Source organism: Labeo rohita, chromosome 15 (assembly GCF_022985175.1).
Source record: "Labeo rohita strain BAU-BD-2019 chromosome 15, IGBB_LRoh.1.0, whole genome shotgun sequence".
Lineage (NCBI taxonomy): Eukaryota > Metazoa > Chordata > Actinopteri > Cypriniformes > Cyprinidae > Labeo > Labeo rohita.
In genome coordinates this window covers 25,065,352-25,136,082 of record NC_066883.1, presented here as the reverse complement: position 1 = coordinate 25,136,082, position 70,731 = coordinate 25,065,352, and the positions used below count along the sequence as shown (strand labels likewise).

The window sequence follows — 70,731 nt, the reverse complement described above, 5'->3', positions numbered from 1 at the left end:
TCCCTTAGGGCTGTATAAGTTTATGTGTATCTGCATACGTGTATTCTATGTATTTGTATATGCATGTCAAAATTTATGTGCACAATAAATAAGGATTAGTCCTTGCATGCATCACTACAGTGAAGCTGTTCTTGGCAGCATGACACTGAATACATGTAATGTGGTCTGATGTAGATAAATTCAATTGGCTGATATTGGCAGTAAGCTCAGTGTTTTCTTTGGAAAGAGCAAGAAACCACAATAAATGGATTAACTGTGCCAAAACACTTACTGGAAATGTAAACGGCATTGGTTGTGTTGGCAGCAAATATGACAAGAAACACCCTTTTACTGTGCTGAAAAAGCTAGAAAGATATGTCTGTCTGTTAAGAGGACTTAAAAAGGTAAAACCTAATAAAATTATGTGTACATTACAAAAAAACAATGACATTGACAATGACAAAAACATTGCAGTTTATTCAAAGATTGCAAAACAATTCCTCACTAAAAACTGTTGCAAAGCTCATAGCAACTTTTTAGGCTTTTGTAAGCAACAGAAATGTTATTCCTCTTGTGCTATTGCTTTCATTCTAGGATTATATTCAAATGTCTGTTTACTTGAGATGTTTGAGACTATCCATTGTCCAACGAGCATGATTAATCAACACAACAATAAGGAATATAGAGTAGATTAGTTTCTTGAGTACTTGTAGAACATCATGAATGTCATTCTATTCACATTAAAATCTATGGAGAGACTATAAGGGCCTACTGATGAGCCTTCTCTTTGACCATTCAAATGCAGCTTTTTTTGTATGATAAATACTATTAAATGTCTTTTACAGTTGGACTCATCTCTTTTCTGCTCCTGGCTTGTCTTTGCAGCCAAGCCAGTATTTTCCAATAGGTCTTGGATATGGAGGGTTTGCATAGTCAACCCGCTTGGTTCGGAGATTCACTCTGTAGTACATATCTGTAAAGAAAAAGGTTGAATATAATATAATCATGTTGCGTTCAGTTCCTCTTTTGAATAATATCCACCTTATTCTACAACTTGGAAAGCGCTATAGGGAAATAATGAGAAGAATAACGAAGTGCAGTAAATGGCAAAACTGTTTGCATTACAAACCAGTGTGTTCATAATAAGATAATACGTTAAACTAATATGGTAAGACACACCAATTTGCAATATCAAGGAGCAAAACGAGCTGTTTTGTACAGCTAAAAATAGCTGGACACGGATGAGACCGGAAGACAGACAAATAAAATATTCAAATGGCCACGCCCACTCTTACAGCAAAAATAAGGTGGATAATTTCTGTCATGACAACTCTCTGAGAGTTTAGCACTGTAATACACATGCAATGTTAATGTGTTTGGTCTTGGTGGAACAGATCTGCTATGCTGCTATGGCAGAGCAAGTACTGAGACGTCCAACTGCCAGTACATCCATATCGCTGCTGTGAGCATGTAAGAAATACTGCTGCTGCACATATAACAAATATGAAATTCATACGGATTACATAATGTGAGAATATTTTTTTTTCTATTCGAGTTGGTCCATTAGAAAGTAGACATTTTACTCTCTATATATATTTCATGTCTGTAAGGCAAGTATACACTGAGTTTAGAAGTTTCGCGCTCAAGTTCACAGAGACCAAGACGACAGAAAGCGCATCCTGTTTGCTGTAATTATTTTACAAAAGCGCAACGTTTTGATGTTATTGTGAGTGCTTACAAATAAATGTAGAGTCTTTACCAATTCAAAAGATGTATTACTTTTATCTGTATGACTAAAAATGACGGAATATTTTAAGAACAAGTCACCGCACTGGTGCCTCCATCTGTCACGCAGTAAGTGCGCTACTGTTCAGCTTCCACACGCCGCAGACACTTTACACATTTTACTAGGTTTCACATTAAAAAAGCCATATTTGAGGTTGATGAATGATAGGTGAGCATTTGGATGTCTGGCCCGATGTACTGTATTACCACATAGAACAGGTGTTATTGTTAATGTCTGTCACGGACTGCGTGACTTTGCCACTTTCTGTGGATTTTTTTTCCTGCGACTAATACAATTTTGATCTACCAAGCCTCTTCTCATCAACTAACGGATAGTTGACTATTAGGGGGCAGCCCTAGAAATAATTTCAATAGTGATTTCAGTTTCTCTTTTGAAAAATATAATATAATAAGTCAAATAAGTACCTCCTTTGAAGAAGTAGACACTCTGTAAAGGCTGCCTCCTGCGCAGTATGTCGTAGGCGATGTCTTCAGAAGGTCTGTACCTGTAGTCATAATCATAGTCATTTTGTCTGTTGTAATAGTCTCTGCGTCTGTCCTGGTCTCGCCACCTGTCCTGTCCAAACCTCTGAGCAAACTCCTGTCCAATGCTGATGCCCCTTTCAGCCATAGTCTCCCAATAAGGTGACCTATTCTGTCTACGCCTGGAGCCCCGCTGCTGGTCCCACTGCTGCCTATAACGCTGGTTCCACTGCTGCCCATATTGTTGCCCCCACTGCTGGTCCCAATCCTGCCGATTCCTGTCCTGACGTCTTCTGCTGGGCCATCTCGGAGTGATATAGAGTCTACCAGCTAGCACAGCATCCACAGGAGACTTGATGCCAGTCCAGTCTTTGTCGATGAAGTGATGGCCACCGTGATGACTGTGAGCTGGAAGAAAATAATTAAAAGCTGTGCTATCGAAGCTCTCTCAGATTAATAGTATTGATAGCTTCCTCTAAAAGAGGATTACCTCCATCAAAGAGCTGGTTGAAGTGCTCAAACCATCGGTCGTAGTAAATATCAGTGTATCTGCGGAAGAGTGTTGAGGGAGATCTTAATGACATCTGAATGCACTCCTCATGGGATGGCTGGTGCTTGAACTCGTACTGGTAATACTGGTCTCCTAGCAAGAAGGAATGTATGCTTTGTTTAGTAAAGTTAAATGAACATGAAAGTAAATACAATTGAAGTCAAAAGTTTACATACACCTTGCAGAATCTGCAAAATGTTAATTATTTTACCAAAATAAGAGGGATCATACAAAATTTAGTACTGACCTGAATAAGTTATTTCACATAAAAGACGCGAATAGTCAATAAGAGAAAATAATAGTTTACATACACCTGATTCCTAACACTGTGTTCTAACACCGCATGATCCAGAGCTGTGATTTTTTCCTTAGTAATAGTTATTCATGAGTCCCTTGTTTGTCCTGAACATTTAAACTGCCCTCTATTCTGCAGAAAAGTCCTTCAGGTTCCACAAATTCTTTGGTTTTTCAGCATTTTTGTGTATTTGAACCCACCCTTTTCCAACAATGACTGTATGATTTTGAGATCCATCTTTTCACACAGAGGACAACTGAGGGACTCATATGCAACTATTACAGAAGGTTCAAACGCTCACTGATGCTCCAGAAGGAAAAACAATGCATTAAGAGCCGGGGGTGAAAACTTTGGAATGGAATGTGGATGTGTACATTTTTCTTATTTGGCCTAAATATCATATTTTTTCATTTAGTACTGCCCTTCAGAAGCTACAGAAGATACTTCCATGTTCTCCAGAAGACAAATAAGTTAAACTGATTTAACTTATTTTCAATTCAAACCCTGATTTTCAAATCGGCTCTGAATGCATTGTTTTTACTTTTGGAGCATCAGTGAGTGATTGAACCTTCTGTAAGAGTTGTATATGAGTACCTCAGTTGTCCTCAGTGTGAATGAAAAGATCAACCAGGCATTGTTGGAAAGAGTTCAAATACACAAAATGCTGAAAAACCAAAGAATTTGTGGGACCTGAAGGATTTGCTGAAGAACAGCAGGCAGTTTAATTGTTCAGGACAAACAAGGAACTCACGAACAACAATCACTAAACAAAAAAAATGTGGATCATTCAGGTAACAACACAGTATTAAGAATCAATACATTTTTATAGATTCATCTGCCGGTATTATTTTCTCTTGTGGACTATATGTAAACATCTTTTATGTGAAATGTATTCAGGTCAGTACTAAATAAAAAATAACATGCATTTTGTATGATCCCTCTTATTTTGTAAAATAATTGACATTTTGCAGATTCTGAAAGGTGTATGTAAACTTTTGACTTCAACTGTAGATGTATTTTTTAGGCAAAGCACAAACCTTTAAAAAAATAAACCTTCTCTTTGCCATGATGGCTGTGAGCAGGAATGGCAAAGGCAGCATCCAGATTGTCTGGTATCTTCTCAAATCCCACAGATATTTCTCGTGGGAAATCTTCGTCTAGTACTCCATCTTCAAACCTCCAGTATTTCTTACCCTGGGAATGATATAACAAAATACTGTCATTTACAATCACTTAAATCACTTACAATCAATTAAATAAATTGTGAATATTTATTATATTTTAAATAACACAGGGAAACATTTCACACAGTATAAACTATGTACTAAAAATTGCAAATGATTTAAATCACAGATATAAATAAGAGGTCATCCATACTTTGAAGATGTACGTCTTTCCTTGGCAGTTTATGCGAGTGAAAGCAGCATCTATTGGGCCTTTTATTCCCCAGACGTCTTCGATGAGCTTTGGGTATCCTGGTAATACTGATTTCTCATCAAGCTCAAAAAAATATTGTCCTGGCAGACATATATTTCACATTTTAAATAAGAAAAAAGGAAAAAATATATATATATATATATTTATCCGTCATAACAGTATAATTTTATAATACTGCAGTACTTTTTGTTCTTCTTAGCTGTAAGCCACTTACCTCTGAATGCGTATATAGAGCCGTTTTTTAGCTGCATGAATGAGTCAAAGGGTCTGCCGCTGCAGACCTCAGCATCAGGGTCTTTGGCTTTTGTTGGTGTGGGTTTAGGAATTGAGGTTGTGTGTGGAGTTGTGGTTGGGTTCTTAATGGTGGAGGCTAATCTGAAATGTGTAGTTTGAGAGGCAGCAGTGGCAATCTCAGGTGCTGGGTTATCATTTAATAATGTTTCAGCAAAGCTTGCTGGAGATGGGGTCAACATTATGCGCTGTGATCTGGATCTGATTGGCACCTCTGTGCTGTTTGCTTGCTCATCATAATCATCCTCGGGGGAAGAAGGAAAGGTGTCTCCACGAGCTGCAACAAGAACAGTTTCTCATGCATGTGTTTTGTTGATTGCATTTCATACGGTTAGTCTTGATTTACTTACTCATAATACGACATAAGGATTCATAGTCCTTGCAACAGCTCTTGTAGTATGCGCACATAGAATCACACTGGCAGCTCTTGGTGGCGTCAAACCCATTTTCACAGCGTTCAATACATGACTCTGACAGGAAAAAACAGCACAGTTTCAAGATAACACAGAAAATGTTTCAAAATATTATAAGAAAGTAGTGTTCTTACCTTCAGCTGCATATGTGAAAGCAATTAGTCCAAGCAGCAGAAAAAACCTCATCCTTATGTCTCAGAGTAAATGTGACTGAAGAACTGAGACCATCAGGGCTACAGAAATCAATAGACTCAGAGGTCACTCACCTGCTTTTGTTTACTTGAACTTATTTGCGATATGTTTTCGTCTTTAACTGTAATCATTAATACCTGACAGGAATTATTTTTCAATTCTTTAATAAAAATATGAGCACTACTTAATGAAATCTTAATTTTATTTAAAATTATTAAAATTAATATTACTCATTCAGGTCTACGCAAAATGACTTTGTCAATGTTTATTTGTGGGTTACACTACATTTGAGTGATCAATTGAGTGAAGTTTAACAAAGTCCACCAACTTATTTGCGATATGTTTTCGTCTTTAACTGTAATCATTAATACCAGACAGGAATTATTTTTCAATTTGATAATAAAAATATGAGCACAACTTAATGAAATCTTAATTTTATTTACAATTATTAATATTACTCATTCAGGTCTACGCAAAATAACTTTTTAAATGTTTATTTGTGGGTTACACTACATTTGAGTGATCAGTTGAGTGAAGTTTAACAAAGTCCACCATGCTGTTTTTATACTGAACTGATGTGGGAGTGTATTGCTTAAACTTGGGGACAAATAACCCTACTGACCTCTGTGAAAAGTGAATGATTAATAGATCAATAAAAACCATTTTGCAACCTGTCAGCGTCCACAGACCTTACACAACTGCTGACAAACATTCGTTGTACATAAATAAGTTATGAGATTTCACAATGTGGATTTGTAAACCTTAGTTTAGCGTTATTTTTCGCATATTTCTTGCTTATTTGTTCCTTTCGAACACGTAAAATAACACTGATTTAAGGGATAGAATCAACGGAGGGCACGTTTCAGAAAACGAGATGGTACATCTCAAGGGTTAATCCCGATAAATACACATATTATGTAAATCGGCAAATGATAATAACAACACCGTTGTCTTTTCTCGTCTGACAACAATGCGTTTGCACGGCGCGTCCTGCGGCTGTACATACGTCAGGAATATTTAATAAGGTAATTAGCGATGCACTTTATGATTGGTTGTCTGTAGCTGAGCAAGACTTTAGCACAGAACACTGCTCTGGAGCAGGGTTTCATAGCCCAGGGTTACATGCTCTTTTCAAAATTTTGTGTGAAACGTTGCTAAAATTATTAAAATGGCCTTTATCTGTGGTTTTAAATAGAGGCGAAAGGCTAAGTGCGGTGCAAATCCTTTCAGTTTTCTCCTTCTAACACTGTAAGAAGAATACAGACCTTTTCTGGCAATTTAATTTAAATTTTCAAAAGTTCAAAAGTGAAAAGTTTTTAAACAGTAAGATTTTTAATGTTTTTTTTTTTTTTTTAAATAAGTCTCTTCTGCTCACCAAGCCTGCATAAATACAGCTAAAGCAGAAATATTATGAAATATTTTTACTATTTAAAATAACTGATATATATTTTTAAATGTAATTTATTCCTGTGATCAAAGCTAAATTTCCAGCATCATTATTCCAGTTTTCGGTATCACATGATCCTTCAGAAACCATTCTAATGCTTATTTGCTGTTAAAGAAATATTTATTATTATTATTATTATCAATATTTAAACCAGCTGAGTACATTTTTCATGATTCTTTGATGAATAGAAAGATCCAAAGGTCAACAATTTCTCTAAAATAAAAAGCTTTTGTAATATTATACCATCCAAAAGCTTGGAGTCAGTAAATTTTTGTTTTTATTAGAAACGAAATTATAGAAATTAATACTTTTATTTAGATTGGACGCTGATAAAGACATTTATAATGTTACAAAAGATTTATATTTGAGATAAATGCTGTTTTCCGGACTTTAAAAATATATATTGCGGCTATGGTATTTAGCACGATAAACACTGGGTGGATAAACATGATATAAAAAGCTAACATTGCAATACAGTCTTTGTCCACCAGGGGGTATTGAACTAAAGTGGCACTATGATGCTGAGACTGATTCTCCACTTCAGGTTTGTCAGAGACACTGGGCGGGTCTACTGTCGGACGCTAAGGATGCTTGAGGATCCATTATCAACAATCTTCACTTTATTTCAAATATAACAGTGTTTTATTTAACGAATCAGTATCGTTTCAGTTGGCTTTTACAGGATTCTCAATGAGGGCGGCAGAAGGACAGTGGAAATAGTCGTCTTTGTCTGATAAAACCCAATCGTTTGCCAGTGTACAGCAATACAGCGCGGCTAATGTCTAATTTTCTTAAAACATCAGGTCATTGCGACAGCTTTATCTTGCTATTTGACGGTTTTTAAACAAGCTTGACGGGCCCTTTCTAACGGTGGATTCTTAAAGCGTATCTTAAAGGCTTTGTCAGTGCTCTGACGTCATTTGTGTTTATTTTTTCTGATATTAGCTGGGTATTGTGGTTTGGGGTAAACGATCACTGCTGATGATTTAAACTGTTTCCCACGCGTTAGACATTAATGTTTTGCTTGGTAATGAGTTAACGGCAAACATTTCTTTGTCACAGCTGAAAGACAAAGAAAAATCAGAACTGTTGTTATAACAGAGAAACAGCTGGTAGATGTTTTTATCTCCCGTCGTTTATCTCAGCAAGATTTGCCGTTATTTCTCGATGTTTAGCACCGACAGACTCACAGTTCCTGAATATGTCAGTAACCGGCTACACAACCGGAGGACAAGCTCTGGGCCCAGGGCTGTATCTCCGGGTATCAGCACCGACGTTCAGGTCGTGTTGGACGGGTCTCTGCCCGCCCTGCGCTCCGCAATCAAAACGCTAAAGTCGTCAAAAGACACTGGAGATTTGGAGGAGACCCGCCGGGCCATTGCTGAGACTTTCCAGCTGGTTGAGGAGGCCTGGGTTCTGCCCACAGTGGGCCGACAGGTAGCAGAGGAGATCTGCAACAGGATCCGGCTGGATGGGGGTCTGGAGCTGCTCTTGCAACTGCTGCAGATACCTGCTGTGGAAATCACATACGAGTCTGCCAAGCTCCTTGAGCAGATTTTGGTCTCAGAAAACAGGTAAGAAACATTCTTGGCAAAGTGTTGTTTATGTAGGCCCTAAAAAGTAGTTTAACAATTAAGTCACAGTTAAATATGAATGAATGGCATTGTATCAGTCTATTAGATCGCTGTCTCCATGACTAGACAATTAAGATCCACCCCCGGATGCCAGATCCCATCAGAAAATATAAGTTTGTCCAGTATCAGAACAACTCGTCAGTAGAGTAGTCTAATACGCAAACCCTGTTAACATGAGGTCTTGCCTGTACCAAAAATACCCCAAACACTTTTAACAGTCTTCTATCAGCCAAGAAGTTGACTGAGGAAAAAGACAATTAAAGTGAAGAGCAGAAGCAGGAGACGAAGTAAGGATGGTAAAAAGGAGCAGAGTTTATTGAATAGTCTTAGTTGCGTATGTCTCAATAGTCAGACTTCGTCTAAAGAACACGAATCCAACAAGTATTGTTATACCAGACTGATTCACAACAACATCCCATAAACCTTGAGTTTCTATAAACATTCCCTTGTATCTCTTATTCGTGAAGCCAAACAGCCCTTGAAACCACACAGTCATAAGACTAAACAACAATGGAAAAAATATATAAAAAACAACTATAACATAATATAAATGACTAATCAATTAATAAATAAATTAAAATGAATATATAAATGACTATAATGACTATAATAAATGATTATATGATTAAATGGAATAATAAAATGATTAATGATTATAAATGAATGAAGAATAAATAATAAATAAAGAATAAAAATAAAGCAAAACACAAATGTATGGTTGCCCTGAGGCAAAACACACACAGTTTGCGTCTGAGGATCGTTTCGCTTGATAAGGCCATTATTCCTCAGCTGGGATCGTGTAGAGTCCTTTGAAGGTGCATTGAAACTACAGTTTGGACCTTCAATCTGTTGGGCACCATTGAAGTTGACTATATGGAGAAAAATCCTGGAATGTTTTCCTCAGAAACCTTAATTTCTTTTCGACTGAAGAAAGAAAGACATGAACATCTTGGATGACAGTCCAATCAATTTAAGCATTAAATGGCATGCTAAAAAATAATCATACTCCCTGAAAGGATATTATATCGGGATATTATATTATTTTTAACCAGTCAGAAGGCCTTTTTCTGTTGCTTGTCAATCATTTGTGCATTCACAATAGGAAGCTGGAAGTTGAGAGTGATTGATATACATGAATTCAGCATGAAGCTACGATGACTACTTCTCTGTAAATATGTTCAGTTCTAATAAACTTTAATTTTAGGAAAAGATGCAATTAATTTAAGAAAATGTCAGAATTAAACATAGCCCTGCAATTCGATGTTAACTTTTTACAGATATTATTTTTGCTAATAGCAAAAATAGTAAATATACTTCACTGCAAAATCAGTGCTTCACTGTCAGTTGGGCATTTTTATGTGCAATAGAAATATTTCTATAATCAAGGCAAAAATGTTTGTCCCAGTCCGGCCCTGCATTTGTCCTAGTCAAGTCAAGTCAAGTCACCTTTATTTATATACCGCCTTTAACAATACAGAATTGTGACAAGGCGGCTGTACAGTATTAAATAGGAAACAGTACATCAAGGCAAACCAAAGGCAACATTAAACACTCACATTATAGGTAAAGGTAGTTAATCAAAAACAATAAAATAAAATGCAATATTGTGTTAAGAGAAAGTGTCCCCAACTAAGCAAGCCAGAGGCGACAGCGGCAAGGAACCAAAACTCCATCGGTGACAAATGGAGAAAAAAACCTTGGGAGAAACCAGGCTCAGTCGGGGGGCCAGTTCTCCTCTGGCCAAAGTTCCCGTGGTCTTGTGCCGACAGCCGTCTAGGTGATGTGGTCTTTAATGTGGATCCGTCTCTGGGGCTCATCTAGTTGATGTGGACTCCGCTGACATTCAGGGCTGTAGAGGTCGTCTCTAGGTGCTGATCCACCGTCTGGGCTGGGTTCGGACTGAATCCGGGGGACTGCAGTGACCATCTGATCTGGATACGGACTGGATCTGGTGGTTAATGTGACCTCGGAATAAGAGAGAAACAGACTAATATTAGCGTAGATGCCATTCTTCTGACGATGCACCGAGTACATCGGGTGTTATGGGAAGTGTTCCCGGTTCCGGTTGACCTAATTAGTGCAGCCTAACAATCCTTTAACGGATTTGAATTATAAGAATGTGGATTTGTTATGTGTAAGCAAGGTTAAAGAGATGGGTCTTTAATCTAGATTTAAACTGACAGAGTGTGTCTGCGTCCCGAACATTGTAGGGTTCCTTTATTCCTAAAGGAATAGAAAGACAAATTATCATAATAATAATAATAATAAAAAGTAAAATAAAGAGACCAAAACCAACGGGACAAATATAATCTTTAAATCAGTTTTGAAACTGGACAGTACCGATAACCATAAAAAAGGCTGATAATCGGTCGACACCTAATTAGCGTCAGTAATTGACTGTTTTGCCATGTAATTCAGCGAATAATAATAACAACGCTGTTGTCTTCTCTCCAGTGACTACAGTGCATTTGCACGGCGCATCCTGTGACTGATATGTGTATTTCAGGGCTGATGCTGATACTGATTATTACGGATCAAGTAGACAGATAACCAACACTTTGAACTGATGTATATGTCTGGTGTAAAAATGACGATTAAGGCTCTGAAAAAAACTTTCTTTAAAAAGGTTTTGAAAATGACCAATACTGATAACCAAAAAAAGGTTCAATTTCGGCGCCGATAATCGGTCTACTCAGTATGTTCATTGGACAAAAGACGTATATGCATTTGAGGGTTTTTTTAATGGGTGTTTTTGTATTTCTCTGCAGGGATTATGTAGCACGAATGGGGCTTGGGGTCATCCTGAACCTGACCCGTGAGCAGGATGATGCCCAGTTGGCACGGAGTGTGTCGGGCATCCTTGAGCACATGTTTAAACACACAGAGGAGACATCTGCGCAGCTCATCACTAACGGAGCACTGGACACCCTCCTGTACTGGTGCCGTGGTACAGACCCAACTGTACTGCGGCACTGCGCCGTGGGCCTGGCAAACTGTGCCATGTATGGTGGGCACCGCTGCCAGCGCTTGATGATCGAAAAACAGGCGGCCGAATGGCTGTTCCCACTGGCATTCTCCAAAGAGGACGAGCTGATCCGGTTCTATGCCTGTCTGGCCGTAGCAGTGCTGGCAGCTAATAGGGAGATAGAGAAAGAAGTGGTGAAGTCTGGTACTCTGGAGCTGGTGGAGCCCTTTATTGCCTCGTTGGACCCTGAAGAGTTTGCACGCAACCTGTTGGACAGTGCAGACAGCATGCAAGGCCGTACAGCAGCAGACCTGCAGCACTTGCTACCGCTACTGGATGGTACACGTCTGGAGGGGAAATGCATTGCTGCATTCTATCTGTGTGTGGAGACTAGTATTAAGTCCCGTCAACGTAATACCAAGGTCAGGCAGACACTACATTCAGTTTTAATTTGATTTTTTTACTGATTTGTGATTATGGAATGATATAAGACACCTTCACCTCACAAATGGTTGTTGAAAGCAAAAATAGTATGAAATGCGCATCATATTTTGAGAGAAAGTGTGATGTACTAGAGCAAAACAGGTATTATTTTTTAAATCAGCACCCCAAAATTAGTAAGAAATACAGTTGAAGTCAAAAGTTTACATACACCTTGCAGAATTTGCAAAATGTTAATTATTTTACCAAAATAAGAGGGATGCGTGTGTTTTATTTAGTACTGACCTGAATAAGATATTTCTCACAAAAGACATTTACATATTGTTCACAAGAGAAAGTAATGAATTTATAAAAATCACCCTGTTCAAAAGTTCAAAAACGTTGAACCCAGTTCAAACGCTGATGCAATAAGAGTGGGGGTTTATTTAGTACTGCCCTTCAGAAGCTACAGAAGAAGCTACAGTAATAAGAATCAAGTGTATGTAAACTTTTGAATGGGGTCATTAAAAAATAACATGTATTTTGTATGATCTCTATTATTAACATTTTGCAGATTCTACAAGGTGTATGTAAACTTTTCAACTGTAAATTGGATTTCATTCAGCTGGTATGACACAGGGCATTGTAATATGTAAAATATTCCTACATTAAATTATAAATTTTTTCCTACATCTTTCTACTCAGATATTTCAGGAGATTGGAGCTGTTCAGAGTCTTAAGAGGATCGTCATGTACTCCAGTAACGCCACCGTCTGCTCTCTGGCTAAACGGGCCTTAACAATGATGAGCGAGGACGTCCCGAGGCGTATCCTTTCATCTGTACCCAACTGGAAGAGCGGAGAGGTGCAGACCTGGCTACAGCAGATTGGCTTCAGTGTATTCAGTGAACGGTTTCTGGTTTGTACACAGCTCCCATTTCATGTTTATCTGACCAAGATAAAGAAGGAGGATATGATGATATTTTGCTGTGTTTGCTGTGGTTTTGATCAGAGGTTCGTATACGATGTCTTTCAGGAACTGCAGGTGGATGGAGATCTACTGCTCAATATCACAGAACAGGATCTGATCCAGGATCTGGGCATGGCTTCTGGACTCACTCGCAAGAGGCTAGTGCTTTTTAACTAAATGAAATCCTTAATTATTCATGCTAAAAATACAATTTTTACAGCACAACTTTCTTTTATTGTAGTGGGCTTGAAATCTGGGATTTAAAGGGTTAGTTCACCCAAAAATGAAAATTGTGTCCTTAAATACTTACCCTCGTAAGACCTTCATTCTTCTTCAGAACACAAATTAAGATATTTTTGAACGTGTTAGTTACGTTGCTGTCTATGTAGGGTCAGGAAGCTCTCGGATTTCATCAGAAATATCTATATTTGCATTCCGAAAGTGAACGAAGGTCTGGAATGATATGAGGGTGAGTAATTTTTGACAAAATTTTCATTTGTTGAAGTTCTGTACTTCTGTACCTCTGTACAGGTTTCTTCGAGATCTGCGTGTACTGAAAACCTATGCCAACTACTCCACATGTGACCCCAATAACCTGGCAGACTGGCTGGCTGATATAGACCCACGATTCCGTCAGTACACCTACAGCTTGGTTCAGTCAGGAGTTGATCGGAACAATATGGTCCACATTACAGACCAACAGCTGCTGTCTGATTGCCATGTAGAGAATGGAATCCATCGTGCCAAGATCCTTTCTTCTGCCCGCCGCCCTGTTAAACCCTGCTTAACCGATTCCCAACCTGTGGGCCCTGACGTGTTCATCAGCTACCGTCGCACCACGGGTTCACAGCTTGCCAGGTCAGACCACAAATGAGATGGCTATTACCTGTCTTTACACTAATAACTAAAGACTAATGTTTTTGTCTTTCTATGCAGCCTACTGAAGGTGCATCTACAGTTGCGTGGTTTCAGCGTCTTCATCGATGTGGAGAAACTGGAAGCCGGCAGGTTCGAGGAGAAGCTGATCACGAGTGTACAGCGAGCACGCAACTTCATTTTGGTGCTGTCAGCCAACGCGCTAGACAAATGCATGGGTGACGTGGCTATGAAAGACTGGGTTCATAAGGTTAGAGACAGAAATCCTTTGATCAAACCACACTTTTATAATTAAAGCCATATTTGTTTAAGGTTCCGGTCTGAAAGCTTCAGTCATCATTACCTGTCATAACATCCCTATTAGAAAATCCTTAAATCTGTTATCCGCAGGAGATCGTCACCGCTCTGAATGGAAAAAAGAACATTGTTCCTGTCACTGATAACTTTGTGTGGCCCAATCCAGCCTCTCTGCCAGAGGACATGAGCAGCATTCTCAAATTTAATGGCATTAAGTGAGTAACTCTGCCAGACTAAACACGTTGGTGCAATTACTCTTTGATGTACAATATGTAATGCTCTAGTTTATGCCTGCTCAGTAACTTGTTAAAATTGTACACCAGATCCACAATCAATAAAAGCTTTTAATGTGAGCACTAATCTAAAATAATCAAATTGGAAAAATAATTAACGTAAATCTCTTCTCTCAATGTCATAGGTGGTCCCACGAGTATCAAGAAGCCACTATCGAAAAGATTCTGCGCTTCCTTGGGGGATGCCCAAGCCAAGAGCAACCAGACGGAGCAAAAACAGACAAAAAAGAACCACAAAAGAAACAAAAACACACATCTGACCAATAAAATAATGGCTTCCAATAATGGCTGCCATATAACCAAAACACACCTGATAACTCCTCAGAGGCCTGTGTTTCCTTCGGTCATATGCATGTAGCTGGCCTAGATAGATACATAACTGTAACCTACCTGAAGATGCAACGGAACTTAAAAGGTGTGGTCACATTAGCAAAATTTTGCCAATTATTTACAGGGGAAAAAAGTCCATCTTGTCAATTGAGGCAATATATCTACATTTGAAGTCAAAACGTTACATACACCTTGCAGAATCTGCAAAATGTTCATTATTAGGGATTACACAAAATACATGTTATTTTTCATTTATTACTGACCTGAATAAGATATTTCACATTACGTTTACATATAGTTCACAACAGAAAATATATAGTTGAATTTATAAAAATGACCCTGTTCAAAAGTATTCATACACCTGGGGGATGAACACTTTTTGAATTTGAAGAGTAAATGTAACTTATTTTGTCCTTTGGTGAACATGTAGCTTCTGAAGTTTCTGAAAGGCAGTGCTAAATGAAAAAATAAGAAATTTAGACGAAATTATCCTCATTCCGTTCAAAAGTTTTCACCCCCTGGCTCTTAATGCATCGTTTTTCCTTCTGAAGCATCAGTGATTGAGCCTTCTGTAATAGTTGCATATGAGTCCCTCAGTTGTCCTCAGTGTGAAAAGATGGATCTCAAAATCATACAGTCATTGTTGGAAAGGGTTCAAATACACGAAAATGCTGAAAAACCAAAGAATCTGTGGGAGACTTTTCTGAAGAACAACACACAAAGGACAGTTTAACTGTTTAGGACAAACAAGGGACTCATGAACAACTATCACTAAACAAAAAAACACAGCTGTGGATCATTCAGGTAACAACACAGTTTTAAGAATCAAGTGTATGTAAACTTTTGAACAGTGTCATTCCTATAAATTCAACTATTTTCTCTTGTGGACTAGGTGTAAATGTCTTTCATGTGAAATATCAGTTTCAGGTCAGTACTGAATAAAAAATAACATACATTTTGTATGATTCCTCTTATTTTGGTAAAATAACATTTTGCAGATTCTGCAAGGTGTATGTAAACTTTTGACTGAAACTGTAAAGCTTTCTGTTGGTCAGGGTGGTGATTTTGTGTGACCAACTTGAACCTGTTCTGTATGGGGAAATCTGTCTCCCTCATGAATTTTGCAATCACATGGTTTCCTATACACTGGATTTAGCTTGCAAAATTTGCAAAAGTGACTGTGACCGCATCTTAAGGATTATTCTGAGTTATTTACAGCTTTATGTAAACACCATTTGTGGCTATAAATAACACTGAATATTCCTCAATTGTGCTGTAGTAATGAAACTTGCTATGAACTGTGCTCCAAAAATTATCTCAGGAAGTTCGATTTCTGCATTATCAATCGTATTTATGACATCAGCATAAATCTAAGCATAGTCAATCCACAGTCAGATAATACTAGATAATCTTGCATTATAGCATCATCAGTTACACTATTGCAAGAAGGCCTTATGAAACGTTAAACATTAAACTTTAAACCAGTTTGTTACAAAAGCATTAAAAAATCTGTACTTCATGAAAAATAGTTTATCTTAGTTCAGTTAGTTTATCAACAAATAGTCAATCCTTCTTTCTAACTACAGGTGTGTGCAGTTTAAGTTCTGAAATTATGTACATTGAATCATTCAAGGCAAATTAATCTTTCACCTCTAAAAATATATCAGCAGTTCATAAAGCTCAAGATTATTAATTACGGTTATTAATCACCTCATGCAGTATTAGAAAAACACCCTGATGGAGGACTGGTGTAGAGTCCTACTTAGGATTTGTGAGAATATTATGCTGCAGTTTAGAGTCAATGATACATTTACAGTCACTGTGAAGATGTAATCGGTCAAGGAAAATGCTAATGAACACTTACTGACACCTCTTAACACCTCAAGCTTTATCCTGCAACTGAGCTCCCTACTGTTGCCTTATGATGTTTGTCTGAGTGTCTTTCAGGTGTAACACAACGTGTACAATCTGTATAATTAAATCATGAAATTTTCTTTTTTCAGAAATAAACAGCAATAAAAGCTTGTTTCAGTTTATTCTGGTTTATTCTGGTAGTCCACAGTTTTGTTAAACGCAAAAAAATGCTGCATTGTAGGCAAACGTACTTGCACAAAACTGCTGAGACAATTGGTTTGACATATTTAGACAAAACACTAGATGTTACTTTCGCTTCCTGTTACCATGCTGCAAACCACACAGCTGTAATTTCAAGAGTCTCACATCCACATAATTCTCACCTGCTTAGCAGATTTTAATCTAGAACGGAACTTACATGGTGAAGCATTTATGTTTAACAAGAGGAGGGACATTACTGTGATTGTATAAGCTGTTTACTATGTAGGTTAAAGCTGTGATTATGTGTCCTGAGTTCATATGGCTGTTGTTCAAATAATAAAGCAACTGTATGTAGTTTTGGGGGAAGCGTGTTAAAAAAACAGAACCCATTCACCTCATTAGAAGTCAGTGTACCATCAGAATGATTGATTTTAAAACTGACAAATGAAACTATGCAGCTCTCAGATTTTATTGAAAATATCTTGAAGGAGAACTCCACTTCCAGAACAACATTTTACAAATAATTTACTCACCCCTTTGTCATCAAAGAAGTTCATGCCTTCCTTTCTTCAGTCATAAAGAACTTATGTTTCAGAATTTTTCTTTATATAATGGACTGCTATGGTGCCCCGATTTTGAACTTCCAAAAGGCAGTTTAAATGTGGCTTCAAACGATCCCAGAATACGGTTGTAAACGATCTCAGTCGAGGAAGAAGGGTCTTACAGTGAAATGATCGGTTATTTTCATTTTAAAAAATACAATTTAAATTTTTTAATGCCAAACGCTCATCTTGTCTTACGCCTGGATTGTTTTTGTTCCGGTTCGTGACAGTTAGGGTATGTTGAAAAACTCCCATCTCATGTTCTCCCTCAACTTCGAAATCGTCCTATATCGCTCTTTTACCTTTTTTGTTAGGGGGGCGTTTGATCTTCTTTGCATGTTCACGTTGCAAAGACTGGGTCGGTACTTCTGTACCTATGTAGGATAATTTTGAAATGATTTTTGAAGTTGAGGGAGAAAATATGATTTGAGTTTTTTGACATACCCTGAACTGTCTTGAGTCAGAATACACAGAGTTCGTGGAGAGAAAGGCAAGAGGAGCGTTTGAGATTAAAAAGTATTTAAATTGTATTTTTTAATGAAAATAACCGATTGTTTCGCTAGATACGACCCTTCTTTCTCAGCTGGGATCGTTTACAACTGCATTTGGGAACGTATGAAGCCGCATTTAAACTGCATTTTGGAAGTTCAAAATCAGGGCACCATATCAGTCCATTATATGAAGAAAAAAGCTGAAGTGTTTTCCTCAAAAAACAATTTCTTTACGCCTGAAGAAAGACATGAACATCTTGGATGACAACGGGGTGAATACATTATATGTGAATCTTTGTTTTGGAAGTGGACTTGTAAATTGGGTGAGTAATTAATGACAGAATTTCTGGGTGAACTATCCCTTTAAAAAAACCTGCATACAGCCGTTTTAAACGTGTAATTTTCATTTAACTGAATTACAAAAACAGGTTTCCTAATCACTGTCCACCCGAACTCACGCCATTGGTTGAGCTAATATTGCTGTGTCTCTCTGGTGTTGAAACAATGTTGAAACAATTTTTTGATAGCACCACAGAGTCACAGTGTTAACACTTTTTAAGGAAATCCATCTACCAGTGGTTAATGTATAGTTATGTCTGCATATTAAGCTGGGATAAAACAAATTCACATATGTCCTTGGAAAACATAAGGATCCACACAGGTTGTCTAAACAGGGAACCATGTAAATTAGTAATCCTAATACTTTCACTGTAAATGGCTGATGTCTAATAGTGCTGATGCTGGAATTGGATGAGGTTCAAAAAGTGCAGATAAAAATGTACTACCAGTCATAAGTTTGGGGTTCACCGTGATCATTAATTAACAGATTTAGCCACCCTGAGAAAATGGCTTAAAGGCACCAATGTCAAAGCACTCCCCTCTGGTACAAGCGCCATAATATTTTGCCATTTAAATCTTATTGCATTCTAGCTGAACAATCAAATACTGAAAAAACACAGTGATGACAAAGCTGCCCTTACTCAAATTTTTTTTTAAAAAACAAACAAACACAAAAAGCCCCGAGTAATATTTGTTTTGCACAAGAGTCCCTTTTGTGCGCTCTATTAGCATTCAGCTTTAGGATCCCAGTTGTGAAGAAAATCATCCCTTATTCTGAAATTAAAGGTCCTTCCACACAGAGTTCAAAATTCTTGTCCAAATTTTCACGTTAAAAAAATAAATAGCAAGCATTTTGAGGGGTGTTTTGACAATTCAGAGCCACCGTGACGTCTTGTGCATAACAAATTTTGACAAATATGAAAAAACACATACAAAAAATTCAGACTCTGTGACTAAAGGTTCATACACACGGAGTTAGAAATTTTCACTCGTTAAAAAATAAATAGAACCTCACGTTGTGTTCACGTTTACACACTGCCTTCGAAACTTTCGTTTATCATTAAAAAATCTGGATCGGGTTACATTTTCTGCATTTTTTGCATCCGTAGCATAGACAATTCAAAGCCACCATGACATTTGGTGTGTGATGAACTTTGACAAATATGAACTCATTGTGCAAGGACCTTTACTCTTGTCTTTTGCTGTTTTAGCATAACTCTCTAGAGTCAGTGTCAGGATATTCCAGAGCCTTCTCTGCTTTCTCTTTTTCCTGGTAACCCAAGGCCCTGTACACATACAAAAAAAATGAATCAAAGACTGAATTAACTTTACAAACTAAGACTAAGTCTAAATAATGACCATAAAGAGTTTACCCAATAATGCCAAACGGAATAAAGAGGATGACGGCCCCTAAGATAAAGGGGAATCCTTTCATGAAGTGTAGGGTGGCAGGGTACAAAGAGAAAAAGACCCCACTAGATACTAGTGAGCATAGACCTTCCACACACGCAACTGAAGCAAACAGAGCACCTGGGATGAATCAAACAAAAACATAAATAAAACATTTATTTCATTCAACAATATTTGTGACACAAGGCTGTCATTGTTCACCTTGCTCTGAAGGGTCCACCAGTTTGGACAATTTAGATCTCAGGACTGGGGTACAGGCCATAAAAAGGAAGCACAGCCCATATCCTGACAAAGACAGAGAGATAAGCAGTTTCTATTAATTCTGCAAGTTCATTTTCACAATGCACATTTACCTACTGCAGCCAATGGAAGACAGCGTCAGGTTGCATCAGTGCTAGATATATTTTGAAATGTCTTGAAGCAGCATCTTGACCTTTACCCTGCTAGCAGATCATTAACTGAAAATCTTAGTCACACTCTGGGAAAAGTGTCAGATAAATGCCTTTAATTAAATAGTGTTACTTTTCACTGTTTTCAGATATGCTGTATTTTGTACCTAATAAAAATATATGTAAGGAAATATTTAAGATTGTGTTAACCAGTAAATAATAATTTTTAAAACTAGTACACAGTATACACTAGCATAATCAGTTAATAATACTGATATAATTTTTTTAAAATATTTATAATGTACAAGCATATACATACAGTATATTTAACATAAAATATAGGGTGCATGAGATTAATCGAAAATGACAATAAGTACTTCAATATTGTTGCAAAAATAATCTATTTCAAACAAACACTGTTCGTTTAAACTGTATCAAAAATCCTAACAAAATGTTCAGCACAGCACAGCTGTTTTCAATAATCATAACAGGAAATGTTTCTTAAGCACCAAATCAGCATATTTAAACAATTTCTGAAAAATCATGTGACACTGAAGACTGAACTCATCACAGGAATAAATTACATTTTAAAATGCAAATACAAACCAGTTACTTAAAATTGTAACAATATTTATAAATATTACTGCTTTTATAGTAAAAAAAAACAACAACTCACAGACTCCAAACTTTTGAAAGGTAATGTATAAATTGTGTGTGATAGAAGATCTTACCTGTAAACATCAGAGTTGTAGTGTTAGCGACCGAAATCACAATCAAGCCAACTATGTTAGAGGTAAGGCCCATCAAAGCCACCCAGGAGTCCTCCAGACAGCACTGCATGACCCTCAGCCCTGTCAGGCTAGTGAGGTAGGCTATATGCTTGGCCGCAGAGCCATAACCAATCAGCTCTGGACCCCAGCAGAGCGGAGCGCTCAACTCATACAGCACATAGAGGTCATTGGAGCCGAAATGTACAGACACCACCAAAAAGAAGCAAAGAGTGTACAGCCACAGTTTAGTTCTGCGTCCTTGCGGTTCATCAGATGCATAGAGGCGGCAGACGGCCTGGTGGTGCCTGGTGGAGAGGAGCTTTGCCTCAGGGTCAGGGGTGACTGTTTCAGGCACAAAAAGGTATGCGTAAAGGGCTGCTGCAAGATTTGTGGCCAGTACGAGCCAGAATGGGTTGATATACCTGGAGGAAAACACAGCATGTTTTTTTTTCCATTTTTGATCTTAAAATATTACATTTTATGTATGAAAAGTTGGCAAATACCCTTGTGCCCTTCGCCACTGTCCTCCAATGATGCTCGCAAACATGCCAGCCAATCCCAGACAAGCCTCTAGTATCGCCACACGAAAAGTGCGAGACCCCCTGGCACTCGTGTCGGCCACATATGCAAAGCAACCGGCCAAAATGGCGTTGAAATCACCGGACAGGCCGCTGCAGATTCTCCCAATGAGGAACCAGAACACAGGCAGCTTCAGGTACATTACAATCAAATACACGGATGCCTGAACAGCCAGGCCAAGGGAAGGGATGATCAGAACAAGACGCCGACCTGCACGGTCACTCCATGAGCCCAGTAGGGTCACCATGATCAGCCCAACTAGAAATCCACCCAAATTGATGTACAGGTTCCAGTGTGCAGTTAGAGTCTCCACTTCCTAGAAGATGAAGGAAACAAATGACAAATAAAAAGAATTGGCTTATAACAGTCATTAGTATGCAACTGAACTATGCTGGTAGCGTTGTATATTTTTTGAGTCACTGAAAAGAACCGGTTCGGGAATCGAACTACACTGGTAGCGCTCTATATTTTTGATTCACTAAAAAGAACCGGTTCAGGAATCGAATTACACTGGTAGCGCTGTATATTTTTGATTCACTAAAAAGAACCGGTTCGGGAATCGAACAATACTGGTATCACTGTATATTTTTGATTCACTGAAAAGAGCCGGCTCCTAACGGTAATTCGTTCGGGAATCGAACTACACTGGTAGCGCTGTATATTTTTGATTCACTAAAAAGAACCGGTTCGGTAATTGAACTACACTGGTAGCGCTGTATATGTTTTTTATTCACTAAAAAGAACCGGCTTGTAGCAGTCATTCGTTCGGGAATTGAACTACACTGGCAGCACTGTATATTTTTGTTTCACTGAAAAGAACTGGCTTGTTTGGGAATAGTGCTGTCTATTTTGATTCACTAAAAAGAACCGGTTCAGGAATCGAACTACACTGGTAGCGCTGTATGTTTTTATTCACTAAAAAGAACCGATTCGATAATTGAACTACTTAGGTTGCACTGTTTATTTTTGATTCACTAAAAGGAACCGGCTTGTAACAGTCATTCGTTCGGAATAGTGCTGTCTATTTTGATTTACTCAAAAGAACCGGTACGGGAATCGAACTACATTGGTAGCGCTATTTATTTTTGATTCACTGAAAAGAACCGGTTCGGGAATCGAACTACACTGGTAGCACTGTTTATTTTTGATTCACTAAAAAGAACCGGCTCATAACAGTCTCGGTTCCGAACCCAGAGAAGTGTCAAATATCTCTTACCTTCTGCAGAGGGTCGAAGACTGTGGACGCATTACATCCTCCTCCCTTTGTTCCATTGTAACCCACATCTTCACTGATACGATCCCATAAGTACTGCGTGTATAGGGGCATCTGGAGAGCTAAAGAGAACGTGGACAGGAATATAATAGGCTCCACAGTCACGGAGAATGGACATGAGCACGGCGGTGGACGTTTGTTTTGTGGCACCTTAAAACAACAACAGACTTTGCTGGAGTCACTCGACTCCAGGTCCTCCTCAAGAATAGCGCTGGTGTCTGAATCCCCCATGATTTAAAGCGTTTAGAGTCCCAACACCTCAGTCACACCGACGACAAAGCGGCACGACAAAATAGTGTTAACATAACTAGGCTGTACAAACAGTTAACTATAAACAGCTGACACTGACTAATGCAAGCCACTGCGTTTTGGTGCAGTTTGCTGTGCTGCTGCCGCCACCTTTTGCCACTCGTATGACAGTACAACAGAATAACAGAAAACTTCTGACATTTATTTTGTAAATCAAGAGTATTTGGTGCATAACAAACTTTTATATTATGTTATGTTATGGCACCCTGTGTCAGTTAAAGTACAAACCTATTGGGATGTATTAGTATACCAATTCTGTAATCACTGGGAAGCAGCAAATAGTAGAAATAACATTTACTTATTTATTTCTTTACATTCATGCCAGATCATGATTTAAGTAATAACAGGATTGAAAAAGCTTTTAAGCACGAAATCATCAAAACCTGATTTAACTTTTCAAATAGGATTTTTCCTCCACAGGCTGATATAATATATCGATTTCACTTGCTCACAGGAATTTAAAAAGATAAATTACTCCTTGTGAAATCCAATTTTAATCTGATCTGCTACTTGATGTGAATAAGTAATTTACTCTGTACTATAATGATTAAGATACCTTATTTATTTATTTACGTGTGTTTAACTGTATATCAAAGAAATAATTTGTTTTTTATTATCTGAATTGTTTTATGGAATAGTAATTTAGCAATAGTGGTTTTATTTTTAAAAAACAACAAATTCAATTTTTGGTAAAATTCCACTTTATATTTAGAAAAACAATTTACACCAGTCAAAAGATTTTTTTAAATATTTTTAAAGAATTCTCTTCTGCTCACCGACCCTGCATTTATTTGATCCAAAATACAGCAAAAGCAGTAATACTGTGAAATATTTTCACTATTTAAAATGACTGCTTTCTGTTTTGAATATATTTTAAAATGTAATTTATTCCTGTGGTTTCAAAGCAAAAATTTCAACGTCATTACTCCAGTCTTCAGTGTCACATGATCCTTCAGAAATCATTCTAATATGATGATTTGCTGTTAAAGAAATATTTATAGAAAGAATTTCTATTCTATACATGAATAGAAAGATCCAAAGATTTGTAACATAAATACATTATAGAAATTAATACTTTTATTTAGTTAGAATGCTTTAAATTGATCAAAAGTGATGATAAAGACATTTATAATGTTACAAAATTTCTATATCAGATAAATTCTGTTCTGAACTACTTTCTATTCATCAAAGAAACCTAAACAAAATTACTCAGCTGTTTTCAACATAATAATAATAATAGTTTTTTGAGCAGCACATCAGAATATGAGAATAATAACAACAAAGAACAAATTAGCTTTGAAATCACAGGAATAAATTACATTTTAAAATATATTCAAATAGAAAGCAGTTATTTTAAATAGTAAAAATATTTCACAATATTACTGCGTTTGCTGTACTTCGGATCAAATAAATGCAGGCTTGGTGAGCAGAAGAGACTTCTTTAAAAACATTAAAAATCTTACTGTTCAAATACTTTTGACTAGTAGTGTATTTTCAGCAATTCTCTGAGTTTAAATGTAGGCTGAGGATCAGAGATAAAAATCTAGTAAATTAAACATCTCTAGTGTACCTCAAGGACATTGCACTCAAAAAAGTGTTTTCAAAATAACCTGCGGTGTCAAGTCATTAAAATGTTAGCAGTAAAATTTATGTAATATTGTCCTAACATGGGAGCGCCATGAGAAAAAAACGTTTTTTGTTCTTTGTGGGACCTTCAGCTCCTCTGATAATATCTATGAGATCATGTTGCAGTGACAGAGAGAAAGAGAGAGAGAGAAATATGACTATTCGTCTTTTAAGTGCACTTTGGCATTCGATGAAACCAAGGTAATGACAGCTATTCAGTTCAGCTCCTGTTTAAAGACAGATTGCAGTGACAGATACAAACACTTGACCTTTATGAATGGTTTTTCAATAACATATACTTCATGCTCTCAAGGAACATAACATGATAGTAGATTCTGTGGAGATTATTACGTTATTGTCTTAAACAAATAACTTCAAAACTTAGAACTTTCTAGTAAATTTACCTGCCTTATATGTCGTACCAGGTCTTTCAACATTTGGGTAAATTAAACAAATCTTTGAAAATGTGATAATCACATTCCTAATCCACTGTTACTGTAAAAATGAAGATATTCTTTTGTGAATTTACCATTGATTGAGTCGTATCATTAAAACACTTGATCTACTAATAATAATAAACCATTTATAATAGCTCATGTTTATGTAACATTAATTCTGTCTTTGTGTCAAATTGTGTAATCAATCATATGTCTCTTCCCCCTTTATTCCTTTGCTCCACCTATGCTGTCAGTTTGTCACACAGTGGGAAAAGAGCACTGCAAGTTTGCCAGAGGCATTCTCATTTTAGCTGCTGTCTTTCATCCTTTTACCTTTATAAATGTAAGCATTGTCTTAACCAAAGATGAATGTTTGACTTGAGAGATTTTTGTATGATTTCCTCTTCAGAGTATAACATTTGAATACATAGTTTAAGATATTTTCAGTCACTTTAAATTTAAAGCCCTGTGTGTCTTACTAACAACATACTGTAAAACTTAATATTTATGGTAGAGCCTCTAGTCTAAAATTGTTTGTTTGTGTGAATGTCACTCATCTTTGCACCCACTGACAGAAAACATCATTAAATTTTTCCCCTAAAGGCATTGTAGGTGACTGCGGTCATTCCTGTTCAACACCTTCTTGCATTATTTCTCTCCTCATTTTGGTGACTTCAATGTGGAACATATATGTGATATGGGAAAGGTTTAGGAACGTTCTATACATGTGGTACCTGCGGCTTTCTATAGGGATGAGCCTGAACGTGTGATATGCTGCCAGCAATGACGGCACAACTGCCCTCACCATCACACACACCCCGAGGGTCCGATTGATGAGTGAGAACCACATTAGGAATTAAACGTGTCTTCACATCTCTGTTCATAAAGAAATATATATGGTATAAAGCATGGTGACAGGCTGTCATTTCAACAAAGTATATTAAGTTGGATATTATGTCTAATATGATGGAGCTCAGTTTGATTCTGTTTCACGTTACCTTGTAATGGCAGTCAGCTTTAGGCTTCTGCTCCAGAATTACCTGACTCAGAACGATGTAGATCTTCTGAATGGTCTACAGGTTACTAGAAATCTTGGAGTTATTGTCAAAGAGATTAGTAGGAAAATAAAGCACAAGTAAACAAAACTAAAAACTGTAGAAGCCTGTTTCCACCACTGAATAAAAATTTTAATTTATAAAGTCAGAAACTCACAATTCTGAGATAAAGTAGCAATTCTGAGAAATAAAGTCAAAATTCTGAGATAAAAACTCACAATTCTGACTTTTTTTTCTCAGAATTGCATATTTATATCTCACAGTTCTGACTTTTCTCTCAGAATTAGTTGATACAAACTCACAATTGCATCATAAAGTCAGAACTGTCATATATTAATTCGCAATACTGACTGTTTTTCTCAGAACTGAGATATAAATTTGCAATTGTGAGTTATAAAGTATCATATATAATATATGATATATATAATGACTGATATATTCTCAGAATTGCAAGTTTATATCTCACAATTCTGACTTTTCATTGAAATCTGACTCACATTTGTTTGTTATAAAGTCAGAATTGCAAACTATAAACTCGCAATGTGGAGAAAAAAAAATCAAAATTCTGAGATATTCTGAAAAAAGTCAGAATTTTTGAGTTTATATCTTGCAATTTTGACTTTAGTTCTCAGAATTGGTACTTTATCTCTTAGAATTGCGAGTTTCTGACTTTATAACGCAATTCTGACATCATTGCGAGTTTGCATCTCAGAATTGATCTCTTTTTTTTTAAGAATTGCGTAATTCAAACGTACAATTCTAACATTTTTTTAAAAAAATGTTAGAATTGTACGTTTGAATTACGCAATTCTTAAAACAAAAAGAGATCAATTCTAAGATGCAAACTCGCAATTGTCAGAAAAAAGTCAGAATTGTGAGATACAAAGTCGCAATTAACTTTTTAATTTTTTATTCATTGGTGGAAATGGGCTTCCATATATAAAACAATCTAAACAAACGTGTGATTACTTTTTACGTGCATTATTATTTTTGTTAAGCTAAGTTTTGTTTGACTTTTTTTGCTTTTGCTTCAGTGTTTCAACAAAACTCTCGTGCTTTGCTGGACATGGATTTTTTTTTTTTTCAGCTCCACTGACCTTGATTGATTTGGACAAATTGGAGGGGACAGAGAAGACAAATCCTTTCATGCAATGAGATTGAGTTGGTTGAGTATAGTGCAAGGATGAGATTTGACAAGCTTTGCGCTTGGACACTATAGGCACTGTTAACCCCTGCATGTTAACCTGTATGACCCTTTCTTATATGTAATGATCCACCAGTAAAATCAGAGCGATAAGCACACAGGTTACATTATACCATGAGTTCCCTATTACCATGGTTGAGTTTCTTCTGTCTGTCCACCTTATTCTTCAACACGAAAGTAAACCTATGGGCGAGACTTCTGGTTCATTAGCCACTAGATGGAAATTACGAGAAGAATAATAACGTGCAGTAAAAAGTAAAACTGTTGCACTACAAACCAGTGTGTTCATAATTAAGATCATTAAAAATTTAAATATTATAGAAAAACACACCAATTTGTAATATCGACCAGCAAAACAGGCTGTTTTGTACAGCTAAACATAGCTGGATGAGGATGAGACCAGAAGCCGGAACCATAAAATTTACAAATGGCCGCACCTGCACTTACAGGAAAAATAAGGTGGATACAAGTTTTGTGTATTTTGGCGACTTTTGAGCCCCCAACAGTTAAGCGAGTGTTTAACTGTAAAGAGATAGTTAAAGAGATAGTTCACCCAAAAATTAAAATTCCGTCATTAATTACTCACCCTTATGTAGTTCCAAACACTGTTAATCTCTCGAAACACAAATAAAGATATTTTTGATGAAATTTGAGAGCTTTCTGAACCTGCAGAGACATGGCATAGAGGAAATTGTTGAATAAAGTTGTTATTTTTTGTTTTCTTTGCACACAAAGTATACTGGTACCTTCATACATTACGATTGAACCACTGATGTCAAATGGACTATTTTAACAATGTCCTTACTGGCTTTCTGGGCCTTGAACGTAGTAGTTGCGTTGCTGTCTATGCAGGGTCAGAAAGCTCTCAGATTTTCAAAAATATCTTAATTTATGTTCCGAAGATGAATGAAGGTCTTACAGGTTTGGAACAAGATGAGGGTAAGTAATTAATGGCAGAATTTTCAGTGGCAGACGGCATAACATGGGGTGCTTATAATAAACAGAAAGTTATCAGCCATTTTTTCAGTTATCTGTTCTTTGAAATCTTTTTTCAGTTTGCAAAATGTCTTTTTTAACAAGAATTACATTCATTGCATCACTTTTAAGAGATTTGCACGTCTCGGGCAAAACGTCAGCTCAGGTATGCTCATAATACATACAACATTTTATGGCCACTAGGTTAAGCCAAATGTGAACACCCAACTTCATAAATCCAGGTGCTGTGAAAAATTTTTTCCAATGCAATTTTTAAACTCATTAATCATCTTGCTGTCACCCTCAACAAAACTGCAGAATATTTCAGTCATGCAAGACAATATCTATGCATGTTTGATATTTCCGATCATCTGTTAGTTTTTCTGAGAAACAGAGCACAAGTAATCAAGAATGTAATCTTCCAGATTTACTGTCATACAGTCATTAAAGAGTTAACGAGTCATTTGCATGAATTGAGATGCCAAACCAGGGAGCAGGAAAAGACTAGCAGAAATGTCTCTGTCAAGTGTGCTTTGTCGTGCCATGTCCTGGTGCCAAATATTCACCGTGATCAGTTACACAGCACAGGGCTTAAGGCATGTTATTTCAAGGATGTCTTTGCAGAGCACACAGAAACAAGACTAATCACAGAGGAATAACCTGAAATATTATATAGCAATGTAATCTATTGTTTTGAATAAGTACTGCTGAAACATGTTAAAGGAATTCAGCATTTCTGCACGATATATGAAGTAACAAGACACATAACCAATCTCTTTGAGAAAGTCACATATCAAATCCCTATATGATCTAATTAATGTAACACACAAAGTTAAAAAATGTTTACATTGCCGTTCTGTCTCATCCCCTCTAGTTTTCATTGGATTACATGAACAAACCCCGAGCAGCAGTGTAACATAAGCACTGAGCGATTCCCTTTCACTATCACTATTTCTGCTTCTCTCCACCCCAGCCATCTCCCATTCACATTAGAATATGATTTGAATACAGCAGCTCAAGAGGGCCATGGTTCTGCCTCCTAGGTTCACTAGAAGGCTAGTGGAAGAATTCACCTGTGCATTCGTTTTTTCCTCCCTCCCTCTCGCTCGTTCTCTCTCGCTCTCTCTATAGATATCTGTCTCAGTTGTTTTCCTTGTCAGCAGTCACTATAAAAGCGGAGTGGCAACTCAGAGAGTGATTTTGAGGAGGTCTGCAGCTGGTTTGCAGGTATCTGTTTGGACCCGGACTGTCTTAGATTTACAACCTGGGCCTGGAAGCACCACACACAGCGGTAAGTAAACTCAACATGCACTACCGAGTCAACATTTTTCACCACTGAGTACATACTAGGATCAACATTGTGGTAGGGTTTCATTGACAGTAAAATAACATTCTAGCAGAGCTAGATCTAAGGCTAAGAAGTGCAAAGGAAAGGTGTATACATGTGTAAACATCTGCGGGATTTACTTTTCACTTGCACAGATACTATTGTAACACTATATCCCGTTTGGCACCGATAAATAAGGCATCAAGAAATGTCCCTCAGGGATCTTGTTAGGCTTGTCTCCACCTGGATGAAATCTCAACTGGAGTTCATCTAGGAAACAGAAGAGAGTAATACAAGGGCAAGGCAAGGCAGGTGCAGTCAGATTCTATCGGTATGGTCGTCTCCCTCTGGGTGCTGAAGTTCGGCAGATTGCCCATTCTCTCCGGGATATGATTATGGATGTGGCTGATATAACTTTTAAAATATGTTCTCATTACTTCTGAGAGAGGCTCCCAGCTGCCAGTGACCCAAGTGTGTTTAGCTGCACGCACACGTGTGTGTGTGTCTGTGTGTGTATGGGAAAACCTGTTGCAGCAGGTCTGTCCCCTGTGGCTGTGTGGCTCCCACAGGTTGGCCAGGGGCCAAATGGACTGAACCTTTTACAAATTCGCAGTTGGAAACTCAGAGCGAGATTTATTTTTACAAGGCACGAGCTATTAGATGAATGCGGCTCATTATTTAATAAGTACTGTTACAAATATATAATCACAGTTATGGCAGCTGTGATTTAAAAACCTTGTCAACTGAGTTTTTCTTATTATCGATGTCATCAAAATAATGATGGAGACTTGCAGTCATTAAATCATTAAATATATCATATATATTGACTATTTTGTTGAAAATATAATTAAATATAAAAATATATTTCAAATAATATTCATAAATTATGTTTTATTGGTAACACTTTACAATAAGGTGTCATTTGTTAACATTAGTTAATGTGTTAACTAATATGAACAATGAACAATACACTATTTATTAATATTTGTTGATGTTAGTTAACAAAAATAGAGTCGTTCATTTTTTGTTCATGTTAGTACACAGTGCATTAACTAATGTTAACAAACACTACTTTTGATTTTAATAATGCATTATTAAATACTGAAAAAAACTTTAAAGAAGTCTCTTCTGCTCAGTAAGCCTGCATTTATTTGATCCAAAGTACAGCAAAAACAGTACAATTCTGAAATATTTGAAATATTTAAAATAACTGTTTTCTATTTGAATATATTTTAAAATGTAGTTTATTTCTATGATTTCAAAGAATTTTTACCATCTTTACTCCAGTCACACGATCGTTCAGAAATCATTCTAATATTCTGATTTGCTGAAATAAATATTATTATTATGTTAAAAACTGCCGAATAGATTTTTTAGGTTTCTTTGATGAACAGAAATTTCAGAAAAACAGCATTTATCTGAAATAGAAATCTTTTGTAACATTATAAATGTCTTTGTCATCACTTTTGATCAATTTAAAGCATCCTTGCTCTCTCTCTCTCCTTCGGCTTGCTCCCTTTATCAGGGGTCTCCACAGCGGAGTGATCCGCAAAGCCAATCTGGCACACGTTTTAAAGCATCCTTGCTAAATAAAAGTATTAAAATAAATATACTGACTCCAAGCTTTTAAACGGTACAGTTTATAATGTTACAAAAGCTTTTTATTTCAGATAAATGTTGCTCTATTCATCAAAGAATCCTGAAAAAAATGTACTCAACTGTTTTAAATATTGATAATAATAATGATTTAAAAAATATTAGAATGACTTCTGAAGGATCACGTGACACTGAAGACTGGAGTAATTATGCTGAAAATTCAGCTTTGAAATCACAGAAATAAATTACATTTTAAAATATATTAAAATAAAAAGCTGTTATTTTAAATAGTAAAATATTTCAAAATTGTATTGATTTTGCTGTACTTTAGATCAAATAAATGCAGACTTGGTGAGTAAAAATCTTACTGTCCAAAAACGTTTGACTGGTAGTGTAGTTCATGTTGACTAATGTAGTTAACTAATGAACCTTATTGTAAAGTGGTACCTAAGGTGGTACCCTTACTTTGAAGTTAATGCTGGAAGGCTTATATTGACATTTCTGTCAGGTGCAGGGTTTAGGGTTTTAGCATCTCTTAATTGCATTTAATCTGTACACACTAGCATTAAACAGATTCCCAGAAACCATAACAAGTGTTTCTGAGTTCGTAGAGATGCATGTTCATGCAGCAAAGTGCCAGCAGCGTTGTATGCGAAACGGTGTTTTTCATAATTTTGTACGATTTCCATACACTGTGATCTTAATTGCACTAGTGCACATTATAAATGAAAATTCTGTCATTATTCACTCAAACCCATGTCATTCAAAACCTTTTTTTTTTGTCTTTTTTCTTTGGAATATGAAAGTAGATGTTGGTCAGAATGCTCACACTGCTCTTTTCTGTATAATAAAAGTGAATGGTGACCAAACTAAAAAATACACATCTTGAACTCTAAAATTTAATTTCTGCAATTAAATTGTTTTTTCGACTTTTTCTTCGTTCAGAGCTAATCTGAAACTTCAAAAGACACCTAGCATATGGACTACATTTAAGGACCTGTTTTTTTGTATCTTGACAGTCGCTTGTCACTGTTTACTTTAATTGTATTGAAAACAGCAGCATCAACATTCTGCTAAATTTTTCAGGAAAAAAAAAGGTTTGGAGCAACATGAGAGTGAGTAAATGATGACAGATTATTTGTTTTTGGATGTACTATCCTGTAAATGAGGATTCTGCAATTTGACTACATTTGGGGAAGTAGGAAGAGTTTTTTTTTTTTTTTTAAGATGCGTTTCCAGCGAAGTGCAGTGAAAGTGCTGTTGTAGACATACGGGAAGAAATCCTACCAATTGTTTGATGGATGACGGTGTAAAGGAATATGCACAGTCCATTTAAAATGCCACTCAAGTGTGGTGAGAGCTGTTTTAGTGCAGGGGTGGGGCTGTATGGACATGCAAAAGACCAGATCAAAGTGAGATAAATGTGATCATATTGAGAGAGGAAGGAGTCTTGAAATGAAGTACTTTAGAATTATACCTGTTTCAGCACTTTTATTCCAGAGGATATTCACGCACACACACACACACACACTTTTTCATTTTTTATTTTTTTTTTAATCTTGTATTAGAGGATTATATAGCATGGCTAACTGACCTCATTCAGCATTCTGACCTTTGCTTGTTGTTGGAAAAATGAAATTTTCTCTAAATATATATATTATAATTCTCTAAAAACGTTTCAGTGTAGCAAATCAAATGAATGTCAATTAAAAATTAATTCATGTACAACCTGATAAATTAATATTAAATAAGAACGCACTTTTATTAATTCTGCAGCATGATTTGAGCAGTACTTGTTTGGACCAAACGTAGTAGTAAAGCTCTTTAAGCAGAATGACCTGAGTTCAAGTTCTGTGTAGGAATAATTGAATTTATCCTTTTTTAATAAATCAAGTAAAATTGTAACTTTATCCCAGTGGACATATTAACAGAAGTTGGATCTTATTTGGTTCTGCTTTGATTAAATTGACCTCAAAGCCGTGATTAACTGAACATTTTAACTTGAATCTAATCATGCAGTAACGACTTCCTATTGGCTAAACACTCCAAAATAAGATGAAATACAATAAACCATCTAAAACTATCAGTTGTAGCTTTTAGAAACCACATTATTGCTTTTTACACAGATGTGCGTACCATTTACACACTGTATTAAGAATTTACATTTACAATTTAAGTCAAAAGTTTACATACACCTTGCAGAATCTGCAAAATGTTAATTATTTTACCAAAATAAGAGGGATCATACAAAATGCATGTTATTTTTATTTAAGACATTTACATTTAGTGCACAAGAGAAAATAATAGCTGAATTTATAAAAATGACCCTGTTCAAAAGTTTACGTACACTTGATTCTTAATACTGTGTTGTTGCCTGAATGATCCTGAATGATCCTGATGATACAGAAGGTTCAAACGCTCACTGATGCTTTAGAAGGAAACACGTTGCATTGAGCCAGGGGGTGAAAACTTTTGAATGGAATGAGGATGTGTAGATTTTTCATTTTGTACTGATCTTCAGAAGCTACAGAAAATACTTACATGTTCCTTAGAAGATAAAACAAGGTAAATTTACTCCAAATTCCAAAAGTTTTCACCCCCCGGCTCTTAATGCATTGAATTTCCTTCCGAAGCATCAGTGAATGTTTGAACCTTCTGTAATAGTTGCATATGAGTCCCCCAGTTGTCCTCAATGTAAAAAGATGAATCTCAAATTCGTACAGTCATTGATAGAAAGGGTTATAAAATGCTGAAAAATCAATTTGTGGGACCTGAAGGATTTTTCTGAAGACTTTTTCTGTAAACTTTTGACTTCAATTGTGTATATTTGTAAAATATATATATATATATATATCCTGCCTCATTTGCTTGGCCAATTCTCTTTTGAACACACACACAAGCACCCCATAACCTTTTTGCGTACTCAGCTGTTTTCTCTCAAGAGTACAAATGGCTTGTATCTCGACCATAACCGGTCAAATGATCAGTTTAAAAGTCACAGTGATGGACCATAAAGGCCAGCTCAACTTCCTCCCCAATACTGAATTACACTCCATGTTTCAGAGGGAGCAAAACTCCCCCATCTCCATTTCATGTCACTAACACACTTCTGCTTTTCCTTCATGGTTTGTTGGTGATTTTAATGAGTTTTTGGCTCAAACAGCACAGTCTGCTGACAGTAAGTGAGAGCAGCCTGAATTTCCCGGAATACCGGATACTTATGTGGCCTTATGTTTTACCTGTTTATGATCAGATAGTGGCCAGAGCAATGAAATACAGCAAATCAGGCCTCTTTCACTGCAAATGAGAACATAGACCAGCGCTGTTATAGAAAATGTATAGTAGACAGTTGGAATGGGATTTTCATTACAAGCAGTTACACAGTTTTGACACGTAAAACTCTAAGTTTGCCCAAAGGCTGAATAGCGAGGGAGACAGATTGTTTGGAGACATGGAAAATGCCTTTATGACATAATGTTTGAGGAAGAAATGAATTAAGATTGATTGTTACTATAATAAATAATGTGCTTATATTCACAGATGATTTTGCATTAAGTGGTTGCATTTGCATTAATGTATAACTGGAAATATGTTGTTGTGAAATGTGCTTGAAAACAGGACTATGGTTGCCCCCAATTTAGCAAGGGTCGAGCCGACAAGCATGACAGCATTCCACTGTTACATTATATGTTAAGCTGTAAAATCACAGACCCTGACACTTTAGTGTGTGAATATCTGAGGGAAGCCTATATTGCTGTTTTTACATGTTTTTTTCTTACAGTATCCTAAGGGACCATATTTGCATATTACAGTACATTTACTTGGGCTTTTTATCAATCTATCTACTTGTTCTGGCGTTTTGAAGAGGCAGGTTGTAGGGACGATGTCCTCTGAGCCCCAGGGCCTTTCTTTCCCATCTGTAAGCAGCAACAGCAGCTCACCGATTTCTTCTCCAGGCGAACTACAGTCCTTTGACCATCTAGGGTCGCCCTGCTTTCAGATGCCAGAATCACAGGTATTAATCATTTAATTTTTTTTTTTTTTTTAAGTTTTGTTTTGAAGTACTTTCGTTTTATAGACTTCTTTTTTTGAAACTCTAAAATGTCAACCAGTCAATAAATATATAGATAATAGATGATAGATAGATATACAGACAGATATATAGACAGACAGACAGACAGATAGATAGATACATAGATAGATAGATAGATAGATAGATAGATAGAGACAGACAGACAGACAGACAGACAAACAAATAGATAGATATACAAACAGACAGAAAGACAGAGATAGATAAGTAAATATACACAGATGAATAGAAAGACAGATGATGGATAGATAGACAGACAGACAGAGAGATAGAAATAGAATAGATAGATAGGAAGACAGAGATAGATAGATAGATAGATAGATAGATAGATAGAAAGAATAGACAGATAGATGGACAGAGATAGATAGATAGATAGATAGATAGATAGATAGATAGATAGATAGATAGATAGATAGATAGAAAGACAGAGATGATAGATAGATAGATACATAGACAGACAGACAGAGAGACAGATATACAGACAGATGATAGATAGATAGATAGAAAGACAGTCAGGCAGACAGAAATAGAATAGATAGATAGATACATAGACAGACAGACAGAGAGGGATAGATAGAAAGACACAGAGGGATAGATAGATAGATAGATAGATAGATAGATAGATAGATAGATAGATAGATAGATAGATAGATAGATAGATAGAGAGGGATAGATACATAGAAAGACAGAGATGGATAGATAGATAGATAGATAGATAGATAGAAAGACAGAGATGGATAGATAGACAGACAAACAGATAGAAAGACATATGATAGATAGACAGACAAACAGATAGATAGATAGATAGAAAGACAGATAGAAAGACAGAGAGGGATAGATAGATAGACAGATAGAAAGACAGATGATAGACAAACAGATAGACAGATAGATAAACAGATAGAAAGACAGAGAGGGATAGATAGATTGATAGATAGATAGATGGATAGATAGATAGACAGACAGGGACAGACAGACAGAAAGATATATACATATACATGTACATATACAGTAAATGAACCAACATGGATGTATACATTTAAGAAAAATGTTATATTTATATAGAAAATATTTTTATATACATATAAATTATATGTAAATATAAATATATGTATACATATAAATATTTTTAAAATTACATTCATGTATGTGTGTGTATTTATATATACATAATATACACAGCACACACACATATTTTATGTAAACAGACTTTTTTTGTATGCGATTAATCACGATTAATCGTTTGACAGCCCAAGAAAATCTAATAATTTATTTTATGTCATCTATCTTCAGTGTCTGAATCCAGATGAAACTCTCTGATAAGTCGTTGGTTTTATAACTTCACTCCAGACTGTTCTGTAGTTGCCGCTTTTTAAAAACTGCTGCTCACCAGCTGCTCTGATTACGACACAGTGTCATAATTATTACCGTTTGATGAGGACATGAACTCCCACACAAGGCACTATATTCAAGGACACGAGACCCTGGGGCAGAAATAGAAGTATTTCATTCTGCCTTTTCATCAAATCCTTTTGATTTAATATTAATTAATTACGGCCCCCAGGGAAGGCTGTATGTCACATTAAATGCTTTTATGGACTCTACAGCAGATCAAAGATCTTTACGTGCTACTGCATTTCCTCTTGGAAAACTGCTTCGTGTTAAAGAGCGCATTAATTAGAAATGATACTGCGGCGCTTCTTTACACAGTACATGTTGCACGTATATTGACACTATGCAACTTTAGGTTGTATAATATGTCTTACTGATGCGGGTTTGAGTTTAGATCTGTTTTTACATGATTTTATTGTTTAATCTACAGTGTCACCAGACCAATGTTGGAGAAGGGTTTGCACCATACTCCCAAAGAGAAAGCGTTCCCTATAGGCAGAAGAGCGCTGAACGCTTTCGTAGACACAGTGTAGACGGAAGCCCTGTTGGACAAGAATCCGGCCCAATGGAAAACAATCACTACCATCCATACAGGCGTCAATGCAGTGAAGGGGCCATCAGTGAGGTTCAAACCTTCAGCTGTCTCAGAAGAGCAGGATTGGCTGGGAAACTCACCACGACTGATGGAATGGAGGAACAATCCTCTTGGACTCAATTAAGCACTGATGTTGAGACCACCAGTGTCATGGTGAGACAGAAATTTTAAGATTCTTATTCAGATAAAAAAAAATATGGATTTTCCTATACTTTTAGACGAGTTTGCACAGTATGGAAAAATAATTAAAAAGATAGGAAAAACACAAAATCAAGATAACCTTTATGGCATGAAGGCTCTTGCCAGCACATTAGGCCAGGGGCAAAAGACATTGAAATGAGAAGATCTGCCAGGCAGATGTGCAAGCAGATGTCCTTATTACACTTTCTAAAGAAGCATTAACATATGACATATCAGCATTAAGTAGATCATGATCTGTTCTTGGGGCAGGGAAGTCAACACCCCTACAATGAGCCTCAGACGAGCTCTGAAGAACCTCCAGGATATACCTCAGTGAACCATCAGACGTACAGTCCCATCAGTCCTCTACAACATCAGGTACACCCTGCACTTTTAAACAGTAGTCTATATATAAATTATTAAAACTGTGTGTATAAAGACCTTGGCATGTGTAAGAAGGTAGAAATGATCAAACGCTTCTGGACACATGTTCACAGTCAAAACATTGGCAGGAGGTTCCTATTACATCTCTCAACTGGCAAATAACAAAGAGTCACTCTTGTTAAATATGGATGTATTATGAAATAACCACGCAAATACGCATTTACTCCTTTACAGTATTGTCTTTATATCATTCAGAGTTATTTTGGCTTTTCATTTTCATGTGTATGTCTGTCTAGTTTTACTCTTCAAGAGGCATAGACAACATCTCTCACTACTATAACCAAAGCCTCTCATCACAAACATCTCAAGACAATTCTTCCCAGACACTCTACCCTAAACCTGTCTACTCTTACAGGTATGTACATGCACCTTACCTGTTTTATCCTGGTAAACTAAGAAATCTTTTCAAAACAGCTCATTGAAAACACTGAAACATCTGTTAGTTTTAAATAGGCTCTGAATTAATTCAAATTGTTCAGTCTTATTCTATTAAAAAACTAAACTGCTCACAGCTAAACTATGTAGTCAGCAACCTGTTATGAAAAGATTTAATTTCCATCATTATTCATGTGAATATTCCATCACTTTGGATAAACATGTAAAAGCATTAAAAAACATTCAAAAAAGCACATCCAAACAAATCCAAGTAAACCAATGCATTACAGCAGTCTTGTTTGACTGTTAATGTTTCATTGCTGAATATTTCTTTTCAGTATTCTTATCTTCCTGGCTCTGAGGAATAGCAAAACAGGCAGTCTACCAGTAAGTGAGATCTACAGCTTCATGACAGAGCATTTCCCCTACTTTAAGGTAAAATGCACTACCACATTTCAAAATAATTTCTACATCTAATATCTACAGTGTAGGGGTGTGTGATATATTTAATCTATGATAATGTCATAATTGCTGTTTAAATGATATGTGACCCTGGACCACAAAACCAGTCATAAGGGTCATTTTTTCCAAATTGAGATGTATACATCATCTGAAAGCTAAATAAATAAGCTTTCCATTCATGTATGGTTGCTATGATAGAACAATATTTGGTCGAAATACAGCTATTTGAAAATCTGGGATATGAGGGTGCAAAAAAATCAAAATACTGAGAAAATCACCTTTAAAGTTGTCCAAGTAAAGTTCTTAACAATGCATATTACTAATCAAAAATTAAATTTTGATATATTTACAGTAGGAATTTTACAAAATATCTTCATGGAACATGATCTTTACTTAATATCCCAATGATTTTTGGCATAAAACAAAAATCAATAATTTTGACTCATACTATGTATTTTTGGCTATTGCTACAAATATACCCCAGCAACTTAAGACTGGTTTTGTGGTGCAGGGTCACATATGCAATTTGACACTATTGAGTATATTGCAAAAACACACTCAGGAAGTGCATGTGTACACCACATGATGTAGACTAACTCCAGACCGTAACATTAACTCATTATTGACGCACGGCTAAACAAAGGCAGAGTAATGTAACTCAATTTGAAGGTTCGTAAACAAAGTCAAAGAATAACTGGTGTTATACGGTGTTTTGCCTTCTCAGAAAAACAACAAAATTGACCCAAGATACATATCCACATGAGGTCTTGAATGTCCCAAAAAACTAATTTTCAACCAAAAATTATGTTGCGGACAATCACAATACATTTACAGTTCCCCCAAAATCCAAGATTAGGGGGTAAAAATGCCCCTGTAATACTTTTATGTCATATTTATATCATGTGATATACTTATCACACAAAGAGTGACATTAGTAGAGGGTTTGCACAGCCATACGGCCCCGATACGCAGCCATATCTGCAATACTCAGATGTAAATAACAGCATGGATTGCACAGTTAATGTACTACTGAATACGTTGTTCTGCTAATTTATGCTGTCTAATCCACTGAAAAAACGTGTGGAAGCTGCTAATCATATAGAGAAAGATTTAGTAAGCAGGAAAGCGCGCTATGTATTTTGACAAACTAAAGTTAACAGGTGGTAAAGATACATACCGAACATGAAAAGAACAAACACAAATGTTATCAAGATTCTTGCTGTGGAAATCCTGGTTTAGTTTGGCCAACCATAAACGCCTTTTGTTCCTCAGATAGTTTTTTTGAACTCTTCTCTTTGATTTGTTATAACTTTCGGCAGTCTATAGTACTCAAAATGTTTTTCCTAGTCCGACAGATTAGTACAGTTCAAAACATGACAATAATTCACCATTTTCAGCAACATAATCAGCAAAATATGCAAGTTTCATTTGGTTCAGTGGCATTGTTTACGCTCAGTGATGCGGCGTGAAAACGCTCTATAGAAGTTAATATTAAAGGGCACCTATTATGCCCCTTTTTACAATACGTAATATTGGTCTTGGGTGTGTGTAACAATGTGTGTGTGAAGTTTCAGCTCAAAATACCCCACAGGTGTTGATTTGTTTTTTCAAAAACATCAAATCATTACGCAACTGTAACTGCAGGTTAACTGCATTCGTGTCCTGCATTAAACAATTTGTGGAAATGCATCTAAATGCAACTTTAGATGCATATGTGCCACCTCTGCATTGCCAACACATTTTGTTGAGATTTGAGATTGGTAACAGCATCTTACGATTTGAATTTATTGATTAAATTTAAGAATTTGACACAAAGATGATGCATACATTTAATTAAGTTAGAAAAAATGGCCTTATAAAAGTAAAACTGCCCATAAAAGGTAAAAAATCAGTTTATATGTACTCCTGCAAACTAAACACCACACAGAAATTGGAGAATATCAAAAGCTTTGGCAGTCTATGGCGGTCCTAAACCTGTCAAGGTACCAGCACAATAACATGCTCAGCAAAATATCATCTAATAATCGTTATTGACACAATTCCAGAAAATATCGAGATACATATTTTTGTAATTATTGCACACCCCTAGTAAACAGTTGATATCTTGGTTCCTGGCAGAAGCCTGTGCATGATTATTATGTAACAAATAGAGAATGCAAACAGACTTATTTACCAGGAGTAATTTCCTCAGGCTTTGTGGAATATGCCTGTTATGGCATGATCTTTTTATACCTGATTATTTGGTTCACCCACCTCTTTGCGCTGTGCTGGTAAAGGGATTTACAAGATGACATTTTGGCTCATCTTTACATAAACATGCAGATCCGCACCGATCCAGCATTGACTTCACTGAGGGAAGGGTTGTAAAAGAGATATTTGGTTGGATAAATGACTGGTGCAATCTCTATTTTAGATACAGTTCTACCACATAGCAATGACTCATCCACTCTTAACAACTTAGCAACCACTTTACAATGCATAATGAACCACTGGTTTCTTAGACAGCACCTGATGGCTGGAAGAATTCTGTCCGACACAACCTCTCTTTGAACAAATGCTTTGAAAAAGTGGAAAACAAGAATGGGAACTCCTCCCGAAAGGGCTGCCTGTGGGCCCTGAACCCAGCAAAGGTAGAGAAGATGCAGGAGGAACTTCACAAGTGGAGACGTAAAGATCCCCTGACTGTCCGGAGGAGCATGGCCCGACCAGGTGTGCATAGGGATCAGCTACCATTAGGCAAATACTGTAATATTCAAAGTCATATTTGTTGGTCTGAACATTAAATGCATTTATGCTAATTGTTTTAGAGGAGCTGGAACGCCTTCTTGGGGAGAGACCTGAAAAACTAAAGTCTCTTGGAGCTCATTTCAGCCTACCAAGCAGCCATACACATTCTCAGCCTTTAAGAGTTGCCATGCATCCTTCCTACGGACACCAACCTGTCCATGACACTAGCGTCCTGCATCAGAAGTCTCTCTACAACCCTTTACCCCCTCAAACTGTCATCCCGCCTCCCCCCTACTTATCCCCAGACCCATTATCTTTCTCATACTACCCTCCTGTCACACATCAGCCTAGTGCCGGGTACCCCTCCAGCCCCAGTACAGGCTGCTTGGATTCTCCCATACCAGCACACACCCCACCGAGCTACAGCACCGCCCTGCAGGCTGGCCACAGCGCTTCAGCAAGCATACAGGAGCTTCTGCTGGACGGAGAAATCAGTAATGATGTCGATGCATTGAATCCCAGCCTCACAGATCTGCAGTTACATGGTAAGATCGAGTTCGAAACATTAGCCATGCTTGCAGCGGTTGAGCTGCTTTGTTGTTCATGCTGTGTTCTCCGCCTTTGTTTAAAGGAAATCTTTGGGAGGAGCTAAGAAATGACAGCCTCGCTCCGGATTCACTCGTGGACAGTCCTAATCAAACACGGGATAGCGTGGGGGTCTGTGGGGGTTTAGCGGAGACTGACGGTGGGGTGCAAGGCAGCGTTTCTGAGCTGTATCTCAGCGGGCTCTACACAACTCCTATTCCTCTGCTATGAGAAAGAATCTGTGTTGTGTCCCAAGTCATCTTTGTTATCCAAAATAGAAAAAGTTTATATTTTTGAATGTCTAAAAAGTATGATTTGTAAGGTAAATAATGTGCTTGAGTTATAAAAATGACTGGTTAGTTTAATGCTTTTAATGCTGAAATGCAGTATGCTATCCAGTCCCACTGAAAGAAAATGGTGCAGAAACAGTGTTCACTCTGAAATTGCTAGGGTTTTTACAATTATTTACAAAGCAAGTAACACGTTGAATTAAACTTGAAATGTTGAAGTAGAAAAACTACTAAAGAATTTCTTATAAAACATGCTCCAGTAATCTTTATTTTATTGAAAACTTAAAAAAATACACTACCAGTCAAAAGTTTTTGAACAGCAAGATTTTTATTGGTTTTAAAGAAGCCTGGATTTTATTTGATCCAAAATAGCAAAAGTAGCAAAAATTTGAAATATTTTTACTATTTAAAACAACTGATTTCTATTTGAATATATATTAAAATGTAATTTATTCCTGTGATTTTACATTTTAAAATATATTCAAATAAAAAAGAGTTATTTTAAATAGTAAAAATATTTCAAAATGTTTTTGCAGTATTTTGGATCAAATAAATGCAGGCTTGGTGAGAAGAGACTTTTTTAAAAATTAAAAACTGGTAGTGTATATATATTTTTAAATAAGAATGCCTGTAAGAATATTCAAAGACGCCATTACTTTACCTAATTTACTGAATAATGATTAAGGATAAATATATTATTCTCAGAATTTCTACCTGATAAAATATTTTAAAGCTTGGCATAACTAGAAAAATTAATATTCATAAAACTGCCCGTGAAGTTGTAAGATGTAATAATTCACACAACCAAGGTCTAGATCTTACCTTTATAATGAGGCTACCTCACATATCCAAGTTCTCCAGTGGGAACCCTGTTTCTTAAAGAAAACAGAGTTGTTGAGAGGTTGAATTAAAATAAGAAATATCTTGATTTTCTTCTTGTTCTAGGTTAGTTTGCTTAAGAAGTTTGTTTTAGCTTATTTTAAGTCATTTTGAGAATCTCATAAATTTTCTGAGGCCCCCTAGTGGGCTCTAAAATCCCTCCATTGGTATTTTTTGGTAATTCCAAAAAGTTCTGTAAGCATTTAATGCTCTAAAATCACTTGAATGTGGCCTATTGTTTGCTGAAATTCAACAATATATTAATATTTGGTTGCTTTTGTGCAAGTCTTATTTTTTATTTTATTTTTTATGTATAAAAGTGTTTGAGTTGGTAAGGTTTTTATAAGGTGTTCTGGACTTGTCATGTAATCAGTATTGATTGTTGTTTGCATTTGCCATGGTAACCACTGGGGGGTGTGGTTGCCTCTTTTTTATACTGTCTTCTTATAGCAATGCACACTGAAAGCACTATATTCTAACAAGTTAAAACAGGTCTCTTGAATTGCAGGATTTTTACAAGTTCTCTGCAAGCATAGGTCACATACCTATATGTCTGTCCATGAATCCATCAGGTGGGCTCATCTGATCTATTGCACTACCAGAACTGAATCTTAAAGGGATAGTTCACCCAAAAATTAAAATTCTGTCATTAATTACTCACCCTCTTGTCTTTCAAAACCTGTAAGACCTTCATTCTTCAAAACAAAATTAAGATTTAAATAATTTTTGATGAAATCGAGAACTTTTGGACACTGTACAGACAGCAATACAACTGACACATTCCAGGCCCAGAAAGTTAGTAAGGACATTGTTAAAATAGTCCATGTAACATTGGTGGTTCATCCGTAATTTTGTGAAGCTATGAGAACACTTTTTGTGCTCAAAAAATGACTTTAACAAGTGTTGAATAAAGTGCTGGAGAAATGAGCTGCGCGTCATCTTAAAGTTTTATATCCAGTCTCCACCGGAGCCGCTGCTTCAAATGGCATCTTTTTTGACAGTATCCTATAAAAATTATTTGCATCTGGGTTCTACTTCAGAACGCCTCCTTACTACCTTTCTGGGCCTTAAATGTGTCAGTTGCGTTGCTCTCTGTCCAGGGTCAGAAAGCTCTCAGATTTCATCAAAAATATCTTAATTTTTGTTCTGAAGATGAACAAAGGTCTTACGGGTTTAGAACAACATGAGGGTGAGAAATTAATGACAGAATTTTCATTTTTGGGTGAACTATCCTTTTAAGTAAGACGCATTTACATTCACAACATATAAGGTGTGTTATAATAATACAATGTATACAGCAGATGAATGCATTTTGCTGTAATGGAACTGATTTGAACATATAGCATTGTTTATTACTGTAAATTATTATTTTTACCCTTGGTTGTATCATGTGTTATTCTTTAGATTATCTACAGTACTGTTCAAAAGTTTGCAGACAGTCTGTTTTTTTTTTTTAGAGAAATCAGTATTTTTATTCAGCAAAAAAACACATTTAACTGATCAAAAGACTATTACATTGTTATAAAAAATCTATTTCAAATAAATGCTGTTTTGTTTTTCAATTTATCCTAATCTTCAATTTATCATTGATTTTTAAATGTTAATAATAATAATATTTCTCGAGCACCACATCAGCATTACATTCATCTTTGTCATCACAGAATTGAATTACATTTTTAAATGTATGCAAAAAGAAAACATGTATTTTAAACTGTAATAATATTTCACAATATGTTTTTACTATATGTAAGATCAAATAAATGCAGCCTTGGAAAGCATAAGAGATTTTATTCACCCCAAACTTTTGGATGATAGTGTGTAGTCAAAATATAGTTTTATCTGAAGTACATCACTGTGGAGGAGTTTTATGCTTAAAGGAAATTAATTAAATCAAACATAGGATGATTTAAAGAACTTTGGAATTTTTATTTTTATTTTTTTAAATCACATGAAACAATTGACAGATATCTATCACTATATTTGACAAAAGATGCTATTAAAAATATATGACAATGTATATCAATATAAATAAGAGCATATTAATATAAATAACATAGATTTACATTATCAACCAAATTATGGGTATTCAAAAATGAAAGTGAGACAAATGAAGGGAAATCAGGCCCTTTGGCACAGAGGCCAAAAGGAAGTGGGTGCAATGTCAGGGCAAAATACACAGTTCCTGACAGTATCCTCAAACACACTGCATTGCGCACTGCATCTCCAACTCGCTCTACATGACACTTTTTATGCTTTAGAAGCCTTGAGCGACATCATTGTATGAACATTTAGTCACAAATCAGAGTTGTTTGGAATTATTTGGCTTTGGGCTTTGAAAAACATAAAAACAGAGCATGCAATGAATGCACATGTGCATAGGCACACTCATTTACTCCAAGAGAGCAAGAGAGTTATCACATACTTTACATGATTCTAAGGAAAAAAAGTCTGGCCCATGAGTAACATTCTTTCTCTCTCTCTCTCTCACACACACACACACATACACATACACACAAATCCTGAGATTGGGGTGTTTTTTGTTTTATAACCAAATGCATCATGACATATATTAGATTAGATGCCTAGATGCCACTTTCAGTAGATGTTCCTCTGCTGGTCCATTGCAACTCAATGCAGACTTCTGTAAAAGGTGAGAAAGACTTCTTACGGTCCACCGTTGTAAGAATAATCTGCCTTGTTGTGCATCACAAGCTTGTTGTCCACAAAGTAAAAGCTGTCGGATTGCGTCTCATAGGGGTGAAGGATCATTTCACGCACTATGGACGGATACAGGAAACACAGTGTCACATGTGATCACAAAGTAATCAATAGCAAAATTCTGAGTTATTAAAAACATTTATAACTTACTGATTTCTTCAGAGAGAGGTGGGAACTCATAGATGTGTTCACAGGTATTCTTACTGCTCGGGATGCAGAAGCCAAACTCAAAGTCAAAGCTTTTCAACAGCTGCCCACGGAAATAGTGCCTCTCAATCATTCGGAAGTTGTTGATGGGAACATCACCTACGGTGAACTCCACCCTGTGGAGGTAAAAAAAAGGACACGTCATGTCTCATGTCACGTCAATTCTCTCACCATCATGTCGTTCCAAACCTGAAAGACCTTCAGAACATCAGAACTTCATCTTCAGAACACAAATTGAGATATTTTTGGATGAAATCCGTAAGCTTTTTGATCCTGCATAGACAGCAATGCAATTGACACGTTCAAGGCCCAGAAAGGTAGTAAGGACATTGTTAAAATAGTCCATGTGACATCAGTGGTTCACTTGTAATGTATGTTATGAAGCTATGAGAATACTTTTTGTGCAAAAAACCACAACTTTATTTAACAATTTTTTTCTCTTCCGTGTTAGTCAACGTGTCAACATGATGTATGCAATGACACATGGACTATTTTAATGATTTCCTTAGTACCTTTCTGGACCTTGAATGTGTCAGTTGCGTTGCTGCCTACACAGGGTCAAAAACTGTTGATTTTCATCAAAAATATCTTAATTTGTGTTCCAAACAATGAAGGTCTAACAGGTTTGGAATGATATGAGGGTGAGTAATTAATGACAGAATTTTCATTTTTGGCATTACTTAGATACTTTGTAAGAAAAGTAATGCATGAAGTTACATTTGCATTACTTGTCATCTAAGCTGGGCTTGCTTATTTATTTTTCATAACAAAAACATAAAGGCAGAGGCGTCATGCCCATTGAAAGTCAGGGGGCACCTGGAAAACCTGCCAACCCTACTGGTGTTACTTATCTAAAAATGTAACGCAGATATTTTCTTAGTTACTTTAAAAAGTAATCTGATTATGTAACTTGCGTTACTTGTAATGCGTTACCCCCAACACTAATTGCTACTGTGCCTTTAATATGTAAACATGTCACATGTAAAATGTAATGCAGCTTATATAATATATACAGTTGAGGTCAAAAGTTTACACTCCCCTTTCAGAATCTGCAAAATTATTTTAAAAAATTATTTTACCAAAATCAGAGGGATCATACAAAATGCATGCTATTGTTTATTTAGTACTGACCTAAATATGATATTTCACATGATATTTATACAGTATAGTCCACAAGATATTTATACAGTATAGTCCACAAGAAACAATAATAGCTGAATTTATAAAAATGACCAGGTTCAAAAGTTTACATCCCCTTTATTATTAATACAGTGTTTTATACCTTTCCTATTTAAACCTTTCCAAAAATGACTGTATGATTTCAAGATCCATCTTTTCACACTGAGGACAACTGATGGACTCATATGCAACTATAATAGAAGGTTCAAAGCTCACTGATGCTCCAGAAAGAAAAAAAAATGCATTAAGAGCTGGGGGTGAAAACTTTTGAACAAAATGGTACAAGATGTACATTTGAACAAGATGTGTACATTTTTCTTATTTTGCTTAAATATCATATTTTTTAATTTAGTACTGCCCTTCAGAGGCTACAGAAGATAGTTACATGTTTCCAAAGTAAGTTAAATTTACCCTGATTGTCAAATTCCAAAAGTCTTCACCCCCAGACTCTTAATGCATCATTTTGTTTCTTTCTGGAGCATCAGCAAGCTTTGAACCTTCTGTAATAGTTGCATATGAGTCCCTCAGTTGTCCTCAGTGTGAAAAGATGGATCTCAAAATCATACAGTCATTGTTGGAAAGCTGTGGATCATTTAGTTAACAACACAGTTTTAAGAATCAAGTGGATGTAAACTTCTGTCAAACATGGTCTTTTTTCACTAAAACAGTATGTTTTTATAGTACAATTAACCAATTTCTATCAACATATCAAGAACATTTTGATTCATCATCTTATGACCCTTTTAAGGATTAAGTCAAACAGATTCAAGTGTGATTTCAGGCTAATTTTAGGTTGTAATTTAGGATCAAGTGTAATCCTGCCACTGATTGCACTTACGTGGCTCCAACCTGGCGTAGTCGGAGGAAAGCGGGGGTGAACTGGTAACGCACAAAGCGCCCAGCGTTCTGGTCAAAGTCTGTTCTGTCCTCCCCACTCTCTGTGAATCAGAAAGGGGTCGGCATTACCGAATAAGCCTTTGAAGGGCTCTTGTGCAGAGCACAGCATCTAAATGGAAATCAGGGCTTTATGGGAAAAAAAATCAAAACGAGTCTTGCATTTAAATGTGCAGTCTGTGTAGGTGGAGTGAGGAAGTGAATTTGAGAGATCTGCTTCTTGCCTACCTGTTGTAGGGGGTTTGGTGATCTCAAAAAGAACCGTGCCTGTCTCCATGTCTCGGATTTTGAACCTGGTGAAGTCGATCTTGTGTATGTTCTGCTCTGGACCGCAGAGGTAGTCTATAGAAAAAAAAACAAACCAGGATGTGCTTCAGTTATGACTGTCATTGTAAGATAATGAAATATGAATGGAACATTAACGTGATGTGATTCTCTCCAGACTTGCTGTAACATATAAAGCTAACCACATTTTAACACTGGGTATGTGTGTGTGACATAGGTCACATGCATCAAAGACATGCCTCAGGGCTGAGAGCCGTACCCTTGTGTGATAGACTGCAGGGACAAAAAGAGCTATTTCTGTTCGCTCTGATGTTGTGTGGAAATGACACTGATGATGACCATACACCTCCTCGATTCATTACCTGCCTGCAGAGACCGTTACTGCTTAGAAATACTGTCAGAACAATAGAAATAGAAGTATACTGACAGACAAACATTAACAAACACATTGCATGTTCACTTTTAATTAGTATTTCTACCGACTATAAGTTTAAAAAAAAGCATAATGACTTTAGTATAATGACAATAACAGAGTAATATATAATATATATATTTATATAGCAGTTCTTTCTGGTCCTCGAATCTGATTGGCTGATTGGAGAGCAATATTAGAATCCAACAGAACTCTAACCTGTTTCACCATTTGTAATTGTATGGCGGACGCCCAAATCCTCTATAATAATTAAAAAATATTACTGTTTTTGTGTCACAGAATGCATTTTTAAGAGGTTTTCAGGTGAGAATATACTTGTTAATAGTTCAAATATGCAGTATGTTAATGAAGATGATATCTATTTGAAAATTTTCGTCAACGTTTTCACTCGTGAAACTGCCGAGAGCAGCCTCACCTCGGCCAGATCTTCTGGAATTTACCACTGGTTCTGATGTCTCTATAAGGGTTAAACATGAGATATAATTCTTTTTGGGTAAATCTAATGGAGAGTCTTCGGTCTTATTAATCTATCATTTGTTCCAGAGCATAGTTTTGGCAAAATCCCATCATGTTCATGTAAATTCAATGTTGTATATGAGAGCACTGCCTTTGTACTTTTGACTGAATTGCCTAGCAACTTTTATGATGGCTGTTGTTGTTTATTAAACATTATTATTAAATAAATAATATTTTATATAAATAATAGTAGTATTTAGTATTTGGAAACGTGTGTGTTCGTGATAGTGATTTTAGTTACATTATTCTGCCATTAGATAGCGACAAGAGTTTATGAGTGAGTCAGCAGTAAACACTCATTTTGAAAGAGACTGAAACAGGGTTGTAAACAAGGAAGTTACTTTTACTTTCAACAACACAGGCAACAAATGCACTGAGCAGTGCTGTCATCATAAATCACACTTAAAAGATGAAATAATACTACAACAAATACATCGCTTTCCTCAGTGGACATTTAAACTAATGTTTTATTGTGAATATGAGACTGATCTGAAAAATGAATGCTGTATCAGATGCAGATAATCACACTCACTCCTTCCATCTCTCTCTCATAATTCTCTACATAATACAGTGAGCTTTTAATACAGTAATACAATAAGCTTTCAATGAAGCAACTCAATGTTGCTTCAACGTTTTTAAATTAGTAATGGAGGGTTGGGCTCAGCTGTTAAACTGTCAAACTGAGATTTAAATCTGTGGCAGAAGAAATTAGTTCTGCACAAAAGAGGGCTCTTAAAGACACTCTGTTGTTGTTCCTAATATATATACACACTTGTGCCGTCTAACTGTTGTATAAATGCAATATTACACAGCTGTTCAACGCTTGTGAACCCGTTGAGAGCAACCTTAACTCGGACAGCCTTTCTGGAATTTGCTGCTGATGTCTGTATCTTGGGTAAAAAAACACAATATAATTCATTTTGGGTAGTTTCTGGTTTCATTAATCTATTATTGTCCCAGAGCTAACAGTTTTTGCTGAGAGCAAAATTTCATCACAATATATTTAATGTAAATTTATTTAATATATAATTTATGTATATTAGAGCGCTGTCTTTGTACTTTTGACTGTACTGCCTTTTTTATTAAATATTATTCAATAAATAATCTTTTATATAAATAATAGTAGTATTTAGTATTTGGAAACGTATGTGTTCGTGATAGTGATTTTAGTTATATAATTCTGCCATTAGATAACGACAAGAGACTGCTTTTAAGAGTGAATCAGCACTAAAGACTTTTATTTTGAAGGATACTGAAACAGGATTGTAAACAAATGAATTATTTTTACTTTCAACAACACAGCAACAAATTCACTGAGCAGTGCTGTCATCAGAAATCACACTTAGCAGATAAAACAATACTACAACAAAGACATCGCTTTCCCTCAGCTGACATTCAAACTTATGTTTTATTGTGAATATGAGATTGATCTGAAGAATGAATGCTGTATCAGGTGCAGGTAATCACACTCACTAATGCAATGCCAAACAGTGTGACTTAACTGTGTAAATATTTTTGTGTCCTCTATATGTGCTAATCTATTTATGGCCTGGAGTTGATGACTTGGGTCGGTCCAGTCTTATCACGCCCTTTAACATGCGTCTCTGTTTGCTCATGGCAGACTCCCAGAGGAGGCATATGAGGTGCGAGGAGCAGCTGTGTCAGCCTCTTCTCCCTGGGATGGATTATACCTAAGAAGCTTACATTGTTCACCATCACATGGCACAGATTGGGAAACGCTAAGGGGATTTGGGACAACTCTAACTTTTGAGAGGTCCATCTCTGCTAGAATGACACAATGAGATGAGCTCAACACTACAGGCTGAGTATATCACTTCCTTCCCGTGGGAAACTGGATCACAGTGCAGATGTCCCACCTATCCTCTACCCAAGCTTCCTGTTAGTTAACAGATGGGCAACACCTGGTTTAGCCAATCGCTTGAGATATTTATAGATCCTCTGCTTCAGAAGTGTGCTGCCAGGCAGGGACAGGGAAAGCAAAATACAAACATCTGCTTGTGATTTATGCTCATTTTATACAGTTTGAAAAAAATGTTGTTCCACAAACTGTCACAAATTAGATGTTTGATGATGAAATGACAAATGAAACTATTGACATATTCTCACAAGAGCCAAATCAGAACGGAACACTGAAACTTGAATAGAAAGAGATATTTTGCATATTATTGTATGTGTATGTGTGTGTTTAATTACACTTGCTAATACCACAAAACTTGTTTGATATATAAACACCTTTATAGCAGTCAATAAATTGTTCAGGGAAATGTTTTGCTATGTTTACTTCACCTCATGAATTGGCACACAGTGGGACCAATCTACTGTGTGTGAGCTAACACTGCAGTGTGTAAGTGCAAAAATACAAATAGTCAGTGAAGAGGTGAAGAGAGACTACAGATGAACACAGACAGTTTATGACAACATGACAACATTAAATCATTAAACTTTACGGAGTGATTTTTATGCTTTAAAATTAAAAAAGTATCTAATCAAAAAATCTGGACATAAAACATTATTTTTAATATTGAGAAGGTGAAACAAAAACAAACAAACAAATAAATACTGTTTTATATTTCATCATAAGTGTGGTCAATTATTTTTAATATCGAGAAGGTAAAATTTGAATATAATATAATATAATATTAAAATATAATATAATATAATATGCATTGTTTAGGGCCCTATGATTGCCGCAACGGGGTAAACGTGGATAGAATTGCTGATTACAGTCATAAAAATTAAATTTACTGTATAACGCGGAATGTCACGGAATCTCCCAAATTTTGAGTTAATGAATAAATCAAAAGTACATTAGTACACTTTAATCAAAACACAATATGGACTAGTGTCTGTGAATATTAATATTGTTAAAAAACAATATTTAAATATGAGTCTTGCATGTTCTGCATGTCTCTGTGTGAATGAATTATACAGACGCACAGTTTCATTTACTACACGCATACTGAAGCGCTCGTTTTCATCTTCTGCGCCTCAATATATGAGTATATGAACATAAACATAATATCTAGAACTGCTCTGAGAGTCACTTCATAAGCATTTTGACATTTCTTTTGAGAAAAACCATCATCATATGCAAACAAAAACTGGTCTTCACAACAAACTGTCAAAATAAAAGTTTGGATTAACTTGAAGAAACTATGACAGAAATATTTTACTTAATGTAGTAGTAGTAGAACTACTACTACTAATAAAAAATTATTTATAAAACATTATTTTTAAAGAAATATTTACCAGGATTTATTTACCAGAACAATGTAAATACATAACACATTATTTCTAAAAAAAGAAAAGAAAAACTAATAATGAAAAGGAGATGCTTTTGATTTAATAAACTTTAATGAAACCATTAAAATGGAATCCAGAAAATGAATGGAAAACACAGAATTTGGTACAAATAAAACTGAATTTGAGAGAAGAAAATGGTCCAAAAAGTGTAATTTGTGAGGTTTTCTTTTATGCCAAAAAATCATTAGGATATTAAGTAAAGGTCATGTTCCATGAAGATATCTTGTAAAGTTACTACTGTAAATATATATAAAAAAAAATTTTGATTAGTAATATGTATTGCTAAGAACTTTAAAGGCGATTTTCTCAAAACATTTTTTTGCACCCTTAGATTACAGATTTTCAAATAGTTGTATCTCGGCCAAATATTGTGCAGTTATTCCTTAAAGATGTTTTTGCTTGTGTAACTCAGCATAGCCAAGTTGATTCAGTCAGAGTAAGCAATATCTGTGTGATTTTTAGATTATCTGTCAAAAAGTCAAATGTGTGTAATCGCTATCAAAACACAGATATAGTAATGACAGCAATGTGGCAGTCAAGTGTCAATGTAGCTTTCCGAACCACCAAGGAGCCAAGCTTCACTGCTTCTAAGGCTGTCACCTAGCAACATATCTTCTGAAACCAATCCAGGATAACTACCACCTGTTATTTTGGGTAAACAAAACGAACGGTTGCGTATAACAAACATAGATTATGATTGATCCAGCATTCATTTACAAGACCACACAGGTTCATTTAAATTTATGAGGCATAATGTGCATATCTAAACAGCATATAATTCTTCCTTAACGAAAAAATGTTTCCAAACACTCCAAGTGCCAAATTGAGCAGTTAAACCAGATTATAGGACGTAACCATTTGCTAAAAAGCCAATCCATTTCCCTAATGAAACTGCAACATTAAACTTATATTATGTAGTGCTATTTTATCACTCCATCCATAAATATACACTGCGTTCTTGTTTATAACAGAGTCATGAGTTAAAAAAGACAAAAAAAACAAGCTTGCATACAGATGTCCACTTTCCTCACAGCCTGTATCCTTAATCAAGAGCAGCTTTTATTTTTAGAGCGCTAATCCGAGTGATTAGCCAGACGTGGGTTTTTCTGTTTAAATAAAGAAGAGTGCAATCTAAATGTGATTTCTTAGCACTTCTCTTCGACGCATTTGCGAATGTATTTATTTAAATAGATGTTTCAGTGCGCAGCTCAGAATAAGAATACACTGTTGATTTTTCGACCACAAACCGCTCGCATTTCAGAGCTAATGGCTCACAACAAGTGGTGGTAAAGATGAGACAGAGTAGCTATTATTTCCTAGTGAAATATTCTTTATGGACTGTGAGAAGTCATGTGATAAGGGTAACAGTAATGCAAATGTCTTTCAGTTAGTTGTGACAGTGCCAGCGCTGTAAAACTGTTGATTTAAACTTCGTAGAAACTGAACATTTGCATTCCACAGATCTGATCTTTGCTCAATTAGTGCCAGATATGTTGTAATGTCTTGCATGCAGGAGCAAAGACAGCAATAACAGCTCACAAGTAATGCTGAGACATCCAGCCAGTTCCTGTTGAACTGATAATTGCAAAGATTATATTATACAGAACCAACAAGGTTCTCTTTTTAAGCTCAGTCAGATTAGTATGTTACTTCCTTTAGGTATCATTAGTCAAATCAAATTCTAACACTATGCAATGCAACACTATTGGACTATACTTGATTCCCAACACAATGTGCTAAATCATAATCAAATTGATCTAATCAACTACCTGAAATAAAGTTTAATTTAATTTTATTTTGTTTCAAGTAATAAAATTGTTTTTTTAATGTTTTTTTAGTTAACTGTAATAAACCTACCCCCTGTTTAAGTGTGTGCTATTGTACTTAAACAAAACATGTTCTTTCTTGTAAGTTGCTTCAGAAAGACTGAATCTTTCAACATTATTGTACGTAATTTGTGCGTGGCACAAAGACACACACACACAATTTTTATTTATTTTTTTTATTAAGATAGGATTGTGGAGAGCAGACAGGAAGTGAAGTGGAACAGAGAGAGGCTGGCAGAATCGGGAAAGGTCCTCGAACCGGGATTCGAACACAGGACACCCATAGTGCAACAGCACTGTATGTCAGCACACTTGCCCACTAGGCTATTGGCACAGACCACACACCCAATTAAAGTAAATAGTGAAGCCTGTTTTGAGTAAACCTTCCCAGATTGTATGAGCCGTGTAATTAGGGGTTCAAGTGCAAAGTGCTGAAACCCTATTGCAATTGTTAGAGTGGGCAAGGATCAGTAATCTCAATGTAAAACTGATCGGGCAGGCCAAACCATAAGTCGTAGAGACTTGAAACTTTGAGGGATGGTAGTACTCCCACCGTCTACAACATCACCAAGCCTTGCCCCAATCGGCCTGACGGGGACGCTACAGCGAACAAAAGTACAAAATCACTCATAACTCCTTAACGATTTTAACACAGGCTCAAGTGTCTTATGTCGTTGGAATCCTTGTCTCACGCCAGACAAAACGCATCAGATTCATCTGTCACCCTGGCACAATTTTCGGGAATTTAGCATTTTTTGAAAAACCTACTTTTGCGAACTAGTCCCAGGTTTTCCGCCCGATCGGAACCAAACCAGTGCAGGAAGATTCTCTGGAGTGTGAACATCAAATATTATCAAAAAAGTTGAATTTTCGTCTCTCCATCGCAAAGGGGCGCCAAAACATTTGAAAGGGCTATGGCCACCTTAACTAAAATGGCTATTACTTTTGATTGGAATGAGATATCTTTGCCAAACTCACGACGTATATGTAAGAACTGAATCTGAGGTCACGTGAAAAAAGTCATGGAGCTTGGCCACTTGGTGGCATTAACCGTTTGTCCTATTGACCTAAAAATCGGTATGTACAGTCTTTGTCTAAATTGCCAATTGTCTATAAGGACAATTTTGAAGATTGCGTATCTCAAAAAACATAGGCTGATGAACTTTGAGCACCTATTAGACAAGGTTAACGGAGGTCGATTGGAATGAAACTTGGTGGGCCTGTTCGACTCATGGCACTAAAAGTCTGAGAAAGTTGAAAGCAACCAGCCATTGGGTGGGGGGGGGATGTTGGAGGGGGTTGGGGCATATCACATTTTTCAAGGGCGTAAATGATTGTATGTTGCACTTTTTTCACACATACACACGATAGACCTCCTCGTTCCAAACAACTTTGCTTCTAGAACCACTGTTATCAACCAAACTGTTTGTTAATTGCTTGAGAAGATGTGAAAAAACTTATTAAATTATAAATTATAAAATACTTAAATTTACCCTTTGGGAAGCTATAATGGGGTCATTTAGAAAAGGGCCCTGTCCAAATATACCCAAAAGCCTATGAAGACTAAACGAAAACTCAAAACTTCACAAAACCTGGTGAGCATGTGCGACAGGTGATTGTAAACAAGCATGCAAAGTTTTAGGGAGATCAGACCACAGCTAGTGCTTTAACAGTCATAAACATTAAAAAACATATTTCTTTGGCAGATTCCCTGTATTTGCCACAAATTATTTTTTAAATCATTGATTTAGTTGGTTACAAGCTTGCTAAATAACATGTAATGTCTTTTTTCATATGTGCTTAAATGACTTAAATGCCTTATTGCTGCTTGCAGCAATATTATTAATTTAATCTTACACGGAATAAACCTTCATTTTAAGTGAATAATGGATGCAAATGTTCCACTAATCATGTCTAATTCATATTCTAGAAATAATTCTGTAAACAATCACACCTGAGAATCCCTTATCTTGTTTAACAGATGGATCACTCAATATATTTAATAACTTCTTGTTAATTATAAACTTTTTAGAGGTGGCATAAATGCAGTATTTTAAAACTGACATTTCTTAAAACAACTATATTTCATTCCTTTCGTTCTCTCATTCGTTCATTTATTTATTAAACTACCACTGATTACAATAAAACTCAAACTGATATCTCTGACTACACGTTTTGTTTTTTGTTTTTTAAATTAACAGCATTCATTAACTACGTCAGTTTAATACAAAGTGATTCATATATTGATTCACTCAAAAGAATCGGCTCATAAGAGTAATTTGTTCGAGAGGCGAACACTAGTCATTGCTGTGGGACTATAGTTTCGAATCGCTAAAAAGAACCGACTCAAAAGAGTCATTCATTCACAGTACGGATGAATAGCCATGCAGGAAATACTGTCCGAGCATTTTAGTACAGTGTTCCATCCGCTTTTTGGCAGAACCGTAAACGCAATTCAAATATTCAGTTTCAGTATTTTTAAATAATGCACATATTTCTCAACCTATTCATCAGTAAACTTAGCCTGCGTCGTCACTATCAGTCAGTACGTATGGAGATGTCCACACAGTAGTGTTGTTTATTTACCAAGAAACAGCCAAATACCATATCACTGGGTTCGTTCGGCCAAAATGAAGACCGTACAAAGACGCAGACGACAAATGAAATCGTTACATCGAAGTCACATTCTAATACGGATTCGTTAGTTTCGTACTTACTGAATAAAACACAAACCGCGAGCATAAACGTGCTGAAGCGAAACCTGCAATTTCGCTCTGGGTAAATGTGCAACAGTGTAAGTTAGCAGAGCAGCTCCTCAGCGTGCAATTGTTTTCGAAAGCTTCCTGTTTGAGAATGTCATTGATGTTACTGAACTTACTGTCTGTGATCTTCTGCAGCCCGAGAACATCCTCCGGCGTTATTTCTTTGCTTTTTAGCAAATCATCTTCAGTCGTACACGGGGCACCCGCGTCGCAGCCTTGCTTCACTTTCATCTCTAAATGCGATACGATGCTGCTGTTCGTGCACGGGTTGCAGTCTTAGCACCCAACCTCTCTGACAAGGGCCGTTTGTTTGCCTCACCTCTGCTGTGTTCTGCGTCCTCGTTATTTAACGCAGGCTCTTTACTGATACAAGAATAGCGCATTCACCTCCCCCAGCCAGTCAGTCAGTCTTCTAAAGATATTGAGTTATTTTTCTCCTTGTTTCCTAAGGCGAGTGGCTCTCGCTCTATAATCTGCATGTCGGTCTGCTGCTGAAGGTATTAAAGCAACCACTTCATGTAATCGAGCAAAACCCGAGAGAGACAAACAGTATTAACTTAGTGCGGAAGGAAGTGGGTAGACGGTTTGAATAAGTCATTTCTGTTTTAAAATAACTGTCTGCTAGCCAGCTATCTACTGGTAACATTTTTTTTTCATATATCAACTGTCCTACCAATTAGTGTGTATAGGCTATCAGGTATTGTTTTAATTTTTCTAGTTACTCGTTTCTTATTTATTATACATGATGAAAGATATATAATATAGATGCAAGCAGCGATTACCAGGGTTCAGTAGCTTTGAGGCATTTAAAGCACATGAAAAAAGACATTACAAATTATTTATCAAGCCTGTAACCAGTCTTGCTATTTCCGCGACCCCAATAAGGCCATATTTATCCCCTGGAATGCCAAGGGGATACCCCAGGGGAACCCCGCCAAAAAAGGTGTATTTTACCCCACAGAACGTGATTTTTATGGGGACCCTCCTCGAAAAGTAATTGGGCTAGTTTTGAGTAACAATTGGGCAGGTTTTGTTGTGAAAACCTGGGAACACTGCCTGTAACAGCCTAAATCAATGATTAAAAAAAATTTTTTGGCAAATCCAGGTCATTTTCCATGATGTTTTTTAAGGTTTATGACTGTTATAGTGCGAGCTGCGGTCTGATCTCCCTTTGCACACTTGTTTAGAATCACGTGTCGCATGTGCTCACCAGGGTTTTGTGAAGTTTTGAGTTTTCGTTTAGGCTTTATAGGCTTTTGGGTATATTTGGGCAGGCCCCTTTTCTAAACTACCCCGTTATAGCTTCCTAAAGAGTAAATTTAAACCTTTTTTGATCATTATTGACCTAGAGGGTTCAAAAGGATTGTACTGCAGTGTTTTTTTTTCCAGACTGAGTGCAAAAACCTACGACGAGTTTACAAATAGTTCTCAATTATTTAACGGTTTGATTGAAGGCAGTGGTTCTAGAGGCATTGTTGTTAAAAAAGAGGAGGTTTATCGTACGATAGGAATATCGTGCGTATGTGTGAAAAACAGAGCAGCATACAATCATTTACGCCCTTGAAAAATGCGATATTACCCCCTCCCCAGTGGATGATATCTTTCAGATTTCTCACAGACCTTTAGGGCCATGAGTGAAACAGGCCCACCAAGTTTCGTTCTGATCGTCCTCCATTAACCTTGTCTAATGCTCAGAATTCATTGGCCTACGCAAATGTCTTTATAGACGCTTGTGGCACTTTGTACCAAAAGTGTGTGTACCAGTTTTTACAGCGAAAGGACAAACAGTTGTGTAGTTATGGCCATTTTTATGTTTTTTTCCCTCTTATAGCACCACCAAGCGGCCATGACCTCAGATTTAGCTCTTACATACGCGTTGTTAGTTTAGCGAAGATATCTTGTTTCATTCAAAAGTTATAGGTTTTAGTAAAAGAACATACAAACATATTTTTGATCACTGTAGCACCCCCGTCAGGCTGATTGGTGATGTTGTGGACTGTGTGAGAACTACCATCTCTCCAAGTTTCAAGTCTCTACGACTTACGGTTTGGTCTGCACTATCAATTTTACGTTGAGATTGTTGATCCTTGCCCACTCTAACAATTACAATAGGGTTTTAGCGCTATGTGCTTGAACCCCTAATAATTAAATAATTCACCTAATGTGTTCTTAAGTCTGAGCACTGTTAGTATGAGAGCAGAGCAATGAATTAAGGACAATGTATACTAATTGTGCTGTAAAACCTTTTATTTTTGTTTATTTATTTTCTAGTAAATGTGTTTTTAGATGCCAGCATCCCTGAGAAAGATAAAGTGTAGCAGGATCTCCTCTGTTTCATAAATAAAGGAAGGAGAAAAAGAAAATGCAATTCTGCCACGTTGAGATCCCTGATCATCGCAATACTGGTTGAGCTTCTTGATTCTAGACGATGAAGCAGGAGAAGGTTGAGTATGCTGAGGTGCTAAATTGCACCTCCTTCTGGTTCAATGAATTTTCCCTGCAGGGTTTAGCAGCTAAATTAGAAATTGATTGTGATTTGCTTTAGGGCATTTGTGGATGGTAGATATTCTTATATAAACTTGTTAATGTAAACTAATGAAACAAAATGCTAGGAGGTTTGTGTAGAGCAAAAAACATGCAATGATGCAAAACTATCCAACAAAACTGATTAATGCTTCAGCAAGTATTAAAGTTGGGACAGAAAAGTGATTTATCCATTTGCTATACTTCTTTTTAACTAGATGGTTGGACGTAGAATGGCATTCTGCAACCAGTCATGACACACAAGAGCACATGACACTTCATCCCTATTTAAAGCAGCTCTTTTTGATTATAAAGTATGTATTTTTTACATTCCACAGGGTTTCTCTGCAGGACGTTGTTGTGTCCACCTGTCCATGAAGTGTGTCGTTCCTTATGCCATCTCGAAGCAGCCTCTGGGATTCGTCTGCATGTCTCTCACTCTTCGCACAGACTGGATCTGGGGGTGACTGGCGCCCCATTCGTTCCAGTGTTTGTAGGTTCCAAATTCAAACAGGTACTGATATCCACGGTAGCCTGGATACTGATATCCAACCCACCTAAAGTAGGAATTAATGTAGCGTATGTTAATTGATACTGTGACTTATTATACTATAAGAGATGCTAAATCACTTACGTTCCCCCATTTACTTGAATGCTGGCGACTCTGTCTTGAAAGCCGTAGCACCACAAACTTGGGATGTCCTCGTCAGAAACCTCCATCTTACGACCATCAAAGTTCATGCACTCATACAGACAGATCCTGTGGTCCTGTGGGTCCTGTATGTAAGGACCAAAGTGTTAAGACTGTTACTGTGTTCCTTCTCATGTTAATTGGTTGTGGTTGGTGATGAATTGGGAAATGGAGTGATGCAAAGGTCACCCACCATTCTGACAGGCCGGAGGGACATGAGACGATCACAACGGTAGCTGTTGGACCAAGTGTCCCAGCGGGGGTATTCGCCCCTCTCCAGCATGAACATCTCACCCGTCATATCCTGTTGCTCAAAACCTACCCATCTGCAAGATGGTAAAGTGCACACATACTGTAAATGCTCTGCTTATAGTCAAACCAAAATTTATTCAGACACCTTCAACATTTCTCACATTATCACAGATTATTCGCTACAGTTTAGAAAATGGTAATAAAATATGACCAGATCTCAGAGTTAAACTGTGTCAGGACAAATTCATTTTGATAATGTCAGATAACTTTTTTTTTATTACAATCAACCAAAAATTCAGACAACTGTATGACAATATTTACACAAGTATCAATACTTTTGACTAATTACCAAGCAATGGTTAATTTTGTTCAGTCTGTGGTGTAAAAAGGTTGCATTAGCAATAAAAGGAAAAAAAAAAAACCCCACAAAAACGCAAAACTTGGTCAGGTCAAAGTGTCAGAATAATTTTTGGTTTTGCTAGTAGTTCACTGTATGAAGAATTTTTGGGTATAATATGTCACAGTTTGCATTATTTTGCTCTCTACACTTACGTAAATGAACTATAGTGTCTTGCACCCACTAGTAAAAAAATATAAAAATTATATCTGGTATCTGAATAATTTTTGGGTTGACTGTATACTACATTTACAGTATGGAAAAAAATAGTGTATTTAAAAATTATTTTTTTTTGACTAACAGTGCCAGTCAACAGTGGTTTTGTGTGATTGATTAGACGTGGAGTTACAAATTAAAAAAAAATGTTTTTTTTTTTTTTTTTTAAATTTTAATCCACGGACATTTATCTTGTTTAATGGACTTATTTAAATTGCCCCTTTATCATATTCAGTACTTTTACAGTTATATTATGCTACCATTCAAAAGTTTGGGATTTTTTTAAATGTTTTTCTTCTATGATTAGTAGGCTGCATTAAATAAATAAATAAAGTAATATTGTGAAATATTATTATAATTTAATAAGACTGCTTTCTGATTTATTTTAAAATGACATTTTTCCCCTGTGATGGGAAAGAATTTTCAGATGAATAGATAACAGATGAATGACCATTACTATTATTACCATTCAAAATTATTACTAATATATTTTTAAAAATAAATTTAAAATGCATTTAAATCAATCATAAGACATTTTAAATAACTTAACTACAGTATTACAGCAGCTTTTACTCCAGTCTTGAGTGTCACATGATTGTTTCAATATGCTGATTTGTTTTTCAAGACAGATATCATATTATTATCAATGTTGAAAAGAGTTGTGCTGCTAAATATTTTATCATGGTTCCTTGATTACTGTCACTTTTAATCGGTTTTAACACATCCTTCTTCAAAAAAAATGTATCCAAAACATCTAAATGGTAGTGCACTCTAAAAAATGCTGGGTTAAAAACAACCTAGCACTGAGAAAAATATGGACAATCCCAGCGGTTTAGTTGTTTTAACCCAATGTTCTGGGTAGTTTAAACTCAAATATGTGATCCTAGACCACAAAACCTAATGGGTCAATGGGTCAAAAGTCTTGATTTTTCTTTTATGCCAAAAATCATTAGAATGTTAAGTAAAGATCATGTCCCATGAAGATATTTTGTAAATTTCCTACTGTAAATATATCAAAACATAATTTTCAATTAGTAATATGCATTGCTAAGAATGTAATTTGGACAACTTTAAAGGCAATTTTTTTCAGTATTTTGATTTTTTTGCACCCTCAGATTCCAGATTTTCAAATAATTGTTTCTAAATATTGTCCTATTCTAACAAACCATATGTCAATGGAAAGCTTATTTATGTGTAATGTAATCTCAATTTCAAAAAATGACCCTTATGACTGGTTTTGTGGTCCAGGGTCACATATTGTTTAAAAATTCCATATGGCTGGGTTAAAATGCACACAAAATAGATTAGAAATCAGACACATTACTAGAGGCATCAGCGATAATCAAAAGGTGAACATTTATTAATAAGCTATTTACAAAAATGTTTATTATTTATTTATTATTTGTTCCACTTAAATAAATGTTCATTTATTGAACATATTAATAAATGGTCATTTCCAGCTTATTTTGGTTTCATTTTAAGCAATAAATATAGTCATTTTTAATCAATAGTTGAGTTTGCCCATACTTCACCCAGCATTTGTTAGAGTGTGTACACTATATTTTGTATAATAATAATAATCATCATCCCCATATATTTTTCATCTTTTTCTCTCATCTTATGATTATCATGATTAATATCATGCATATGATTTGTCAGATGAGTACTTACGGCCCACACTCCACTCTGATGGAGCCCACACGGTTTAGCCCCTTGTCACAAATGTTACGACACTCTCCGCTCAGCTCCATCATGCGCCCTTGGAAATTCTCATACTCAAACAGATATATCTAATCACAGAGATCACACAGTAGAAACATTAAAAAATTCAGCAAATGCATTTTAGACAACACACATGTAATAGCAATATAAGATGAAAAAGTCAAAATCTAGTGAGAATCCAGAACATTTAGAGGCAGATTTGACGTACTCTGTGGGAGCTCATTCCCGTGGCATAACGACTACCCATACTTCCTTGTACAGCAGTGTGTGACATGGCTGAAGCTGATAATAACAGAAGATTGATTCAAGATTAATACTTTGTTGCAGTCAGTAACTCCTTGCTAACAAATATCAACTTTTTGTGAGGTTTCTTCCATTGTCCTTTATTTAAAGCAGTAAGCTTGGCAGAATCTTATTTACTCAAATCTGTCGAAATCTATAATCTATATCTTTACATTCCCCAAATAACAAGAAATGACTAAAACAAGTTTCCTATTGACTTTGATCAAAAATACAGTAAAAACTGTAATATTGTGAAATATTATTACAATTTAAAATAACTGTTTTCTATCTCAATATATTTTAAAATGTAATTTGTGACCCTGGACCACAAAACCAGTCATAAGGCAAAATCTTTCCAAATTGAGATTAATACATCGTTAAAGCTAAATAAATAAGCTTTCCATTGATGTATGGTTGCTATGATAGAACAATATTTGGCCGAGATAAAACAATTTGAAAATCTGGAATCTGAGGGTGCAAAAAAAAAAAAAAATATTGAGAAAATCACCTTTAAAGTTGTCCAAATAAAGTTCTTAACAATGCATATTACTAATCAAAATTTAAGTTTTGATATATTTACAGTAGGAAATTTTACAATATATCTTAATGGAACATGGTCTTTACTTAATATCCTAATGATTTTTGGCATAAGACAAAAATCAATCATTTTGACCCATACAATGTATTTTTGGCTATTGCTACAAATATCCCCCAGCGATTTAAGACTGGTTTTGTGGTCCAGGGTCACATTTATTCCTGTGATCTAATAATCTTTGTGCTCAAATCAGTCAAATCAATCAAAAATCTTCAATCACAACAAGCTTATATAATGAGCGGCCACTCTAAAATATCCACTTCCTTAATCAAATCTCACCAAAATTTTGCAGTCAGGCACAGAGCAATGGAATGTAATAGGAGTGCTGGCAGAGGGAAGGATGCCAAGGCCCGAATGTACAAGGGATTCAGGCTTCGAATGGGCTCTATATACATATATATATGCCAGCAGTACTTCTAAAGCAGAATGAGACCAGGCTATTGGCTAAAAGTGATGGGCGTTTGGAGGGCTTTTTGGAGTGCGGGCTTATCTCTGTGACCCTGCTGACTCTGCTCATTGCTTTGTTCCAGGCCTCAGCTGGATGTCTGATGTCTACCTCCATCAGCAGAAAGCATCTCTTCAGCTCTCTCTCTCACTCACACATGCACTCATTCACTCTCTACAGCACAGCTAGCAATGTGCTGACCTCAGTAGACTGGCCACAAACCTCTCCATTGAGAGAAGGAGAACTTGTTGCCTTGTATGAAGCTTCAGCAGATTTATTTGGTGGCTAGAGTTAATTTTGAAGTTGTCTTCTACTCTACATTTCCAGGCTGTTAAATACAAACATAAATAGTGATGCTTTTCATATGACTGCACACAATCATATGCATAAGGCCATCAAAGACAAAACAAAAAATATGTTTTGTTGAAGAACCACTCACCTAAAAACCTGAAAAACTATTCATCTTTTTCTTATTTACTTGAATGCCATCATTCACACGCTTTATTTTACTTAGTCGTGCACCTCCTAGTGCGACACTGGGCCCCATCCATGCAGCCTGTTTTGCATAAAGTCAAAGGAGTGGGCAGGACATGGATGTTGAATGGATGTGCTTGTGTTGCGTATGTATGCATACGTGTGCGAGTATGTAAAGGCAGGTGGAAATGGGTCGCCGAAACACTCTGTGGCTGTAACCGTGGCGAGAGGAGAGGAGAAGTCTCGCTGGAGAATAAAAATGGACTTTTAATGATAGAAAACACTTAAAAAACAAAATTCTTTATTAACTTTTTTGGTAGTTGCAATGCCTATTTTGATTGGAAGAAACTTGGAAGTGAATCTTCACTGGAATAATCTCAAGTCAAAACAGCTTGCTTGTGTTTATGCAAGCATGTGTGTTTTGCCATACACTCTGCTCATATGTAGAAGCATGCATGGAATCACTGTGCCTGGCATCCGCTCCGGTGGCAGATGCCAGTAGGCACGATGCCTCCCTGGCTACGGCAGATGGCATTGTGAGCTGGGTAAAGCCAAAGGCTCAGTCCAAAACAATGAAGCCTAGGGCAAAGTGCTGACTCCTGCCTGCCCTGTGGCCAATCTTCCCTTTCTGTCATGCTACATATAAATAGAGCCCTTAGTTGGTGGTCTGGAGACCGTTGTGTGGAACTCCTGAGCGCTTGCAGCTATTTGTTGGGTAGGTCAGGTAAGCCCTTCACGGTAGTCCTTTCAGCCGCTGCAGGCTTCTTTTAGTGTGCTTTGCAAACTCTAGGGCAAATGCGACACAATATAAACCAGTAAAAGCCAAAAAGAAATATAGCAAGCATATGTCTGGGTGTTTTTTATTATTATTTATATTAAATTTAAAACAAAATACTAAATTTATATTAAATACAATTTTATTATTTAATTAAATTATTGAATTCAATTAATAAAATGATTTTACTGACATTTCAGAAAAAATTAAAAACAAAGGGCTAAATTAAATGTAATTTTTAAAATTAAAAATGTAAAATATTCTTTCTATTTCTATTCTTTGCATAACAAAACTGTCTTGACAGTTATAATTTTATTAGCTAATGCTTCTGGCCTACGTCTGGTATTTTATGATTTTATGAGGCTTATATAATCTGTGAAATTTGTAGGTTTGTATGTACTTTTTGATTAAGGCCTCATTATCTGGCCATAAACCTGTCATTTCCATTTCAGTAAGCTGTGGTTTTATTCTTTTATGTTTGGATTGTATTGTCTAAATGAATAGAGAATTTGTGTGATTTATTTAATAGGTCTAACTTGTTGGAGCAACAAAGACTATTATGTCTTTCTTGTTCTTTATCCGCAGGCTATTTTTACATTAGTTATAAACAATATAAAAACCCTTTTTTTTGTTGTTGTTGTTGCATATCTCTGTTCTTCAGGTCTATTAGCATTGAGATATCTTCAAGGATGGCTCTGACTAATCCCATGCCACTGGGGCCATGGAAGGCAAGTAAATTTAAATCCACTTGATGGATTTTAAATCATGCATTATGATATAAAATGCTTTGAATCTCATCTCTGTTGTCTCTGTAAATACGTGTATAGGTCACAGTCTACGACCAAGAAAACTTCCAAGGCAAGCGCATGGAGTTCACCTCAGCCTGTCAGAACATCATGGAGTGTGGCATGGACAATATCCGCTCTCTGAAAGTGGAGTGTGGCGCGTAAGTCATGCGCATGATATACACATCTAAAAGAGCCCATACCAGATTTCTGCTGTTGTTGTATTATGCCAGTTTTCTGTGTCCATTTACACAGCTGGGTGGGGTACGAACACTCCAGCTTCTGTGGGCAGCAGTTCATCTTGGAACGAGGTGACTATCCTCGCTGGGAGTCTTGGAGCGGCAGCAATGCCTACCACATTGAGAGGCTAATGTCCTTCCGGCCAATCTGCTCTGCTGTGAGTCTGAAACCATGTCAACTGATCAGTCGTGAAATGATTAGCCAGTCTCTCCAAAACACGAACTCTCTCCCAATGTTATGATCTGCGCAGAACCACAAGGAGTCAAAGATTACCGTCTTTGAGCGGGAGAACTTTATTGGACACCAGTGGGAAATAACCGATGACTACCCCTCTCTCCAGGCCATGGGCTGGCCCTCCAACGAGATCGGATCAATGCAGGTGCAAAGTGGGGCGTGAGTACCATACTTGTCTCTCTCTCTACACCAGGGGTGTCCAAGCCTGTTTCTGAATGGCCACTGTCTGACAGAGTTTAGCTCAAATACTTCTCTACTCTATAGTACAGTTAAGGTCAAAAGTTTACATCCCCCTTTCAGAATCTGAAAAATGTTAATTATTTTACCAAAATAAGAGGGATCATACAAAATGCATGTTATTGTTTATTTAGTGCTGACCTGAATAAGATATTTCACATAAAATATGTTTACATATAGTCCACAAAAGAAAATAATAGTTGAATTTATAAAAATGACCTCATTTAAAAATGTAAACCCCCTTGACTCTTGTGTTGTTACCTGAATGATGCACAGCTGTGTTTTTTCTGTGTTTTTTTGTTTAGTGATAGTTGTTTATGAGTCCCTTGTTTGTCCTGAACAGTTCAGCTGCCTGCTGCTCTTCAGAAAAATCTTTCAGGTCCCATAAATTCTTTGGTTTTTCAGCATTTTTGTGTGAATTTGAACCCTTTCCAAAAATCACTATGATTTTGAGATCCATCTTTTCACACTAAGGACAACTGAGGGACTCATATGCAACTATTACAGAAGGTTCAAACGCTCACTGATGCTCAGAAGGAAAAACCATGCATTAAGACCCGGGGGGTAAAAACTTTTAAAATTTGAAGATCAGGGTAAATTTAACTTATTTTGTCTTCTGGTAAACATGTAATCATCTTCTGTAACTTCTGAAGGGCAGTACTAAATGAAAAAAAAAAAAAAAAAGATATTTAGGCAAAATAAGAAAAATGTCTTCATTCTGTTCAAAAGTTTTCACCCCCGGCGCTCAGTGCATGGTTTCTGAAGTGTGCATTGGATGGACACTATCCCACAAGGCCACAAGAGAGGATGTGTGAATGACAGTAAAGCAACACAACTGACGCTGTATGTCACATGACCATATGAATATGAATTTCACCAATATTCATACTGGTGGGAAGATTACTTATAAATTGTAGTCTGTTACTGACTACAAATTCCATGACAAAATTTGTAGTTAGTAAAGTATCCTGACTACTTTTTGATAACTTTTAGATTTATTTTGACCTAATTTACTTATAACATAGATTAGATTGTGTACCATACTGATATAAAAAATAAAAGTAAGAAGAATATTATATATATATAATATATAACATGTAGTGCATAAAACATGCAGCAGGTTTGTGAGTTGATGAAAAGTTAATAATTAACAAAATCATAAAAATGCTAAATTAAGATGAATAAATTATTAGAAAAATAAAATAACTGAAGAATAAAAACTGAAATTTAATTTGTTTACCTGCATGTTAATGTGACCATTAACCATTAGCAGAGAACTGTGAACATGCAAATGTGATGATACCATTTTTAAATATTAATTTAAATCTCAGGGGTCTTAAAGTAAATATTTTAGGTCAAACGTGTGACAACAAAAAAAAAAAAAAAAAATTGGGATTCCCTGTATTACATGAACAAACATTAATAAAAATAAAAACAGCAATGAAATTAAATGCCCAATGGCATTACTACACAGCATTGTTCAGAATAGATCATATTTTTTAGATTAAAAAAAGTAAGTTTAAATGTAGTGCCTACTCAGACAGCATGCGATTTCAGGTCTTGTCCACACTAACACATTTTTTTCTGTCAGTTTTGGCCTTCTGTCCACACTGAGGCTGTTTTTGTCAAGGAAAACTGAGCTTTTTTTTTCCAAAGTTTTTTGGAGGCTTTTGAAATCGACACATATTTAGTCATGTGACACATATTGTGCCAATAGGAAATTAATGTTTATACTGGTATTGTGCCTGTCAGTGTTGCCAAGTCTGTGGTTTTCCCAGAGAATTGGGATACTTTAGCACTGTTGCTGCAGGTTGATTTTCATGTTTGTGGATTGAAGCGTCCACAATAACGTGATATTTAGCCCCTAGAAAGCAAATTTAACCGGGGGAACCATGCAAAAAAACGTGTATTTTACCCTCCGAATTGCTTTTAGTAATTTTAATAGCAATTGAGTGGGTTTTGTTGTGATAACCTGGCAACTCTGATGCCTGTGATGTGCTGTTACCTTTTACACTGTTGCTTATGATGTTACTTTGTACATTCTTCATATTATTCATATTAGTCCTGCAAAAAAGTGAACTTTTATGAGGTTTTACACATGCAGTAAGGCCGATGTTTCCGATGTTTCAGTGTGGATGAGAAACTTGGAAAACACAGTGTTCAAATGTATTCGAAAATGTAGAATTAGCTTCAGATGCACGAAAGTCTTCAGACCCACTAGAAACTTCAAGACAAGCAGGTTGGAGCTAAAATCTACAGGTTGGACACCCCTGCTATAAACAACATTAGCTTCAGAGCTGTAATATTTGGGCTACTTGGAATATTAAATAGGGATCTCAGTTTGCATTTGTCATGTGTTTTCTTACTGCACGTAGCTGGGTTTGTTACCAGTACCCCGGTTACCGTGGTTACCAGTACATCATGGAGTGTGACCACCATGGGGGCGAGTACAAACACTACAGGGAGTGGGGCTCCCACGCTCAGACCTTCCAGGTGCAGTCCCTCCGCCGGGTTCAGCAGTGAGGGCAGCTCGCCCAGCTCCCTTCCTCCCTCCCCTACCTCCTCCTCCTCTTCCTCCACCTCTTCCTCACCTCCACCCCTTCATTCCGATAGCGGCAAGCCCAGCACAGGCTGAACGTCTGGTGCATTCGGCAAATGTTTACAGCACTTTCTTCTTTCTGCATGCCAACGATCTGAAAGAAAAAAGTGAGAGGAAGAACTCAAGCAGACTGATTCTGTGAGCGGAACAGTGGTGTGACTTAAGCTTTGCTTCTCATCGCTGTCATGATGCAGTCTGTGCAAAAGAGATCAATAAAGGGTACACTTATGGAAACTACCCATTGTGAGAGTTTGTTTGATGCATGTAGTGTAGTTTCATGCTTTGTAAAGCCACAAAATTGGATCGTCTTTACTACCAAAATATCCTATATTGTTGTTAAAAAGACTTAATGGCCAATGGTTTTTGAGCACTGGGACAAAATAGGGTAGGGACAACATAATAAATAAATAAAGTGTTTATGTATCAAGGAATTATTGTTTTCACCTATGTTTGGGTGCAATGTCGACTTTTCTTTTCTGTCACTCATCATGATTACATTCAAAATTAATGTGCCAAATCTAGCATTAACTTAAAGAAATGAATGCATTTAAATAGCATGTTGAATTTGAATGATTTTAAGATTGATCTCCCAAATCATTACAATTCATACAATTCAAACAGAATTTTTGTTGATAAAACAGTTATATTCTGTATAACATGTATTAAAAGCTGCAGCCAGTTTTTTCTGATGTTGCTACAAACAAGTTTACAAAATCTACAAATGCCCAAAATTATCTTTTTTTTTAAAATACATTTTGGAAATAATATATTTTTTTCATATACCAATTTATATGGGCCATTCTACAGAATTGGTTTAAAGTCAGAGTTGGAAATGTCTTGGAAAAAATCTTTGTCCACAAATTTTGTATGTATGCAAACTGTATAATTTTTCTAGTAACCGTGGAGTTAATTTTTAGATTGAAAGTTTTAGAATATTTGTCCTCTCCCCAAATTTGTCACTACTGAAACACAGTAATATATGATTTAATAAGAAGGGTTATATTGACCTAT

At 36.3% G+C, this 70,731-nt stretch overlaps 7 protein-coding genes across 8 annotated transcripts; 3 read left to right on the top strand and 4 right to left on the bottom strand.

Moving 5' to 3' along the window:
- Positions 1-429: 429 nt before the first annotated feature.
- Positions 430-5,917, bottom strand: vtna (vitronectin a). Its single transcript, XM_051129495.1, has 8 exons — positions 5,368-5,917; positions 5,171-5,290; positions 4,744-5,097; positions 4,470-4,609; positions 4,130-4,286; positions 2,738-2,890; positions 2,191-2,655; positions 430-952 (listed from the first exon to the last, which is right to left on the bottom strand). Exons 1-8 carry the CDS (start codon positions 5,417-5,419, stop codon positions 831-833), a joined length of 1,563 nt encoding a protein of 520 aa, XP_050985452.1. The 5' UTR covers positions 5,420-5,917; the 3' UTR covers positions 430-830.
- Positions 5,918-7,345: 1,428 nt separating this feature from the next.
- Positions 7,346-16,783, top strand: sarm1 (sterile alpha and TIR motif containing 1). The gene is made up of 8 exons (XM_051129525.1): positions 7,346-8,446; positions 11,275-11,893; positions 12,597-12,809; positions 12,927-13,018; positions 13,392-13,718; positions 13,797-13,986; positions 14,127-14,248; positions 14,452-16,783. Exons 1-8 carry the CDS (start codon positions 7,989-7,991, stop codon positions 14,591-14,593), a joined length of 2,163 nt encoding a protein of 720 aa, XP_050985482.1. The 5' UTR covers positions 7,346-7,988; the 3' UTR covers positions 14,594-16,783.
- A 599-nt stretch (positions 16,784-17,382) lies between these two features.
- On the bottom strand, positions 17,383-22,952 carry slc46a1 (solute carrier family 46 member 1). Its single transcript, XM_051129526.1, has 6 exons — positions 22,508-22,952; positions 21,216-21,607; positions 20,674-21,134; positions 19,755-19,838; positions 19,517-19,673; positions 17,383-19,429 (listed from the first exon to the last, which is right to left on the bottom strand). The coding sequence occupies exons 1-6, from the start codon at positions 22,793-22,795 to the stop codon at positions 19,351-19,353; spliced, it is 1,461 nt and encodes a 486-aa protein (XP_050985483.1). The 5' UTR covers positions 22,796-22,952; the 3' UTR covers positions 17,383-19,350.
- A 6,434-nt stretch (positions 22,953-29,386) lies between these two features.
- On the top strand, positions 29,387-42,384 carry foxn1 (forkhead box N1). The gene is made up of 9 exons (XM_051130043.1): positions 29,387-29,461; positions 34,959-35,108; positions 37,003-37,320; positions 37,618-37,725; positions 38,028-38,146; positions 38,505-38,601; positions 41,130-41,337; positions 41,436-41,900; positions 41,987-42,384. The coding sequence occupies exons 2-9, from the start codon at positions 34,977-34,979 to the stop codon at positions 42,169-42,171; spliced, it is 1,632 nt and encodes a 543-aa protein (XP_050986000.1). The 5' UTR covers positions 29,387-29,461; positions 34,959-34,976; the 3' UTR covers positions 42,172-42,384.
- Positions 42,385-44,905: 2,521 nt separating this feature from the next.
- Positions 44,906-57,803, bottom strand: unc119a (unc-119 homolog a (C. elegans)). Its single transcript, XM_051129868.1, has 5 exons — positions 57,370-57,803; positions 48,336-48,449; positions 48,052-48,151; positions 45,978-46,150; positions 44,906-45,886 (listed from the first exon to the last, which is right to left on the bottom strand). The coding sequence occupies exons 1-5, from the start codon at positions 57,482-57,484 to the stop codon at positions 45,774-45,776; spliced, it is 615 nt and encodes a 204-aa protein (XP_050985825.1). The 5' UTR covers positions 57,485-57,803; the 3' UTR covers positions 44,906-45,773.
- Positions 57,804-59,689: 1,886 nt separating this feature from the next.
- Positions 59,690-64,294, bottom strand: crybb1l3 (crystallin, beta B1, like 3). Its single transcript, XM_051129867.1, has 6 exons — positions 64,211-64,294; positions 63,263-63,336; positions 63,004-63,122; positions 60,661-60,793; positions 60,411-60,553; positions 59,690-60,333 (listed from the first exon to the last, which is right to left on the bottom strand). Exons 2-6 carry the CDS (start codon positions 63,326-63,328, stop codon positions 60,168-60,170), a joined length of 627 nt encoding a protein of 208 aa, XP_050985824.1. The 5' UTR covers positions 63,329-63,336; positions 64,211-64,294; the 3' UTR covers positions 59,690-60,167.
- A 1,213-nt stretch (positions 64,295-65,507) lies between these two features.
- cryba1a (crystallin, beta A1a) lies at positions 65,508-69,721 on the top strand. Of its 2 annotated transcripts, none has more exons than XM_051129869.1 (6): positions 65,508-65,574; positions 66,287-66,353; positions 66,453-66,571; positions 66,666-66,807; positions 66,901-67,043; positions 69,497-69,721. In XM_051129869.1, the coding sequence occupies exons 2-6, from the start codon at positions 66,315-66,317 to the stop codon at positions 69,642-69,644; spliced, it is 591 nt and encodes a 196-aa protein (XP_050985826.1). In that variant the 5' UTR covers positions 65,508-65,574; positions 66,287-66,314; the 3' UTR covers positions 69,645-69,721. The 2 variants fall into 2 exon arrangements, with proteins under 2 accessions (XP_050985826.1, XP_050985827.1); XM_051129870.1 differs by having other exon boundaries at positions 65,526-65,565.
- The last annotated feature ends 1,010 nt before the right edge of the window (positions 69,722-70,731 follow it).

Bases quoted from the DNA above. Each gene is read 5' to 3' on its own strand.
- foxn1 (XM_051130043.1), top strand. From the start codon at position 34,977: ATGTCCTCTGAGCCCCAGGGCCTTTCTTTCCCATCTGTAAGCAGCAAC. The intron at 37,321-37,617 runs GTGAGACAGAAA...TTCTTGGGGCAG, and splicing joins TTGAGACCACCAGTGTCATG to GGAAGTCAACACCCCTACAA. The intron at 41,901-41,986 runs GTAAGATCGAGT...CTTTGTTTAAAG, and splicing joins CACAGATCTGCAGTTACATG to GAAATCTTTGGGAGGAGCTA.
- slc46a1 (XM_051129526.1), bottom strand. From the start codon at position 22,795: ATGGGGGATTCAGACACCAGCGCTATTCTTGAGGAGGACCTGGAGTCG. The intron at 21,608-22,507 runs GTAAGAGATATT...TTCATCTTCTAG, and splicing joins TCTTCGACCCTCTGCAGAAG to GAAGTGGAGACTCTAACTGC. The intron at 19,430-19,516 runs GTAAACTCTTTA...GTATGTGTACAG, and splicing joins ATTCCGTTTGGCATTATTGG to GGCCTTGGGTTACCAGGAAA.
- vtna (XM_051129495.1), bottom strand. From the start codon at position 5,419: ATGAGGTTTTTTCTGCTGCTTGGACTAATTGCTTTCACATATGCAGCT. The intron at 4,287-4,469 runs GTATGGATGACC...TATCATTCCCAG, and splicing joins GAAAGACGTACATCTTCAAA to GGTAAGAAATACTGGAGGTT. The intron at 2,891-4,129 runs GTTTGTGCTTTG...CCTTCTTGCTAG, and splicing joins GAAGGTTTATTTTTTTAAAG to GAGACCAGTATTACCAGTAC.
- sarm1 (XM_051129525.1), top strand. From the start codon at position 7,989: ATGTTTTTATCTCCCGTCGTTTATCTCAGCAAGATTTGCCGTTATTTC. The intron at 11,894-12,596 runs GTCAGGCAGACA...CTTTCTACTCAG, and splicing joins CCCGTCAACGTAATACCAAG to ATATTTCAGGAGATTGGAGC. The intron at 14,249-14,451 runs GTGAGTAACTCT...TCAATGTCATAG, and splicing joins CTCAAATTTAATGGCATTAA to GTGGTCCCACGAGTATCAAG.
- crybb1l3 (XM_051129867.1), bottom strand. From the start codon at position 63,328: ATGTCACACACTGCTGTACAAGGAAGTATGGGTAGTCGTTATGCCACG. The intron at 60,554-60,660 runs GTGGGTGACCTT...CCTTACATACAG, and splicing joins CCCTCCGGCCTGTCAGAATG to GACCCACAGGACCACAGGAT. The intron at 60,334-60,410 runs GTAAGTGATTTA...TTCCTACTTTAG, and splicing joins ATTCAAGTAAATGGGGGAAC to GTGGGTTGGATATCAGTATC.
- cryba1a (XM_051129869.1), top strand. From the start codon at position 66,315: ATGGCTCTGACTAATCCCATGCCACTGGGGCCATGGAAG. The intron at 66,354-66,452 runs GCAAGTAAATTT...ATACGTGTATAG, and splicing joins TGCCACTGGGGCCATGGAAG to GTCACAGTCTACGACCAAGA. The intron at 66,572-66,665 runs GTAAGTCATGCG...CCATTTACACAG, and splicing joins CTGAAAGTGGAGTGTGGCGC to CTGGGTGGGGTACGAACACT.
- unc119a (XM_051129868.1), bottom strand. From the start codon at position 57,484: ATGAAAGTGAAGCAAGGCTGCGACGCGGGTGCCCCGTGTACGACTGAA. The intron at 48,450-57,369 runs GTAAGTTCAGTA...TTTTTTCTATAG, and splicing joins GCTGCAGAAGATCACAGACA to ACTACCTCTGCGGTCCAGAG. The intron at 45,887-45,977 runs GTAAGTTATAAA...ATCCGTCCATAG, and splicing joins ACCTCTCTCTGAAGAAATCA to TGCGTGAAATGATCCTTCAC.